The sequence below is a fragment of the Primulina tabacum genome, chromosome 15 (genome assembly GCF_025594145.1).
Source record: "Primulina tabacum isolate GXHZ01 chromosome 15, ASM2559414v2, whole genome shotgun sequence".
NCBI classification, from domain to species: Eukaryota; Viridiplantae; Streptophyta; class Magnoliopsida; order Lamiales; family Gesneriaceae; genus Primulina; species Primulina tabacum.
In genome coordinates this window covers 29,360,193-29,431,825 of record NC_134564.1, presented here as the reverse complement: position 1 = coordinate 29,431,825, position 71,633 = coordinate 29,360,193, and the positions used below count along the sequence as shown (strand labels likewise).

Below are 71,633 nucleotides of genomic sequence, written 5' to 3'. Positions count from 1 at the left end.
CTTGATTCGAGCTTGTTAAAAATTAAATTTATCTATGACATAATTTTAAAGCAGCCATAAAAATATAAATTCATTCATAAATAACAAAAAACGACAAAAATAACAACAAAAAAACATAAACTTATTATATTATTGAACATCCCAAAATAATACATCTAGCATCCAAATAACAAATATTTATTATACACTGATATTACCATATAAATAACATCACAATAATTTCACTCTTTTAATACTACATTCGTTGTGTTCCAAATAAATTTTATTTTTTAATCAATATAAATTCATTATATTCAATTTAATATAATATTTTAGGATAATAATTTGTAAAGTTACTCAACGTGTATATGAATTGGTGATGTAAATTTTTTGGGGAAAAAGAATAAGTTGGTGTGTTTCTGTTAATTTATTATGTATTAAAGAACATTTTAGTATAATGATATGCAAGTAAGATTAAAAATGTAATTGTGACTATGTGGTGTAAATTCATATTTTTTTCAACTATATTTTGTGTTCAATTTCTTCCATTGACATTAGTGCTAATATTTTTATTTGCCAACTTAACAAATGAGCCAAGTTCGAGCTTACGAGCCATCTAAACAAGCCGAGCTCGAGCTCGAGCTTGCGAGCCTATTATCAAACATGTTTGCGCACCTATTATCAAACATGTTTGTGAGCTTGCAAGCCGAATACCATTATGCTGGAGCTTAATTTGATTTTCGAGCTCGAAATCGAGCTTGAGCTTGGCTTGATATAATTAATAAACGAACTCAAACGAACTTTTTATCGAGCCGAGTTTCGAGCTCGAGCTTGGCTTGATATGATTAATAAACGAACTCAAACGAACATTTTATCGAGCCGAGTTCCGAATATCTCACAAATAGTTTGGTTCATTTACATCTCTGGTTGTGCAACGGTGGACTTGAACCTGGACCGACGAGTCGACCGTTGATTTTATTTTTGGTCAAATTTTTATTCTATATATACATCTCACCCCTTCATTTTTCACACAATTATCTCTCAATTCTCAATCTCTAATTCTTAATTCTTTTCTCAAACTATCAAGTCTTGATTATTGATTTATTGTCAATTGTTTATTTAGTTTCCTAATTACTTCAATTTTATATTATACAAATTTTTGGATCAAGTTGTAGGAAAGGGAAAGAGCATCATGCCCGAGTTCCAAGATAAGCCATTTTTGTTCATTCAATGTCAACGGCTATGAATTTGATTTTTCCGAAGAGGAACATTATCAAGAACAAGAAAAAGAGGCTCAACAAACAAATCATCATCAAAATCAAGAAATTATCAATCTGACAATGCCTAAAACTCGAGCGGTGTATTGCCACACATCTAGTATTTTTCCCAAACACTTCAAAAATGTGACGCTTCTCTCATGTGATTGCAAACCAAATGTAAATAATGTTCGAAAAGTTTCATATTTCAACAAGGAGGTGATAATGGAAAATTTAACACGACATGTCTAGAAAAATCATTCTGTGGAAATTGGTATTGATCGTTCTCAAGCTCAAATTACGACATTATCATATCAAACGGGTAACGACACATTCCTAAGTTATGAAACAATGAGGCAAATTTTGCAAAATCAATAGTATGAGGTCTAAACAATTTGCACAAGACGTTCCAAATCGTTGAAATTCAACATATAAATTGAAGATGGAGAGATCAATCTTATACCTCAAAACGACAAGGGAAAATCTAAGGTTAATGAGCTTATAGTTTCTCCATTTCAGTTATACCAATAGAACTTGGAGAAATTGAAAACAAAAATAAGTATCAAATCAGCCACAACCCAACTTGATACCAGGAAATCAGAGGATATGAATGAAACCAAATTCCTATACCAATGAGGTAAAGAAATGGCATCGATTTGGAGCTCTTGCTTCAGTTAATATTACAGCACCCATTTTCTCAGAAATCTCAGCACTAAAAAAATGGATTCAGGAAGCTGTTCAAGAAACTTGGAAACTGACTATTATTTGTCTAGAAAAGACATTATGAAGCTCTATTTTTTTAGTGCAGTACCAGAAATTGTCGGTAAAATCTCACATGAAGTCTTTCATTCATCAAGCTTATGAGACCTGACATGAACATCTAGAAGTTTTTCAAGGACCCTCCAGAGAATGAAACACCTCTTATTTCATTATTTACTGAAAACAACAGCTCTACTCAAAGAACATGGGATTATGGGTCAGTCTCACAAAAATGGACATTCAAATTCTCATTTAAGTTTTATCAAAATTTTGTAAATTAATCTTTTATGTTAAATATTATGACATGAAAAATTATAGGTATGCAAAATATATATATTAAAAGAAAATAAATCTTATATGGAACAACAAGCTGCCGGGAAAAAAAACTCGCCGAAAATTCTGCAACGTGGGTCATAGGGAAAATAATCAGAAGGAATCTGCCCGGAATGTCCGAACCAGAAAGATCCAGAATTCGAAAAGTGATTTCGGCACGGATCTGATCGAAAACATAATGAGGAGAAAAGTTTAAGTGGTGACGGACCACACAAGTCACGATTTCCTCAGGAATCATATAAAAGCAAAATATTCCTCTATGAAGGTAAAGAAAACATATTATCCAACCACTTTATTAGTGGATGATGGATCACTCAACCACCACAATATGACAGACTATTAACAAAAAAGTGATGTCGGTCTCAACTGTCAAATTAATTTATAAATTTGAAGTCTGGATTTCAAATCTACCAAGACGTCTATATGTATCAGGACAAAAAGAAAATGAAGACAATATTCAACCTCTTTATTTTTCTTTCAAAATAAAATTTGTAATATTTTCAGTTTATGCGTTTTATGATTCAAGCTACGATAAGTAGGCAAATTTCTTTTGTTCTACAAGATGTTACTAAATAATAATATATTGCGTGAATAAAAAGAACCAAGGCTCACTGCTTCTCCCATGAATTATTTTCAAAAGTAAACTTCTTTACCATACACAATGAAGTAAGAAACGAGCCATGGTTGTGCTAATTACAGTTGAAGGGATCTACATCAAGAACCATCTGTTGCGACTGTGTGGTTATGTTGTGAAGAGCAATATACAAAACCCAGTAGATATAACCCGAAGACATTCTGGTCAAAGAGGTAAAATGTTTAATTTATTATACGAAAACATGATGTGCTATAAATATATAGACATGCTCGATAGACATAACAACGTCACGTACCAAACATGAGCTCAGTGATGATTTTGTAAAATTTTAAAAGGAGGGAACTTGAACTAACTTTTGATGGGCAAGAGAGCAAAGTCTAAATGAATCTAGGATTTAAGATTTATTTGAAATTTGCTCATAATTTATTATACTTCATTTATAAGTACATCAAATTTTTTTTTTGCTAGTTATACTATGTTAGGTATATATTTAGTCTAAAATTCAACATTACTTAAAATCCACTAATGTTAGTTATCTTATTTGGCCTTGCGTGTCACTTAACATGCCAAAAAGTTATCTTGCATCACATCAATTTGTATGCCAATAATAAAGGTGATTGGGTTTGACCAATTTTTTATGTTATATTTAGATCGGTCAAAATAGGTTAAGTTTGGCCCGCCTTGGCATGCATGATATTATTTAGGGATGTGCAAATTCTTTGTTAAACCAATAAAACTGATCAAAATCAGAATTTTGGTCGGTTCGATCAATCTATTTTTTTTTGGAAAATATTGGTTAAATCGGTTCAATCGGATCTGTTTCGGTTTTGAATGTAAAAAATCAGCAAATCGATTAAACTGATATTATATATGTAATTATTATTGGATTATACTTTTTATAATTTGTATTTTTTTTGTATTGGACTTTAAACATATCTAAAAAAGAGTATTGGATGTCAAATAATAGTCTAATTTTATTATTACCAGTCCTAAGTCATTAAAATTATTCCACAACTTTTATTTATTTTCCACAACTTTTATTTATTTTAATTTATTAAGTGTTTTACTTTAATAAAATTAGATGTTACCGATTATTTCGATCGATATTTTATCGATTATGTTTAATCGGGTTTAATGGCTAAATTCGGTCGATTTGGATAGTCGAAAAAAATTCAGTTTGTTCGATTTCGATGTTCTGTTCGAACCAACTTAAATATTATTAAAAACAATCTAAGTTAGATTCGTCAAAGGATGAGTTGTGGTTGATTTTGGATTGAACTGCCCGATGACTCGTTTTGACTGGCTCTTGTTTCATTGGAATTTTTTTTTAATCATTATTGAAGATGTATGTTTTATTTAATTCTTGAACTTATTATGAAGTTAGAATAGCCTGAGGTTTCAAACAAATATAGATATGCTCAATCGAACTAAAGATTTTTTTAAAAAAATGTTCCATTACATCTTAACGTATGCCATTTTATTCTGCTTTGCTCAAATTTTATTTGGTCTTTAGTTGCAGATTTTGATAATAAAATATACAACATTTCCGAGATGAATAGTCGGATGAAACATCTGAAAATATATGATCAAATGCTCTGAGAACAAGCAATCACTTCGTTCACCCAACAGCTCTTCAAACAAACAAGCAATCCTAACTCCCGAGTTGATTTTTTTTTATCTTTTGTTTTTTTTCTAAATCAACAATGGCTGCTTCTCTGTGTGTCCATACGTTCATTTCCTGTCCGAAGCAAACCAATTCAAGGATATCGCTGTACAAACCCATCATACCCATTAAAGTTTCCGCAAGACCTTACTGTGAGAATTCAAAATTTGCCGTTAAATGTAGTTTAGGTGAGGATTTTGAAGAATCAGCACCTGTGAATGTTACGGTTCCGGATGAACCCATATGGGAAAATTGGTTGGCTACAGCAGCAAGCTTGTATCCACTTTATGTGACTACTGGAGGGCTGGTTGCTTGCTTCAAGCCTTCTGCTTTTTCTTGGTTTGTGGAAAGAGCTCCCACTTCGTATAGCTTAACTCTCGGGTTTATTATGCTGGCTATGGGGATTACGTTGGAGCTCAAAGATTTGGTCAACCTATTCATGCAAAGGCCATTTTCCGTGAGTTTATGTACCCTGCTCTCTTTTTCAACGAGTGTCTCTATAGCCCGCAATTCGATTTAAAAGGGTGAATTAAAAATTATGTCAAAATCATATCTTTACTGTACTGGAAGAAAACTATAAAAAATTTAAAAGGAATGAACATCCTCCCAGCTAATCCCTACCCCTTTTTCATTTTATGATGAGTGCTGTACTTAGGTTCGAGGTATGATCATGAGCTAGCCTAATTTCCTGTCACTAGTCTCTAGTGAGTGTGTCTCGATTAGTTAGTTAAAACTCGACTCGAGCTTGGGTTTGAGTTGCTAAAGTGAAGCTTGATCGATATTCTTTCAGGTTGAAGTAGTACTACTGAAATTTAAGTTATTGTTTTTCTAACACTGTCCATATTATTATTTTACCTTTAAGTTTTTTTTTAATATAAATTTCGCATTTAAGGACTAATTTTATAGAATTGACGGGTATTTTTCTTGTAGTAACTCGAGCTCTATTGATGACTTCTCGAGCTTATGAAATGTATTATGATTGCACCATTGATATATATTGCACTATGATTTTTGTGATTTTGAGCTTCAACGAGATCCTATTCTCTGGATAGCCTATGGGTTATTTGAAATTCAGGTCATCTAGAGTCCTGGACTGCGATAATTGTAATGCTAGAAGAGGACAATGTCTTGTATTATAGTGATATATTCTCTATTTTTCTAAGCAATCAAAAGTAAAGTTGCTCAAATTTCTAGTATGATGGGAGATATCCATCTAAACATGATTAACCCTGTTTCTCTTCTCTCTTTTTTTTTTTTCTGTCGATTCTGAATTGGTTATCTTGGATTCCTTTAAAGCTTTTTTTACCGCAAGCTAAAAAGCAATATAACTGAATAAAGAACCAAACAAAAAATATGCTATTATGATTGTGATGTTGCTGATTGATAATTTGTAAATTAGACTGTGTATCATGGTTAAACCGTGTACAACTAATGAATCTAGCTCGACTAATCTTTCATGTAGCTATTACTGGTTTATCCAATATCATGATTTATATCATCTATATATCTCTTGTATCAGATACTTTACGGTTGCGCTGCTCAATACACCATTATGCCCACTTTTGGCTTCGTAGTTAGCAAGATTTTGGGGCTCTCGCCTTCCCTCTCAGTAGGTTTGATTTTACTTGGTAGTTGCCCCGGTGGTACAGCCTCCAACGTGGTAAGATCCTTTATAGTTCGAATGCAATGAATAGATATATTATCAAGGAGAAAAGCAGAAGAATATTTATATGACTCTGTCACATTTTTTTCTAGTTTGTTAATAGTGGATAAAAATATTTTAAATCTTGATTTTACCATTATAAAACTGACCTTTTTAAGATAATAACTAGATTAAGGATTCCTAAAATGGACTCCAATTGTGGAAATGGTCTAAAGAAATTTTGCTGAGGTATTTGAAGAATAAGTAGCCAGCCTCTTACAGTTCTCACATGCTATTGACATAGGTGCATGGAATGAATATTTTATTGTCAGCATATAATTTATTTTTATTTTCCTTCGTCTCTGGATATGAATGTTCTTAACACTCATTTTTTGAAGACGGAGAGAATTTTTCTTCTCAAGTGCAATCTTATTTATGGTGCCTGATCATTGGAAACTAATCAATAATTTATTTTAATGTTTCAGAGTCCTGTTTGCTTGAACTTTCACTGTTGTTTATTTAACTATGTTAGCGATTTTTCCTCCAATAATTGGGATTTTTTTTATTACGATGCTACACACACTTTTAATTTTTTATGCAGGACTGCCACCTGTTAGTTTTGTTTAACCTTTGAAAAGTTCTGATTATATTTTTCCTCTAGTAAGAAAACAAAAGTACCATTTCTTTTGTGGAATCATTTTTACAGGTGACTTTAATTGCTCGAGGAGATGTACCGTTGTCCATAGTAATGACAGTTTGTACCACCCTTGGAGCAGTGATTCTTACACCGCTTTTGACTAAGATTCTTGCCGGAACCTACGTTCCAATTGATGCTTTTAAACTCTCCATCAGTACCTTGCAGGTGAATTACCACAATAAACCTTTCATTTTATGTTTGTATGTTATTTCAAACTTTTTTTTTTGTTTAGGTGGTGGTTGCTCCTGTTCTGCTAGGATCCTGGCTACAGAGCACATTTCCTCAAGCTGTGAAAATGGGGACTCCCGTTGCTCCTTTGCTAGCTGTCTTAGCATCCTCACTTCTTGCTTCCAGGTTTGAATTTTGCCGATCGTATTGTGAAAACTCATTTTCTGTGGATATTTTCTATAGAACCAAGCGTCTGACATCGAGGATACTATTTATAGGACTAAATGGCTGCCGCCGGTTTATTAAAATTGATAATTGTTAGTCTCGAATATTTTTAAACCATACAATAGTCCAAACACATGTTTCAATCACTATGTGTCACATTAGAATGGCAATTATTGCTAGATCTATGTTTTCTCGTTTTCTCTCGTCTATAATTACTTTCTGAATTCGTGTTTTGTTTTTTCAGTGTTTTCTCGGAAAATGTCATTCGTATGAAGTCTTCATTAATTGGTACATTAATACCATCTGATGCATCTTTGTTACTTCGTGTTCAAGCAATACTCTCTTGTGAGTTGGGAGTTGTGGTACTCTCAGTACTGTTGCTACATTTTGCAGGTTTCTTTGTGGGGTAAGATACTCTTTTCTTTTCTGTTGCTGCTTATCCCACATTAAATTTTTACTTCGTTATTTTAGTTTGACTGAATGGAGTGCTCGGTATAGTACGGTAACTGAGATCTCAGGTCCATTTCTTATTAAGCGGAAGTGACTTGAGTGTTAACTTCTTGTGTTTCACAGGTATTTAGCTGCTGCTTTAGGTGGATTTAAGGAGCCACAACGGCGTGCGATTTCCATAGAAGTAAGATTTCTGAAATGCTTAGTTCTATTCAAGAGAGTTTTTTTTTTTTTTTTTGACAATCAGCATTTGCAAGTACTATAGCTTCTCTTTCGTGAGTTTCAAGTTTAAAATATTTGCAGTAAACCTTTATCATTAGCCGCTCAGGCGTAGTTTCTACAGTTCACAAATGATTTTGACCAGTACTCCTTGTGCTTGCATGGGTGAAAAATCTGTTGGAATATTTTAAAAAAATTAGTCACGGCTCGTTTGTTGCAGGTTGGCATGCAGAATTCATCGTTGGGAGTGGTTTTAGCAACGTCCCATTTTGCATCATCAATGGTTGCGTTACCTTCAGCTATATCCGCGGTACTAATGAATATAATGGGCAGCAGTTTAGGTTATTTTTGGAGGTACAATGATCCTTCTGATCTAAAGGAAGTGGCTCAGAAGTGACGCGAAGACATGGAGCAGGTTTTGTAGCTTTAAGGCCTTAAGCTCAATGTATTCAGCTAGTTTACCTGCACTTTGAATTCTCTAAACGCCCCCACCTTGTTCCTTGCAATATGAAAGCGTAGCAAATTCTTTCAATAGTTCAGGTCTCTGGTATTGTGATGGGATTATTACTCAAAATCCCATTTAATCAACTTTGCAAAACAAGGCCTGATTTTGGACACGAGAAGCAAAGACTCCGCGGTTAGTGAATAATACCCTTCTACGAGCTGGATATATATCTAGATCATCATTTCGTATGTCAAAAATAATTTTTTTTAGAAATATTTGTGTTGCATCCAGTGTTCTAAATGGCGGTCGAGGCAGGCCATCGAGGCGGTAGGCGGCCCTCGACCGCACCGCCTATGCATAAGGTGGGTGTTTTAGGCGGTCCAAGCTATACGACGTTGGGGAGGCGGGTCGAGGCGGCGAGCAGGCGGGCTTGGCGGGCGAGACGACGAGCAGGCGGGAGAGACGGGCAGTCAAGATTTTTAAGTTGTAGTCAACAATTTTAAAAAACTAGTCAACAATTTAAAAAATCTTGTCAAAATCAACTAATTTTAAATATCAAAAGGTTAATACACCTCACTTTTTTTATTTTATTTTCATTCGCAAGTCTCAACCACCACACACAATTTGCCGCCCACCGCATTTTATTAATTGCACATTATCTAGATTATATTATATTTTATGCTTAAACATTATTTAATTACACATTTTACATAAAAAAAATGATGACTATTTGTGATTATATTGCATGATTATCTATAAAAAAAACACTTAAAAAAATTCAACCGCCTAGACACCGCCTGAGCACCGCCTAGGCGGTCACCAACTGTTCCGCCAACGCCTCCCAGTCATTTACAACCTTGGCTGCATCAACGATACGTCAAAAGGTCTTGAAGTCTCGTAGCACCAAGTTGTTTGGGAGGAAACTGCAGAGGTGGATATGGAGTATGATGAATGCTTGGTGAATGATCCATCCACATGCAATGACCCTTGCAACAAATACGCGCCTCCTGGCTTCTTGCTATCCGCACAATGTTTCAAAGCTCAGAATCACACCGATGTCTACTTCTGTAGGTGTATATACAGATGCCCTCATAGGTTTAGAATTCACAACACATCATCATGTTTTGTACAAGCCTATCATTGCAAAAATAAGGGTAATTTTATTAACTTCTTGGGTTTTTTCTTTTCTGTCTTTTTTGACGATTAAATCGAGCACCAAAAAGCAACTAAAGACATATATCTCATCAGAAACCGAGGTGGCAATTTCTTGAGTTTGAGATTCAGTCGTAACAAACAATGGTTAATTTTGATAAATGATGGTTACTTAAAATGCGATATGGGTCGTGGTGATACTCCCATAAGGATTCGGGTCGTCTTTAACCCGGTTTATTAAATGGGAAGCCCAGATCATAGCCAGCTTCCCGGGCATTCCATTTCTTCCCGGGCCATCATCATAGCCCGGGCTCTCATGCAAGCTCCCGGGAACTTTCTACTCGGGCTACCTCGAGAAGCGCACCATACTCGAGTGTATCGGTATGGGCATTCTTATCTGTCAGAACTACAGGGGTTTGGCGTGTCAGAGAAGCTATCAGAGGTAGGGTGGCTTGACAGAAAGTCAACATCAAAGGCTATGAGTGGTAGGTGTACACGAAAGTCGAAGTAATCATGATATTTCCTCCTATAAATAGCAGGTATGTTTCTCATTTAAAGGGGGGGAAAATCCTGAGCATTGGCACTCACATATATTCGCACATATGTCGCCATTTTCTCTCATCTTCAACCTGCTGACTTAAGCATAGGAGTGGCTACGCCAGACACTCCTCCGGCGCCCATTCACGAGTTCCTTTTATTGTGTGCAGGTCACGATCGAAGTCATCTATTTTGCTCATTTTCCTAAACAACACTATAAATTATTGATTTGGTCCGTTGGAGCCCCGTACCCGGCTCACCCATTTTAACGGGATCACATCATTGGCGCCGTCTGTGGGAACTTGAGCTCAAGACGTAGATATGGTTTCCATTCAAAAGTAAGTCCGACCAACTCGACACACAGATCTTATATGTGGATTTCATATGGGCTCAAAGCTCAGCAGCTATCCCTGATTGGCATGAAGATCATTTACTATGCACTCAGTAGCATACAGCTATATTAGTCACCTAATTTAGCTCAACCAAGAGAAGTTTCACTCTACCAGAAATGAATTCGGATTCAATATTTTCAGGTTAGTGATTTGATTTTTAATAAAACTAGTATAGCAGGAGGAGCAAAAAGGTTGAAAGTCCGGGAGGTATGAGGCCCTGGCACATTATCTTATGTCCGGGAGACACGAGGCCCCGGCACATTATCTAAGCCCAGGGCACTACACCCTGGCTCGGGGCTCCGCACCTCGACCACTCCCAAGTCCCGGGACATGCTCCCCGGCCCAAGGCTCCGCACCTTGGTTATTCATAAGCCCAGGGCACTACACCCTGGCTCGGGGCTCCGCACCTCGACCACTCCCAAGTCCCGGGACATGCTCCCCGGCCCAAGGCTCCGCACCTTGGTTATTCATAAGCCCAGGGCACTACACCCTGGCTCGGGGCTCCGCACCTCGACCACTCCCAAGTCCCGGGACATGCTCCCCGGCCCAAGGCTCCGCACCTTGGTTATTCATAAGCCCAGGGCACTACACCCTGGCTCGGGGCTCCGCACCTCGACCACTCCCAAGTCCCGGGACATGCTCCCCGGCCCAAGGCTCCGCACCTTGGTTATTCATAAGCCCAGGGCATACACCCTGGCTCGGGGCTCCGCACCTCGACCACTCCCAAGTCCCGGGACATGCTCCCCGGCCCAAGGCTCCACACCTTGGTTATTCATAAGCCCAGGGCACTACACCCTGGCTCGGGGCTCCGCACCTCGACCACTCCCAAGTCCCGGGACATGCTCCCCGGCCCAAGGCTCCGCACCTTGGTTATTCATAAGCCCAGGGCACTACACCCTGGCTCGGGGCTCCGCACCTCGACCACTCCCAAGTCCCGGGACATGCTCCCCGGCCCAACGCTCCGCACCTTGGTTATTCATAAACCCAGGGCACTACACCCTGGCTCGGGGCTCCGCACCTCGACCACTCCCAAGTCCCGGGACATGCTCCCCGGCCCAAGGCTCCGCACCTTGGTTATTCATAAGCCCAGGGCACTACACCCTGGCTCGGGGCTCCGCACCTCGACCACTCCCAAGTCCCGGGACATGCTCCCCGGCCCAAGGCTCCGCACCTTGGTTATTCATAAGCCCAGGGCACTACACCCTGGCTCGGGGCTCCGCACCTCGACCACTCCCAAGTCCCGGGACATGCTCCCCGGCCCAAGGCTCCGCACCTTGGTTATTCAAAAGCCCAGGGCACTACACCCTGGCTCGGAGCACCGTACCTCGACCAATCTAAATCCCGGATTAAGATCCCGGGTACTCATTTGAAGTTATCGGTTAAATCACAACACTTAGAAAATTTCCTAATTATTTTGTACACAAGAAATTATATTACTCGGGTCTTTGAAGATTTATCAGGATATGACTGCAAAAATGATAAAGGGAAAATGAAGATTTCATTAAAAAAAAAAAAAAAAGGCCCGAAGGCCGAGGAATTACAAAAAAGAGCGGGAAAAAGAAGAGAAACGCAAGTACAAATCCTATTCTATGTTCGGGTGCGCGGACCCTGGCTGATCTTCTTCGTCCTCGGAGTCTTCTTTCTCCTCCTCCCCGGCCTTTGGAAGTGATGCAATGGCTAGCCTAAAGTCTGGGAAGTTAGACTTATCCTTAGGCAAGAGCCCGGCCTCTTCAAATTGTTTGCTACATTTGTTGAAACCAGTCTTGAAAAGAGGATAAGCCTGATCCTCAACTGCTGCCCTGAATTCTGAGGAGGTGAGGAAGGAGGTCTGAAGTTGCTCCCTCTTTCGCTCAGCCTCAGCCAGAGCCTCCTCCGCGGCATCCGCCCGGGACGTCTGCTCAGTCATACCCTCTGCCAGGGATTTATTCTTGCCTTCAAGAAACGAGACGTGTTCTTGAAGGGATTTCTCCCGGACAAGACTTTCTTGTAAATCATCCCGGGCTACATCCAGGGAGGCGTGAAGGGCAGCCTTTTCTTCTTCATGGAGCCCTTTCAGCCGGGCAATCTCTCCCTGGAGGCGATCGTGGATCTCTCTGGAAGCCCGGACTTGGGGAGCCTGCCGAGTAGCTATGGCAGCTACCTCCTCGAAGGCTGATATCAGCATTTGCATGCCCTTTTTTGTAAGAAAGAGGTTAGAAACAAACAAAAAAAAAGAGGAAAGAAGGGTAAGAAAACTTACTGATAGAAGCCTGTTTGAGCCCTCGAGGAACCGAGGACCCGGGGTGGAGCTCTTCAGAAAAGCCTCCTCGGCAGGGATCAAAATCTGCCTAATAAGATTCACCCCGAGTGTCGTAGCCCCTGCGGTGAAGATGCTGGCCCGGGTAGGCTGCTCGGATAGGGAGGGCTCTTGGAGTGGCTCCTGAAGGGCCTGTTGGAGGGAAGGGGTGTTGGATTGGCTTGCCCGGGAAGAACCTTGGTCTCCTGCCTGATCATCTTCAACCAGAATCAACTCTGGGCTTGTGGTAGCCTTTCGTTTCCTCTGCCGAAGGGGGATATGATCTTCTTCATCCTCCGGGGAGCAAGGCACCTCCCGTTCTGGCTCAGTATTTGCCCGGGCTAATTCCTTCTCCCAGGCCGCCGCCTCCTCTTGTGCTTGTTTCCTCTTTTCAGCAGCAGCCTTCCGTGCTGCCAGTTTCTTCTCCTTGGCTAGCTGCTCAGCCTCCCACTTTTTTGCGAAAGCTTCTTGCATCTTGTCTGCATTTATGAAAAAACAAAGGGTATCACCTAAGAAACATAAATAAAGAATAGGAAAGATAAGACAAGGAAAAGAGAGTTACCGGGCTGAGAGCCCGAGCCAGCCGCCTCATCAATCGCCCGATCTATGGGGTCTTCAGCCCGGGCACTCAACCCATAGGCAACCAGATTCTCCTGGGAAATAAGGATAGAGGAGGAGTATCTTTTGCCCTCTACCAAGTCTTGACTTCGGGTATAAAAATCCTCAAATTTGTAGGCCCGAGGAAGGGTGGGTTGTTGAGGAAGGGAAGTAAGAAACTCTGTTAAACAGGAGAGAGGACCCGGGAGTCGAATATAAAAGAATCTTCCTTTCCACCCCTTCTGGGAAGAAGGGATGTCATCAAGGAACCGGGCATTTAGCCGGGCAGTGAGGGAGAAGGCATTATCTCCCAATCTGCAAACGAAAAAATAGTGGAGAATAAGGGGAGTGATAAGGAGATTATTCATTTTGAAAAGAATATAGGCCGAGGCCATAATGCGGAAGGAATTCGGATGGAATTGGTTAATGGGCACGCCAAAGAATTCAGCAACCTCGATATAAAACGGAGGGAGGGGAAAACGAAGACCACTTCTGACTTGATCCCGAAAGAAAGTTGTGTACCCGGAAGGAGGGTTATTGGCTCTATCGGAAGGACCGGGAATCAGAATGGAAAAAGCAGAAGGGATAGACCCCAGAACCCGGAGCTCCTCGTCCGCCCCTGAACGCAAAGTGCTGCTCATTGAGGAGAACCAAGGAACTCTCGGGGCCTCAATAGAAGGATGGTCAGAAGCACGGGCTTTGCCCTTACCCTTGTCCTTCTTCAGGACCCGTGAAGTGCCCGAAGAAGAAGGTTTAGTTTGGTGGGCTGCAGGCTTTTTAGAAGTTTGAGCAAAACGATGGCGAGGAGGAGAAGGGGGGGAATCGGAGCGCATCGCGATGGACTCATACCCAGATGAGCCTCGCGCATTGGCTCCTGAGGTGGAAGAAGTAGAATTAGACATGGATTATAGAAAAGTAACTTACGAGTTTTTGAAGGGACTAGTTGCAGTGGTACCAGGTCGCCGGAGATAGAGGAGTTTACACGCCGGAAAGCTGAGAGGAAAATTTGCAAGAGCTTCGCCGCAAATTTGAATTTGAAATTAATTTTTGAAAATGAGGAGGGCTAATATATATGGGCGAGGGGAGATCTCTGTCGCTAATCTAGATACACGTGGACGATCAAGATGTCCCTCGTAAATTGTACCGGGCATATGAAAGGACGTGCACGAATGTCAATATGTCAGACTTATCGGATCCTCGGAATATGAAACGATTTTCGGCGGCATAAATGCTAAAGCATGGGTAATAATGACACTCTTTGGACTACCCGATAATACTAAAGACACTATATTCAAAACCCGGGTTGTATCAGACCCCGGTACCCCATTTCATCTATGGGACATTTGAAGCCTCCGATGCTCTTACACACTCTAAATTATGTTTCAACAAAAGTACAAAGTATAACTGATCGGGACAGCGAGTCAAGCTCTAGCCCGACTATTTTAGGGATGGGTGGTGATACCCCCATAAGGATCCGGGTCGTCTTTAACCCGGTTTATTAAATGGGAAGCCCAGATCATAGCCAGCTTCCCGGGCATTCCATTTCTTCCCGGGCCATCATCATAGCCCGGGCTCTCATGCAAGCTCCCGGGAACTTTCTACTCGGGCTACCTCGAGAAGCGCACCATACTCGAGTGTATCGGTATGGGCATTCTTATCTGTCAGAACTACAGGGGTTTGGCGTGTAAGAGAAGCTATCAGAGGTAGGGTGGCTTGACAGAAAGTCAACATCAAAGGCTATGAGTGGTAGGTGTACACGAAAGTCGAAGTAATCATGATATTTCCTCCTATAAATAGCAGGTATGTTTCTCATTTAAAGGGGGGGAATATCCTGAGCATTGGCACTCACATATATTCGCACATATATCGCCATTTTCTCTCATCTTCAACCTGCTGACTTAAGCATCGGAGTGGCTACGCCGGACACCCCTCCGACGCCCATTCACGAGTTCCTTTTATTGTGTGCAGGTCACGATCGAAGTCATCTACTTTGCTCATTTTCCTAAACAACACTATAAATTATTGATTTGGTCCGTTGGAGCCCCGTACCCGGCTCACCCATTTTAACGGGATCACATCAGGTCGGGTTAAGATACACTCTTTGAAAATCATGAATAACAATATAAAATTAAAAATAAAGGTTGGTTGTTAAAATATCATGATGAAAATTTTGAATTATTCAGAAAACTGAGTATAAATTACAAGAGGACAAGTGTAACCAATACACCGGTAGTGGCGAAATTTTTATTCAGACATTTTCCATCATATTTTTCTCTCTTACGGGGAAAAGAAGTACAAAATAGTCACAAAAATTATCAACCAAGTTCCTCTTCGGAAATCGATACCTATCACGATCAAGAAGACTCGATACCTTGGATCTTTTTCAAAGAAACCATCTCCCTAAAGTAAAACATCTCATCGAAAAATCACCCCACGAAATATCAAGAAAAGATCGAAAGGGATCGACGATATCCCACATATTTCACGACGCATGTTCTCGACCGGCTTGAACAAAAGCTTTTTACTGGTATAAAGTAAGTATACATGCAGATTCTGTTAGAATTTTTTATTTTTCTACACATCGATGAACATGATAAACAAATATGTAGAAACGAATCGAACGTTAGATCCGACCATCAAATAATTTGTAAATATTCTGCTTTCCTCCGATCTTTTAAGCACTCCAACTCTCTGTAGATGGTTTATTTTTGCTCTTATGAGGTGTGTGCTTAGAGACCTCATTAATCACAGCTATTTATAGACATTTATCATATTATTAAAGAGTTGATCGAGAGCTCGAGAGTCAAAATAAGATGCACGTGCGCGTCTCAATTTTCTAAAGTTGAGACGGCACATATACCGTTTGTCAAAAATACAGGCTTATGGTTGTTGTCATTTCCTGCAAGATTATTCTTCTTTTGATATGAGTCATTTTTTTTAATTCTCCCAGTTGGCACATACATATCTCATTTATCATAGAAGAAAATAAAATAGATTAATCATGGCGATATGTCATCTAAAAACAAGTATTATCTTTCATGTATCACAATACATTATGTCTCTCAAATCTGTATGACTTAATGAATAAATTCTGTGTTTATTCGAAGTCCAAATTTATTGATATTTCTCGAATCAATTAATATGTGCATAATAAATATAAGAAAATATCACATCATAGTTTCATTAATTTGTTCTTAAAATAATTGCATAAAGAACCAAGTATCATCTCTTCTGGATAATCCTTAAAATTCAATTTTGTCGTGCCTTTAATCGAAAGTTATGCAATCATTAATTCAGTGCTAACGTGTTCGATAATTAGTTTCTTACCTTTAACAAGTTCTAGTATGGTTAAATACTTAATATCGATGTGCTTGTTTCGACTATCAGTTTTGTTATTTTTAGCCATAGAAACAACAACTGGATTGTTACAATATATTCTTAATGGCCTAGATATAGAATACATAATTTTAAACTTCGAAATGAAACTCTTCAACCATACACCATGTGAGGTTGCCTCAAAACAAGCTACAAATTCAGCTTTCATAGTGGAAGTAGCAGTCAATGTTTTCTTTGCAGTAGTCCAAAATACAGCTCCACCAGCTAGCAAAAAATATATCCCAAAGTGCATTTTCGTGAATCAATGCAGCTAGTGTATAATCAGAGTAGCCAATTACTTCAAAAATTCTCAATTCTTCTAAACATAAGCATTTAATCTTTGGTCCCTTAAAAGAACCTCATTACTTTTTTTGCAGCTTTCCAGTGGTCTAAACCTGGATTACTCTTATATCTTCTCAACATCCTAACAATAAATGTAATGTCAAATCTAGTGCAAACATGAGCATACATCAAACTTCCGACAACAGAAGCATAAAGAATGTTTTCATTTGTTCCCGCTCTAGATTATTATTTCTTTCGAGAACGCGGACGCAGGTGGTGCATGGCTGTCGTCAGCTCGTGCCGTAAGGGAATTGGCTTAGGTTGACCTTATTTCTTTTCACAATGAGAGCTATACTTGGTGAACAATCTTTTACTGATATCTCTATAAAACTTTGTTGATATAGATTTCTTGATACAAACCTAGAATACCTCAAATTATGTCTCTTTGTATTTTAATGTTAATAACATAAGATGCATCACTCATATGCTTCGTATCAAAGTTTTTAGAAAAAATTTGTTTCATCTCATATAACAAACCATTGCCATTGATTACAAGTAATATATTATTCACATATAGAATAAAGAAACAAATCTTACTCCTACTTACTTTTTGGTATATATATGATCCATGATATTCTCTACGAATTAGAATGAAGAGATAACATCATGAAATATAAAGCACCATTTACGATAAGCTTATTTCAATCCATATATATAGATTTCTTAAGCTTACATACCATGTGCTCATCATTACTAGAAAAGAATCATTCAGGTTGTTTCATATGAACATCTTCATCTAATTCTCTGTTGAGAAAAGTCGTTTTCACATCCATTTGTTGTAAATCTAAGTTAAAATGTGCAAATAATGCTAGAATTATACGGAGAAAATCTTTCTTAGATACAGGGAAAAAAGTCTCCTTATAGTCGATTCTTTCTTGCCGATTGAATCTTTTAGCTACGAGTCTTGCTTTATATTTTTCAATGTTACCTAATAATTTTTCTTTGTTTTAAAGATCCATTTACATCCGATGGCTTTTACACCATCATGCAACCGAACAAGATCTCAGTCTCCATTAAATGTCATAGAATTCATCTTTTCTTTCATAACATTAAACCATATTTTTGACTCATTACAACATGGCTAGTAAAAACTTTTCAGGATCATTTTCGGCTCTAATGTTAAAGCCCGACTCTTGTAGTATACACAACAATCACCAAATATAGCTGATCTTATTCTAGTAGATCTCTTTAGCTTGTTTGGTTGATCAACAATTTCTTGTTGTTCTTCATTAATAATTTGATCTACTGGATTTCATCAACGATTTGTGGAATGTTAGTAACCAATTGTCTAATACTTGTCTGTTCTTGAGAGGTGTGAATAACAATCAATATATCATTTTGAATAAGAGAATTGTGCATTAATGTGATCTTTTTAAAAAACTATGTCATTTGAATGATCACTCCTACTAACTAATTCATTCTCAATAAATTTTGCATTTCATGATTTCACGATTCTAGTGTTTTTATATGGACAATAGAATATGTATCATTTGGATTTTTCAACATACCCGATTAAATAACCACTTATAGTTCTTGAATCTAGTTTCTTTTCATGTGGGTTGTAAGCTCTTATTTTTGAAGGACGACCTCAAAGGCGTATATGTTGCAAGCTCTAATTTTGGTTTCATTGTTCTTCAAAATCATGGTGGGGTTTACGTTTAGCTCCTTAATTCCTAAATCTTAAACATTTTTAGTAGATGTTTCAAATATTATCAAATTTTGTTTATTAAAATTATAAATTGTCTTATATATAATTTTTTTAAAAGCTAAAATCTTTAAATTTTTTTATTATAGCTAAATTATCCGAATTGTTCTAAGAGACTCATTTTATGATATTATTAATATATTAACATTTATAATCGTTGATATAAATTCTCTTAAATAATTTATTAAACTCTTTTATCCCAATTCTTAGTTAAAAAACCATAAAATATGTTAATATTAAACTTCATATTATTATGTTATTATATATTTATCATGTTATTCTACTGTTGTATTTATAATTATTGTTTTTCATATATCTTATCCTAAATTTATTACTTAATTAAAAACTTCACTAAAATAGAATTACAAATTTGCATTAAATTTTTTTTTAATCTTTCACACCGTTTTGACTTACCCTGGATTCATGCAAATCTTCACCAACACAAAAACCAAAGCAAGAAAAACACAAATAAAAGAACCAATAATAATATAATAGCTTTTAATAATCCACATTATGATGTTTAAGTCACAAAACTAACGGAACAAATACATGATATCAAAACTTGCTGTATAAAGGATTTTCAAGTGTCAACTATACTGCACCAACCAAGAAAGTCACTTGCAATTTTAAACTCAAACGCCGGCAGTGAGACCAATTCATCTCCTCCTTTCACCCTAATACAAACGGATTTCTTCATATTAGAACTAATGCTACATTCAAAAGCCAAGTGGTAATGCTGAACGAAGACTACTGTACCAATGTATAAAGTACACAACTAGCGATGGTACAAGTAACATTTTCCGTTACTAGAAAGAGAAGTAAGGCAAATGATGAAGTGTGTAAAAATGACAGTAATTTGCACGAGGATATAATACCTAAGCTGGAACCTAGGACGGATCTAGCCAGACCTACTCATCTTGATTTTCGGCATGGCTTTCTTCATTTGGCGGGCATGCTCTTTTGCCTCCTTCTTCCGAAGAGCCTCAGCACTTAGCTTTGCTTCAGCCTCCTCCAACTTCTTTCTTTGGTCGGCTTTCTTTTTCTGTAATGCTTCTTGCCTGGCATTCTGAATCTCTTTATAAGTCTCTTGGGCAACTTTGGCCCTAGCTACTTCTGTTTTAGATCGAGCCTGAACAATGCGAGTTGCAGTTCAGAAAGTGAACGGAGTGAACGGCTACATCATAATGCTTAAATGTTCCAGGTATAGATGTATCATTATACTTACATGTGAGCTGAGCTTATATCGGCCAACTAGATCAATGTAATAGGGAACAAGTGCAACCAAACGAGTCATGTCAGCCATGTGATTAACATCAGGAAGAGCAAACTTAAACACTAGCATCTTCTTGCTCGAGCCGATTTGTTGATCAGAAAAATACATCGAGATGAATAACTTTCCGAATTTCTCAAAAGCCTTCTCACCAAAAACCTTCAGAAATCCCGAAGAAATATTATGACATATCCACAAGTAAAAAACAGGGTAAAACTGTCAAAAGAACACTGAAATCTTTTTTTAATAAAATAATGACAAAAGAATAACATAAAATTCTTTGTAATATAGAGGGAGAAATAAACAGATTAAAAGAAATTATAGAGCTTCATTCAGGTAATAGATCAATGTCAATGTCACAAATCAAGCAGCCAAGTCCAGAGGATGAAGGTGATTACACAGAATATACCAAACTGCATTGGACTTTGTCTTTCTTCTCCAGCTTCCCGCCAACTATTACTCCATTACATACCTTAAAAGCATGCGTTGGAATAGGAATCATTTTTTTTATTTGTTCAAGATTGAGATTAAAGGATCAATTGCCAACATCTCAACCAGGCAGCAGAGATACCTAGAACTATCTAGTAGGAACACCAACCATCCAAATGGACACATCATCACAACGAAATCATCAAAATAAAGAAGAAATACAGCTCATCTTAACCAAAACAGATGGTCCACACTTTAGTGCTTCTTCATAAGCATATCTACATCTATGATAATCACCGATTCGACGACCCAAAGTTCAAACAAGGTACAACAACCCAAATTTTTTTGAGAACTTGAAAGGGGACCAATGAAATACAACTTAAAAAAAAAACATACAAATTAAAGATATACTAAAAAGGTTTGGATTTCAAAACACCGGAAAAACAAAGTTTTAGAACCGATTTTCCAATGGAGAAAAGTAATATGTTGACTGAACTTGTGCCCTGCAACTCTTAATCCAAACAAATAATTAACAGTCTTCTCAGAGAGTTCTGTATTGTCACTACCAAATCATTTTAATTGTCAGATTTCACCCACAAAACATAGCACATCTAAAACAGTTCCCCTCTTCATTTTCCTCGAAACCTTATAGGACCCTCATCTCAGGTAATCACTGAAAATGTATCCTATGGACCTCTAATCTGTACAAGCATTAAAAATCACAATTGTTCGTAAATTTCATTAGGTTTAAAATCAGCGGTGAAAAAAAAAAACTCACGCCCTGAATAACTCAATGGATTTTGGGGGCGAACCATGCAAATACATATCAAACTTTACATTGTTTCAGTATTTCTTTTATCAGAGAGTGTGTGGGTCCCCTGGGGGGACTCATCTCCCCTGGTCAAGCCATTAACATCTAAGTTTTGAATGCGGAGATAAAGGTAATTTAGAGTTAAAACACAAACACATGCAGAAAAGGCAGCAAGCAAGATCAACACATTACCTGATCCAGAACAACATCATTGATCAAATCCCCAGCAACCTCCTTAGACTCCGAAATAACCTGCAACTCCTCAGCGACCCACTTCTTCCCACTGGGAGGCGCCACCAACCCAGAAAACCTCTGCAAGTCCTTCATCTCCTTCTGCATTGTCTTCGCCAGTTTCTTCCTCGCCAAGGCAAAAATCACATGATCCATAGCATCATCATTCATATAAACCTCAAACGTGATCTCATCCTTGCAAGGCACAACCATATTATACAACTTTGATATCAAATCATGTCTGCTCTTAAGATCCATGGTGGCCAGCAATCCGGAGCAGAACCTCCTACCGCTGGCATAGAACTTAAATACATTATTCCCTTCCTGAAGCAAAAGGGGAGAGTCATCGGTCTCCCCCACTCCCAACAAGCTAAAGTTTTTTTCAAAAATCGAGTCCCTAGCAGCAAATTTACTCGCCCACGCCAAGGCCAGATTCTCGTTTTCTCTTTTTCCAGTAAAATAATTTATCGTAAACAAGATCAAAAACGAAACACACGCAATTTCAACCGTATAATAACTCAGCTTCTTCGGAAATTTCACATCCGATTTATGATAATTCTCCATATTATCGGGATGACCCAAATCAGAATCAGCACCAGTGGAAGTAGACTCAGGCTTCACTTCACCCTCCGGAGGTGGAACCAAATCCTGAGGAATCCCTTCAAATTCATCTTCATCCCAGTACTCAAACGAAGAGGTTGAAGGGAACTTCACGGAATTGGAACTAGGGTTGTGGTCCGGTTGAATCTGGGATTCAGGAGGGCCATGGTGGGACTCCGGAGTGGAAGTGGATAGGGATATCGGCGGCGGGGGGGAACGAAGTGGAGGAACAACTTGTTCCTCGTTGGTGTCTTCGAGTGGGAAATCGTCATCATCAGCATCGAAGCCTTCAAAATGGGGGTGGGCAGGGGCGGCGGAGAGGTAGTGGAGGAGGAGAGAAAAGATGGAGATCAGAGCGAATAGATAGAGGAAGGTATCGCCTCTGGGGCGGAGGAAAGAGAGCGGGGAGAAGAAGAGAGAAGAAGAAGAAGAAGAAGGGGATCTCGAATTCGCCATTGTTGGATTCTGTTTGATACGAGAAATTTGGACACACACTGCATAATAATAATAACAATTACTTCAAAAAATAATAAAATAATAATAATAATTCATACATTTAACTCTTAACAACTTATATTAAATTTTAATATTAAAAATTGTAGCTTTCTGTGCGGTGATTTTTTGTGGAGAAAAATATTTTTAAATTTTTATTTTTCATAAATTAATTATATTGAAATATATTAATTTATTTTAAAATAAAAAATTGATTATGCATGCTAAGAAGTAGACCTACACTAAGTTAGAATTCAGAGATGTTTTATTCTTGTATTATAGGCAAGAGAGAATAGACTTAAGGTTCGATTGTAATGATTTGTTCGGACCACAAAGGAACTTCTCCAAAAATATGTGTGTCAATGTCGAACTGGCTAAACCGATCAATTCTTTCTCGTACGCTGGCAGTTTCTGGTGTTGGGGAGCCAAGGCTTGGCTATAGAGTGCAATGGGGCACTCAGTCGGCGGGATGACAGCATCAGTATTAGCTTCGGAGGCTTCGCATTCCACGACAAATGGTGAGGAAAAATCTGGTAAAGCCAATACGGGTGTTGCGGACATAGCCATCTGTAATTTCTCAAAAGCACGTGAGGACTCCTCGCCACCTCGGTCCAAGTGAATGAATTCTTGCGGAGTAGATTAATTAAGTGGGGCAGCGATAATTCCTAAAGTCCTGAATGTTCCAAATGATCTTCTCACGTTCTATTGAAACTGAGAATGTCATAAAAGAAAAACCAGAACAAAGCGTAGGAGGTACCTTTCAAAGATGGCGTTCATGAGCTCCTGATATGTGGATGGTACGTTAGTGAGCCAGAATTGCATGAACAGAAACTCGAAATGTTAATGATGGGTTCGAAACGTTGTCATGATACACTGTCTGGATCCATCAAAACCTGATGATAACTAGCTTGTAAATCAAGTTTGGAAAAAAATTGGATGTCGTTTAGTTCCTCTAGAAGTTCGTCGATCAGCGGAATAGAAAATTGATCATTGATAGTATGAGAATTAGGTGATCCGTAATCAACAAAAAAAGGCAAAGAATTGTTCGTCTTACATACCAATAGAACAGGAGTGGAGAAATGAGAGTTGATAGAGTGAATTAGTCCACGTTTCAACATCTCCGCACATTTTCGTTCGATCTTGTCCTTCTGGGTGTGGTGTGTGGGTTTGCACGTTCGGACTAAAACATAGCATGGTAACCAGCCCCCATTGGCTACTGTTACCTTGAGTGCATCCTGATTATGAATCAGAAGTCCTAGAGTACTTGCCAATGTAGCGTCAATGAAGCAATGTGTGATGTCTGAGTCTACAAAAATTTTGACGGGTGACTGATTTATGTGCCCAAGAACCTGCATGGTCTTTGGACTATTTATCCCTGTAATGGAATGTACAGATACCTCCACGGTCTCCTCATCCCCCGCTTCGAAGTTCGTGTCACTCTTTGTAAGTGAGTCCTCGATCATTTCCAACCAAAACAACCTTTTGCATTAGTGACCTTGTAAGTATGACTCATCACAATCGAAACAAAGTCCCTTCGCACGCCTAGCTGCCATCTCCGCCCTGGTCAGACGCTTCACCAACGGCGTGGGTTGTGGGTTGGGATTATTGCGACGTGGTAGATTGTTGAATAGTCCAGAACATTGTTCATACATCCTGGCCAAATTTACAGCTGTACTGAGGTCTTTTGGTTTTTGAATCTTGACATCAGTGGCTATATGTTTTTTCAGCCTACTGATGAATACTTGCGCCTCCTGTTTGGTATTTAATCTTCCGTCTGTGCCGCTGCTTTCTTCAACCCTGGGTCCCTTTTTAGTTTGTGTCACCTGGAGTGATAATTCTTCGAACCTCATTTCCAATATTTGTTGACGAAGTGCTGGTACGCTCCCCCTTGATCTTCGTGATTGAAAACCATTACTTTCTGAAATTTATACCCCCAAATAACATAGAATTCAAGAACAGCAGCTTTAAACGTGCTGGTTCGCTCCCCACAAAGATGCCGGGACAACAAGCGCAGCTACACTTCAGGTAGAACCAGACAAAGAGCTTAAAGCTCAATTTAGTCTGAGTTCGTACTACACGTGTGATATCTGGACATGAAAGCTTTGTTCGTTTAAATTTTTGAACATTTGTTTGAAAGGATATTTGGTCTGTCAATTACAACAAGTTTCACAATTTACTATCGATGAAGTTTCTTACAAAATAACTCTACTTCACGTCATCTTCGTGAATTTTCTTGTTCCAGCCAAAATTGGAATAGGCATTTATGGTTCTGGGCAAGCATTAGTCATCTCCACCAACCTTGAGACTGGAGAGAGCAAGTTCAATCTGATCATCTTTAAAACCCTCACAAGACAGCTTCTCGTATATCAAACGGAGCCTCTTCGCCTTCTTTACTCTAGAGAGATGGTCTTCGACCGCTGCCGGAGAAGGAGATGAGCGATCGGAGTTTATCAGGAGGCGTCGGAGGTGGTCTCGTTCTCCGTCGACAGCTGGGCTGGAGTAACTTGTCCCGTTACAACGGCCCACTAATACATTGCCAATTTATATTGGGCTTGGTCAATTATTTATATATGAGGATCATCCAAAGATGCAAACCGGCCCAAAATATTATTTCCTGACGTAGGATACCCCGATTTCACGTGAGGGGAGGGGTGAATTATATATACTAGTGACCAAAGTACCGTTTGGTTCGCTATATTATTTATCTATACTTTTATCCATATTTTTATCAAATCTAATATCATGTTTCGTACATCATATTATTTATACATCTACCAATCATTTATCTTATATCAATCGAATCATCAATCATTTGAAATTAAAATATTGCCCTTAATAAATAATACTATAAATATTTTATTAATATTTTCAAAAGGACAAAAAAATAATATCACATTATCTCAACTTTAATCAAATTAATCAATCAAATCAAACATTATATCAAGTATCATTTTTACATATTTTATTATTAAAAAATATTACTAATCTACATACTATTTGTCACATATCACGAACCAAACGGTATCTAAATATGTATGATATGATACATCAATATTATCACTTTAGAAAAAAATACATGAATGAATAAAATTAAAGTTTCCAACATTAGCAAATTAGAAGGGAAAAAAATGATAATAAAAGAAATAGAGATTATATGAAATTGAAGTTGATAAATGTTGATGTTATTAGAAAATTACAACTATTAGTGGAGTAAAATATTTTTCTGACATTTTTGTCCATAAATTGTTGGTTAAAAATATTTATTTTTAGGGTTATATATGAAATTCTACATTGGTGTAACCAAGTCGGATCAAAACAGTTTCTATAACTTTGAATCTGAAAATTTTAATGATATAATGTTCCCAGAGAAATATAATTGTTAAAAAAACAAGACCATGAACTTCAAATTCATCATTTGCATATTTTTATAATGTTTCATGTTAATTATGATAAATCATGAATTCACTCAATAACGAAGACAAACGAAATTTATTCTACATTGATTAACTAAACATTAAAACTATAATCAAAATCCATATATTTCGAAATCATCTTGCCAGATGTAAGCTAAAAGATATTTGACTAAAAATGGTACATTCAATGACCATTTGCCTATTTGTTTAACCTTTATTATACACACACAATTCTCAATTGATGGCACGATTATTTGATCACATCACACAACCTTTGCTTTCCAAAATTCGAGAAAACCAAATACATAAGTAGAATAAATATAAGAAGAGAAATTAAGCATACATATCATGGACATGACCCTGATAAAACATAGGATAGACTTGTTCTCAATTCCAATGCAAACGAGAAGATGAATGAAGAGAAGTATACATGCTTGTAGATTGCCTTTTTTTGCCTGAGAAAAGACCTCCAACAAGAGGGATTATGGGCTTCTTTTTCACCACTTTCTTCCCCCAAAACAAGCCTTCACTCTGCCCATGCACATTCAAAATCTGTCTCAAATTTTGTGAACTTGTTCTACTTTCCCTCTTCTCCTCTTGATCATCCTTTGTGATCATATCCCCCGCCCCTCGAACCGGAGTGCTCGACGAAGCCAGGTGATCCACTTGTGCCAGCTTGGACATACTCTCGTGGAGCTCAGCATTCAACATCGCCAGTGCCACCTCCGTGTCTGATTCTTTTTCCTTGAGCAGCTTAAGCTCCGCCTTCGTCTCCTCGAGTTCGGCCTCGAGCTTCTTCACAGTGTCCGAGAGAGAGATGTTCTGGCCGTAACTAGGCCATGATTCTTTGCATACATTCTGACTTGGCGAGAAAATCGGTATTTCTCTCTCGGAGAAAGAGAATGGCTGCTTGGAGGAGTAAATCTGTCCAAGCAAGGACCGCTCCCCGAAATCCGCCACGGCCTCCTTAACCGAGCGAAAAGGCCGCGAGGTGTCCACATTCGAGCGGTAATCGACATGATTTTCATCGACGTCGTAGAATTCTTCCATATGAATGCCACCAAAATTGGTTTCTATAGTTGAAGATGAACAAATGGCCCATCTGGTTGATATATATATAGGAATAATGTGAAGGAATATTTGAAGCTTTCTTTGCTTGTAAGACAAATTTCAAGGAGCTTGTGTGGTATAGCAAGTGTTAGCAGGTGAGAAATGAGATACATTGATTTGAAGGTTGATCCAATATAATATTTCATAGGAGTTGTATGAAGCGGACTACTCAACTACCATACTTGTTTTGCCCAAAGTATATCGTGTACGTGCTTTTATACATATATAATATATATATATATATATATATATAATGATGAAACATAAAAAAAATTATACATAATGTCACATCATCGATGTTCACATAAATGTGAATGGTGGATGAGCAACATATAAATAGATGAATAAGGATTATTGTTTTTTTTTAAATGATGTTAATTCGTTTATTATCTCGGAATTGGTCGTGAGTGATTTAATAAATGGAAAAGGGTATCGAGGAAAAACATGTGCATTTCATGCTCATATTGATTCTACATGAAACTATGTACAAGAGAAAAATTGAAAATTTGATGAGGCTCTCGTGACATATTATCAGTGGACATATTGTCAGTTGTGGAGCCAGAAATATAGCTCTACGTGAGCTAGAATATTAAACTCTAAAATCTTTTAATATTTTAAATTGATCTATCTAGGCTAATATCATATTAATCCAAAATTATACAAAATTTAATAATATTTTTTGAAAAACAAAAATTGGGCCATGAGAAAAATGAGAAAAATATTTTGTGTTTGAGGGCCACGATTGTTTTTGTTCGATGGTTAACACTTCAAGGTTGTGCTTTTAGAGGTAATGATTAGAAAAATTGTTTGTTCAATCTAACATTTTTTGTGTGTGTTCGGGTTCAGTCTCATATGATATATAGAATAAGGATTATTGGTGTTAATAGTCGGGAAGAAAACATCAATTGGGGTTTCTTCCTCTATTAACTTGTCAACTGAAAGACTAATCCTCCTTCCAAAATGTAAAATATTGTTTTTTTAATGAAATATAATATTTATTAAAAGGTAAAGAAAGTTGTTCAGGTACAAATAGACGAGACATTCTCAACAGATACTAAACAAAGAGTAACATAGTAAAATCACACACACTAAATAAATTTATTAGGACATCACTAGTTATCGAAATACACATGAAAATGTGGATATTGATTTTTTTGATAATTCTATCCACATGTATATCGTCCTCTTCAAACAAGGCGTTCTTTCACACGTCTTGACCATTCGGAAACTCAATTTAAAAAAATATTTGGGTTTGAAATTCAAATAAAACCTCCTCCTCCGAACATATATATTATAATATAATATAAAAGGCGACCTTTTAATATATAAATGCTATAAAAAATATTACAAAATACTATAATTTTTAAAATATGTTAAAATGCTACAAAAATTAATGAACAATAAAAACGGTCCTATTTGAGAATCATTGTCATGAATTTTCATAAAATCTCATTAACGTAAATTCTAATGCTCCAATTGCTTAAAAATTTTGAACATTTAAAATCGATTGTCTTTCTAATTGAAAAAGACTACTTTATATTTATATATAGAATAGGTCTCTTGTGAGACGGTCTCACGAATTTTTATCTATGAGACGGGTCAATCCTACCGATATTGACAATAAAAAGTAATACTCTTAGCATAAAAAATAATATTTTTTCATAGATGATCCAAATAATAGGTCTGTCTCACAAAATGTGATTCGTGAGACCGTCTCACACAATTTTTTGCATTATATATAAGCATTAAATATAATATAGTGTCTCTTGGAGTGCAATAATTGTTCTAACTTATTAGAGGAATTGAAACGTAGGGCTTGAGTTTATGTACGATTTAAAAGATTTGGGTTACTTCATTACTAAGAGCGGGAGTTTTTAGTAAATCAACAAATGTTCGATCCTAAAATTGGTATAAAAAAAATTGATATCAGAGCTAAAGTCTCGAGTTCAATTATCATTGATTGCACGTGTAATAATTGTCATTATTTATTAAGACAATCGAAATTTGATATTATTTTTTATAAAAAGAGAAACGATCTGTCTTACATTGGTAAATTGTGAAATAAAAAATTTATTATTATTAAGAAAAAAAAGGTTTATAGGGTGTGCCATGCACATGGCTATATAATATGCCAAAAAATATCAGAAATTATAATAATTCTCGATAATCAACTGCCTATCGATTCGCGGTGCACGCAGCCATGGCCTTGAATCCTTCCTTCTGTTCAAGCCATTCAAGGCTCCATCAAACCCTAGAGACCTGTTCTTCCTCTACAGCGTCATCGTCCACGACAACCGCCGCTGCCGCCATTGTTCTGTTTCGTCGCTCTGTACATCCGCCGGCAGAGGTCATCTTGTTGTTTTCTATCTGTTTGTCTACGAATCGGTGTTGGTTGTTTTCGATTTTTTTACTGAGGTGATGGTTGTTGATTTGCTTTCGCAGGTTGCAAGTTTCGTTGGCTCTCGAGTTCAGCTTTTGGGGAGGCTCAATCAGCTGCGGCCGGCGTCACCGGGTGGTTTGCGGAAGATTGGTTCGTGTTATTGCTTTCTTTGATTACCGGAATTGATGACTTTGCTGATCATAAATTAGATGATCAATTATGGGAAGTGAATCATAAAATTAGTCAAGTTTGTTATTGTCAAATTAATTTTTCTACAGTGTTAATTTCACGTTTCACTAGAAAGTTAAAATCGATACGCGTGTCGTTGATAGACACTCGAACTGATTGGGGAATGAGTTTTTTTAGCAATTTTTTTGTATCTGGCTTCAATCAATTGTGGAAGTAGTTATGCTTTCAGATTGTATTCTTTTGCATCTTTCTTTCCACCATAAGAACTGTGATATAAGGGGGAAAAGTTTGAGTTAAGGTTCTTTTAGGTACCTGATAATGAAGTCACCCACCTTGTTTGTGCATGACTGGCACCATATGCCAATGTTTATTCTGATTCTGGTTGTTAAAGTTTTGTTGACCTTTTTGGTTGATCCGTCGTTGCTCCATAAGATATCCTATTGAGTTGTATAAATGTACGCTTGTAGTCTTCTCTGCATCTTAGCTGTTGTGTGCATCAAATAGGGTGGGGTTGGCAGACACCCACACTGCTGAAACTGTTGCTCTGCCTGCTGACTGTGAAGTAAGTTAAGTTCCAGAGCTGTATAATTCGTGCAGGTGTAAAAGCAAGTTGCAATGCCTGAATCAGCCGTGGAACTACCACTCACGGCAGACAATGTCGAGAGTGTGTTAGATGAGATCAGGCCTTACCTCATAGCATGATGGAGGCAATGTTGCATTACATGAAATTGATGGAAATGTCGTAAAATTGAAATTACAGGGGGCATGTGGCTCATGTCCTAGTTCTACAATGACGATGAAATTGGGCATTGAGCGTCGGCTTATGGAAAAGATTCCCGAAGTTGTTGCGGTTGAGGCAATACCTGATGAAGAAACTGGCCTTGAGTTGAATGAAGAAAACATAGGGAAGGTAAAATTCTTTTTTTCATGCTCTATATCCGTAGATGTTTGTTGTTGTGTTATTTTTCAGCTACTAAAAGGTGCTTTGGTGGTATCACTTGTTTAATTCTTACTGTATTTCGACTCTCTACCTTTTTACCTTATTTGTCAAGCTCGTTATAATTTGATTTTCAGTCGTTGAATTTTATCACATGAATGTTCTCTATCTCTGTTATTCTAAGATCTTGTGTGTGATAAGTGATGTTTTAAGGCAATGCAACAATTCGAATGATGCCCTTGCACATACCTTATGCAACGTTGATTTTCTATGTCTTCTTGTATGACTATTAAATCTACTAGGGGTTTCGTATAGTACATGCTTCATAATTTGCATAAATAGCAGTTTATGACGACAAGCATTCTAGAATCTTCGCCTTGAGAGTTGATTCCATGTTTCCTCATCATCTATTTTGATCGGCGTGCAAGAGAAATAATTGACTTAAGTTTGTACATAATGACCAAAACTTTCTACAGGTACTTGAAGAAATAAGACCGTACCTCGTTGGGGCAGCAGGTGGAGATTTGGAGCTAGTTGCCATTGACGAGCCAATAATTAAGGTACGAATTACCGGTCCTGCAGCCGGTGTCATGACCGTTCGAGTGGCTGTGACTCAGAAACTTCGAGAAAAAATTCCTGCCATTGCAGCTGTTCAACTTTTATCGTAAATCAATCACTTGAAGCTCTCTTTATCCCAATTATTTCCCAAGAACCCGTAGGTTTCTTTCTGGGATATTGCCTGGAAAGGTTTAATCTTTAATATAAGAAGCATGCGTCTGCATTTTCGATTTTGATGCAGCACACTTTGTTCAACGCTGCATTGTACATATATGTAGGTATATACCTTGCCCTTTTTACATCATGAATTTTTGCTTATATAATCTATTCAGTAGGTAAATGCAAGTTTGGATCTTTTTTTTTTTTTGCCTGTAGTAAAAATGGATGTGACACATACATTTTGATAGGTACCACTATTTTTAATTTTTTTTTGTCTGGGCGTATATAGGCGAGTAGCTGATGTAGGTGATGGATTCCAGCAGTTTTTCTTTTCTTTACCTTTTGAGTTTTTAACAACACAAGAACGATTTCTTTCCTTCATGTACTACTTGTACGAGAATGAGTCTTGCCAATACGAATTTTGTTGCTTAGACGCCAAATAAAAAGGTTTATTCCAATCCCAAAAAAAAAAAAGAAAGAAAAGAAAAGAAAGCACCGTTGTGGATCAAGACTGATGCCTAGTTTTTTTAAAGGACAAAAAAATAAGTGATGCACAATTTAAATGGGCAATCTATCTAGACTGCTTCTACGCGTGTGGTGTTTAGTGACAGTAGAGCTTGATGAAAGAATACGCCCCTGCTGTAAACTTGGATGGAACTTTCAGTCCAAGACACCTTCTATGTAGACTTGATTCAGAACAGAAACTAGTTCTTAGATTACTGCAAAAAAGCGAAGCAACGAATTTTAAAAATTAGTTACCTCCATCAACACTGGCATGCCCTCTTAGAATCTCCAAGGGGGCAATTAATGGGTTGTCATTCAGATCTGAATAAACCTTTCCATGCAATACATATGCGGTGCAATCACCAGAGCATGAGGCAAATAAAGGGTAGGAATAATGATAGGCCACCCCATTAATGTCCTTTAAATGACACCTACAAATTTAGGCCAATGCTGTTATGGTAGGAACCACAATTTTGAGAATAATTAATCGAGAGTAAATACATAAACCTGTCAACTTTAAATATTCTACTTTTTTCTGCTTTTAAATTACCATTTTCTATAGCCAGCTAGAACTTGATATCAATTTACTAATTTCGTAAGAACTTCACAAGTATCAATAAAAACTTCAACCCTTTCAACAAGTTCAAACCAACTTTCACGAAATTCATACTAATTTTTAAGAATATTAAATTACGGAGCTACATGCGGTAATTATTATTCAATAGTTTGTGAACTGCTTGCAAGTTTTAATATTTTATTACGAAATTCGATAGTTTGTGAACTGCTTGCAAGTTTAAATATTTTATTAATATAATTATTAAATATAAAATAAACATATTTTGAATATTTATTTTCAAGTAACTCGTGAATATGTTCGAATATTTCGAACTCAATCCAAATTCGAGACATGATTCAAACCGAATTCGAGCGAAAAAATATAAAAAATTTTGAGTTTTGAATTGAGATCAAATATATCTAATTCAAGTCTTAAAATTTTCTTCAAAATATTCGATTCAGTATGATTCATTTACACCCCTAATTTCAACCGCATCTAACACGCTCAAATATACCTAATTCGAGCCGTAAAATTTTCTTTAAAATATTTGACTCAGTTCGAATCACTTATACCCTTAGTCTTAACGGCATCTAACACGCTCGAATATACCTAATTCGAGCTTTATTTCTTGAAAAAATATTATATTCGATTCGTCTGCACACCTAATTCAATTGCATCTAACAAAATATAGGGGAAGAGGCTCGTACATCACCAATACTGATTAATTTTGCAAAATTTGGTGGCCACATGGATCCCTCTCTAGCCCAATAAAGAACACTGGTGATGCCCATTAAAGGCATTAATGTAGAACGTTTGATTTCTGGTTTAAATAAACGCAAAAGAATAATCTACTAAGTAATTTGTAGGTGGCAAATATTGACGCGAAAATTTTAATACAAAGAACGCCTTTATATCATACATTCCTCAACAAATTGAAAACAAATATTCCTCAACCAAAATTCTATGCGAACGGAGCAAATAGGTAAATAACGGTACAGCCACCAAAAAAGCAAGAAGTGGAGATGAACCGATTTACTCCAAATGTTGTGGATGGCTCCCCAATACGGTTGAGGACGGCAAACAAAGCACAAGATACTCTAAAGCCCCAAGTTTGAAAGAAGTCGGCGCCATCTTGGAGTTTCCTCGTCAAAAATGTACGTCAGAGGAGAAATGAGAACGCCACTCCCTCCAATCTGCATCAGACGATAAATGAAATGTAAATACTTCCGCCATTTCGCCCAAAAAGAGATTATACTTCAGGCAAATGGAAAATGACAAGCACACTAACAATTGAAAAGGTTGAAATGAGTCGGTAAAAAAACACATAGAGCACATATAGAGCATATCTTTGCAGGATAAGATTAGCACAAGAACAAAATCAAGAGAAAAATCTTCCTCGGGGTCACAATGACAAAATAAACATGACAATATGATACTGATGCCAGATGTACACTATTAAGATCCTGGTGTACAATGAAAATACACTCAGAGCGTATGAAAACATGGAAAAGAGATTTTGATGCTAGAAATATTTTCAACTGAAGATGGGATGCAGTTCGTTAAAAGGGATCCAATTCCAATCAAGCTATTTGTTATGATAAAGCTAATAGAAATGTTCTTCTCAAGAGCATCACAGAAAACTTGCCCATGGCCCCCACACGCATGAACAAGCACACATAGATGTAGAAGCAAGAGTACATTCTCACCGCTCTAAGCTGTTGAACAGACTTGTAAAGTGCTTTTTTAGGCACACAAATAACTATAGCATAATATTCCACAGCTACCTTCCCGTCGCGCTTGCAAAAAACGGGGCTTACAGTGGGTCCCTGCATACAAAGTAAAATAGGAAGTAAGAAGCTTTAGATCTAGACAAAGAATACTACTTAATTGATGCCCCATCAAAAGTTATCTACATCGCTAAATACTACACAATATAACAAGTTGGTCTGACCTGCAAACCAGATAGAGAGGTTTGGCTCAGAACTCGCTCAGCCACTTCTTCTGCACTTCTACCCCTCATGTTGGCAGTTACCTGCAATGAGAATCGTCAAGGAACAGAAATTACAAGAATGATAGTTAACATAGAAACCAACCGATTCATACCGTGAACTGGCCAGCAGCCCTTAAATGTGCCTCCAGTCTTTCCATCATTTCGTGTGTTATATCAAGCACATCTTTCCGTTGAAGCAATGACCTCTTGCTAGCAACAAAAACAGCCTGAAAAAAACAACCAAGGTCAAACGGGATTCCGAAACAACAACTATAAATCAATTGACATAACTATTTCTGAACCAGATCCTCAACTTTTGAAGGCGTGTATAGATCAGAAACAATATGAAGTAATTACCTGACTTTCCAAAATAATCCCACCATCAATTTCTTTCAAATTATTTTCTCTTAACGTGGTTCCACTACTCACAAGGTCCACAATAGCATCGGCAATCCCCATCTAAAAGAACAGGAGACAATCAGCAATCATTTTCACAAAGGTAAATGTTTCATGAGAGCAAGTATCCAAGAAGATGCGGCTGTAATCTGATAAAGCATCAAAGCGTGACTTAAAAGCTAGAGAGAAACCATCCAAGCACAAAATCCTATATATACCTAGCAGCGAACTTGAACAAAGGTTTTTCAAGTTAACTGAGCAGGTATTAATCTGCAAATCTCTGCGCAGTGGGTGTGAGCTAACTTTCACAGAGTAAATTCTATGGCTGTAGTCAGTAGTGCCAAAAATTAATATATACAAGACCCAGCATCTTCTTCCCTCAGGCATTTCGAAGCTCATTTCGCCAAACAGAAACTCCGAGATATTTGTCTCTTATTTTTACCAACAAATTTATTACACTGACCAAATTTGTTATCATTCTCTCAAGGTTCTTATCTCGACCTTAAATTTTCTGCTGATGGATTGGCATAGTGATATTAACATGGCTCTGAGATTTGCAGGAATTCTTGGTGAGAAATAATGTTAACATGATCAAACAACTGAAAAAAGTCAATGATAAGCAGATAAAATATTATACAATAATAGGATCTAACACGGTGGTCATAGGACACACTCTAAATGAATAGATAGAAAACCCGTGCAACTCAGCCGATGCATAACAAGACGGCATGTTGTATCAAAGTTCAAATAGTATCTGAATATCTATTTTCTCTAAATTACTCTAACGAGCATTATTTCTAGATGTTAACTTTTTTTAAAAAAAATGTTTTATGCTTTAAATGGCTTCTAAAACCTTTCCCAAGGTTCATGCGCCAGCAAACAACATGTTCCTTAAATCAGGATCTAGCACCTCAAAATGAGGAGAAAAGTTGTCGAACAGAAGACAAAATATAAAAGTCAAAATTCTGTTTAAGGAAGACATTGCATATCAACGGTGGAAGAATATCATTCTTACTGCAGGAGCAGCCTCCAAAGCACCATCAGCAGTTGAAAAGGAGACATGCTTCAGTCCATTTTCTTCCATAAACCTTGGACCCAACTGCAAAAATTATTTTAAATAAAACTTTGACCATAAAAAGATTTGAGAATGGAAACCCGGACCAATAATAAATTGTATTCTGTCAATAATACTTACATATGTGAAACCAGTAGCAACTCTCAGAGGTCTCTCTGGTGTCCACTGTGGCATTCGTGCTAGCTCTTCCAAAGAATTTATATTCTCAAATATGCCATACTTGGGAATCTAGCAAAGAGAGAAATACTATACACCCACTATCCAAAAGTTCAAAAACAAGGAGTTGCAAATGATCGATTACAATTATAAACAATGTGACTCACTGCTAGAGATAAACGGCAATCTCCATAATCCAGAGTGTCATGGACAAGAATGAGATCTTCACTCCCCTATAGAAAAAAATATAAATGTTAAAAATCCAATACAAAATCAAGTTAGCAGCCCAAATACACAATTCATTATGATAATAAATAGAAAAATACATATTTCCAAATACTGTTTATTTCAGGACCCTACCATCGAGGAAGACGATTGGTAGTGCTAAACTCCACAATGGTCTTTATTAACTTGACAATGCTCCATTGACGGATAAACAATCTATGGTGTCTAGTGTTGTGTCTTCTTCTATTTCAGATGTTAGGGAAATAATGTTATGGCATCATAGGTTAGGTCATCCCAATTTTTATTTTTGCAAATTGCAACAGTAGTTACTGTCCTTATTTATTAACAAAAGTTTTGATTTGCTTAGTTGTAAATTTTGCCAATAGCACACTCGTGTCTCTTTCTCGCCAAGCCATATACACCTACTGCTCCATTTCTCCCTAATTCATAGCGATATATGGGGACCTTCACAAATTTCCATTCATCATGGTAAACAGTGGTTTCTAACTTTCATTGATGATCACATTCATATTACATGGGTATATCTTCTACATGCCAAATCCGAAACCAGAACAATTTTTCAACATTTGCAAAAGATCGTTCAAACTCAGTTTAGTACTCAGATTTGCACTCTTAGAACTGATAATGGTAAAGAATATTTCTATACCATTCTCAATACCTATCTTAAAGACAATGGTATTATCCAACAAAGCTCTTGTGTCAATACTCCACAACAAAATGGAGTGTTCGAAAGGAAAAATCGTCACCTGTTAGAAATTGCTTGTGCCCTCATGTTTACCATGAATGTTCCAAATCTCTTTGAGGGGAAATTGTCCAAACTACTACCTATCTCATGAATCATCTAACTAGTCGTCCTCTGAAGTTCGAAACACCTTTCTCCCTTCTTGCTAAATTTTTCCCTCAAGTTTCTACATCTAGTAACCGTTCCATGAAAACTTGTGGGTGTACCACCTTTGTTCATGTTCATGATCACAACAAAACCAAATTAGACCCTCGTGCTATAAAACCAATCTTTGTCGGTTATTCTCCCACTCAAAAGGGTTAAAGTTATTATTGTCCCCATACTCGAAAAACTTTTGTCTCGTGATGTTACATTCTTTGAAGACACACATTTTTTCGCTCCGACTACGCTTCAAGGGGGCAAATTGATAAAGCTTATTGGGCTACCACACCTCTTCAGAATTACTTCAGATACACCTCCTTCCTATCCTGACCCTATCCTGGTTAATCCTCAAATTGAACCCAATTCTCCAGAACATACTCGCATGTCAAAAACAAAGGGAGACTCAACACCTCAACATGAGTTATGAGTCTACTCAAGATAGAGAATATCTTAGGTAATACAGACATCAAGGATCCTACGCACAGCCAAGAAAATGAACCGATGGCAAATCCTCAACCAGGTAACACTCTTGAACTTGATGTACTGATGGTCTTTAGGAAAAGAATGAGATCTTGTACTCAACATCCCATCTCTAAATTTGTCTCATGTTCAAACCTTTCTCCTGGTTTCATGCTTTGCACTTGAGTTTGTGGTGTGATCCTTCCCAAATCAATCCAAGAAGCTCTTACTATCCCTGAATGGAAAGTTGTTGTGCTAGAAGAGACGTGTGCTTTGAAACAAAACAACACATGGGACTTGGTAGAATTACCTCAAGGAAAAAATATTGTGCAATGTAAATGGGCATTTACAGACAAATACAGGGGAGATGTCTCAATTGAAAGGCACAAGAAATGCCTAGTTGCCAAAAGGTTCAAGCAAACCTATGACATTGATTACATTGAAACCTTCGCCCTAGTTGCCAAACTAAATACAGTACGCGTCCTTCTGTCCTTGGTTGCCATCTTGATTGGCCACTATATCAGATCGATATAAAAAATGCTTTCTTGAATGGTGAATTAGAAGAGGAAATTTATGAGTCAACCTCCAGGATTTGAAGAAAAGTTGGACAATCTAACTATTTGTAAACTTATTAAGTCTCACTATGGGATGAAACAGTCACCACATGCCTAGTTTGACAGATTTTTAGAAGCTATTAAGAAATTTTTATATAATAAGAGAGAAGATGATGATACGCTATTTGTCAAACATTATGAGAAAAGAAAGATCACAATTCTAAATGTTGATGGTATTATTATCACTAGAGAAGAAAATCAATAAATTGAGGATGACAAACAGATGATGAATTCGAAGTCAAAGACCTTGGAGCACTAAAATACTTCCTAGGGATGGAAATTGCAAGAAATAAGAAAGGCATTTCAGTTTCCCAAAGGAAGTACACGTTAGATTTATTGGAAGAGACAGGTATGCTTGGTTGAAAACCAAGTAAGGCACCAATTGAATCATGAAATAAAAGAAAAATGCTCGAGGGAACAACAGTAGATGTTGGAAGATATCAACGTCTGGCTGGGAGGCTTATCTACCTTTCACATACTCGTCCCAATATTGCATTTACAGTTAGCCTGGTAAGTCAATACATGCACTCACCTCGACAAGGGCATCTGGATGTAGTATATTGAATCTTAAAGTATTTGAAACAACCTGTTGGAGAGGCTTGTTCTTTGCAGAGAATGATGATCGAAATGTTAATGCATTCATTGATGCAGATTGGGCAGGTTCGGTTGATGGTCGAAAATCTACATCAGGATACCGTACAAAGTTTGGGGAAATCTTGTAACTTGGCGGTACAAGAAACAATCAGTGGTGGAAGAGGTAGCGCAAAATCTGAATTCCGAGCAATGGCACAAGGAGTATGTGAGCTTATATGGATTAGGAGAGTGTTGAAAGAATAAAAGTTGGAATGCAATGGCCCAATGCTTCTCTCTTGTGACAATACATCAACAATCATCATAGCTCACAATCCTGTCCATCGTGAGATGACAAAATATATTGAAGTAGAATAGTAGATTGACACTCTATCAAATAAAAACTTGATGGAGAGATTCTTAGTATTGAATATGTGCCTACATCTCATCGGCTTGTTGATTTACTCGCAAAAAGACTATCAGAATTCACTCATGATTTTCTCGTTGGCATGATTAGACTCATCAATATCTACAGGCAAGCTTGAGGGGGAGTGTTGAATAAAATAGTATTGATTAGACATGATAATTTAGTCTTTTAAATTAAATTTGGCAGGTTGATATTTGATTTCTGATTTTTTGGAGTTTGCTATATTCCTTGTACTCTATTTAAAGTGTGTATTCTCTCAGAAATAATAGAAAAAACTCTTATCCTCTCAATTTCACAATCTGAAACAAACACAACCACTTCAGGCACGACTACGAATGACATCAAATAGAAAAAAAAAAAGGAAGTAACTGATAATATCAGGAACACATAAGTGGACGGCTTTGTTGCATAAAGAAAAAAATCAAGAAGTGGAAGTTGGACCCATTTAAAAATGACAACAAATTAGGACTGTACAAAGTTCTTTTATGCTAATTATACACAGTATTCCAAAGATTCATCATATTTTAGCACAATCACCCTATGGAATCCCTCTTACCTGGCCATACTCTTTAACGGTGTCCAATCCAACAATTCCAAGGTCCAAATCTCCAGATATTAATTTTCTCACGATGTCTTTAGGCCGTTGAAACCAAACTTCCAAATTAGTAATCTGTGATATCACAAATAGGCTGCAATAAAATAAACTACATTGAAGTTGTATAAACAAGTACATGCTCTTCGACTGATGACCGCAAGCGGAGTTAAAACTATATGATACAATACTCCACTTCCATTTGCAGAAATAAATTCAAATTCTGTACACAGCAAAACAGCAGCTGTGAATCTTTTGGGGGCACAGTAAAGAACAGTATTGAAAAACAGAATTAAACGAAAACATTTAGTACAACTGCATAAGCTTTAACTTCAATTGAGTTTCAGCCACATCAATCGACAACGTCTTATGTCAACTGCCTCGTGTGACATTACAAAAATTACCATCATTGACTACAAGATCGCTAAGATTGCGTCCAAGCTTTTAATCACAAAACACACACTCAGCTTGAACTCGAAAGTATCAATTATAACTGAATCTTATTTTAAGCAAAACTCGTTTATTAGGAAAAATAAAAGGCACAACAGACTAATCTCACATCAGCAATCAACAAGTATTTTACTTCACATAATACATGGAATTATGAATAGAAATGTCACTCTTGAGAAGAAGAAATGCACCTGAGGAATTTCTGCAACATACTGCCTTGGATTCACCTGCCTCACTGACAATTGACAATCCTTCACAATCCCAACCCAAAAAAGAACAATAAAAAATCAGTGGACCTACTAAATTCCTCACAAATAATCATCATTGTGCTCATAAAAACCAAAAATTACCTTGAGAAGATCAAGAGTGTCTGCAGCCATTCGACCTTTGCTCGGCAATCCAAGCCGAACCTCATTTCTTTCATAAGACTGCTTATCCACATTTTCATTCACCACAGTAACTGGAGACGTGTCTGAGCAACGCGAAATGGCCAATTTCGCCGGAAACCAGCAACCTGAAGAAGAGGACGGCGAGAAAGGTGAAATTGAAGACGTGGGTAGCAGAAAAATCGTTCTCAGAGCCGACATTTCTGGAACTTCTTATGAGTCCTTGTACTGTTTGCACAGCAGCGAGAGAAAGAGGAAACGCGGATTCGTCAGCTGCTGCGAAAGAGATTAAGCGCCGCCGCGTATGTGGGCAACTTTTCTTGTTTACAATATGTGTTGTTTTCGATTGATTATTCGAAATGATGGTACTAAAAGTTCATGATTTTGGTTATAATGCTCGAGTTTAAACTGTAACGTTCAAAAAATTAATATCTATGTAAATTATTTATTTTTTTATTTAATTAATTTTAAATATTTAAATAATATATTTTATATGATTAAATATTTAAATGATATGATTTCATGAAATTAAGAATTTTATCAATATATTTGATATTAAGTTCGGGAAAGAAGACCGAGGACGATCAATTTATGGCTCGATAAAATGATTAAATATGATGAAAATTTTATAAAAATGCTGGAGTCTAAATTATTTGACGAATCGAATCTTATTTTATCAAGAAGCCGGTTTTAGTCAAACAAAGTACTTTTATGGACTCGAAATTTATTATTTTTGAAAACGATTTTTGTAGACTTTTATTTTATATTTAATTGGGCTTTAATGACCTAATGTACCAAGGATTAATGAGTCTAATTACTTTCAAAGCAAGAGTCCTAAAAACTCTAAAATTTATACTCCTAAATTACCTAAAATACTAAATTATAAAATCAAAATCCTAGGCTTCTAAGAATTCAATTGGCCGAAACACATACACAACATTCACACTAATTTTCGAAAATTTGAGAGCAAATTTCCAAGGTCGTTCGTCGCCCGTTCGCTCATCTTCGTAACCCACACACACGATCGAATATACGAGAGTTCTAAATGCAAATACACACTTTTAAACTTTATTTTTACATAATTCAAATCATAATATGTGAGTTTGATATTTGAAAGTATGAAAACTATGTTCATTAAGTTATTTTACGTTTAGACGTATATTTTTCAAAGTTTTGATGTTTATACGCATATATGAGACGTGTTACGAATTCCAAGGAGATCCCTGCCAATAAGAGACATTATGGGCCGTAAGAAGAGTTGTTCAACGGTAGAATGTAGGCTAGAACCGTGCATGGATAAGGGAGGATAAACCTACTGTTTCATAGGGTTTTCAATGTAGTGTGGTTGGCTCTATGGGAACGGTCAAGGGGAGAGCCGCACCAGGGCTTGGTCAGGGCCCTGTGCTAGCCATGACTCGACGTTAGGAAGAGTTCTAGTAGGGATGGACTCATGGGCGCGTGAAGGAAGAAGGAGCTGCGGCTACTAAGAAGGTTAGGTCTCGGTTTTTGGAAGATAGGCGTGGAGATGGTTCGCGACGGTAGGCTAGGTGCAAGAGGGTTCAGGGCAGTCCTAGGCAGCGGGCTAGGTCTGCCGCAGGGTGGTCAGGTGCTCGTGGATTGGGGGCTCGAAGGGGTGGGCCGCCACGAGCATGGAAGATTGAGAGCTGGGCGCTTGGGTCTGGGTGCGGCCTGGGGCTGGCCGGTGCTGGTCAGGGCGAGTCCAGGGTGGTCCAGGAGGGTCTGGGCATGGGCTGGTCCAAGGTGTCTCGATATTTTTGGAAATAACGTGGCTCGATTATGGTTAGTGTAACGCCCAGAAAATTTAAAAGTCCACGCGAACCACATACGCAAGTTATTAAATTCCTTGTGTATTTTAATTAAATGTTTTAATTGCATGGATTAAATATGTTATGCATATTGATGTGTTTAAATTATATTTTTCTACATGATTGCATTAAAATGTATTTTTAAAAGGTTATTCGAGTTGCGATCGAGGAACGGAGACCGAAGACTGGAAAATAGAAAATGTTTTTATTAAATAATTGCTTTTAATTATTTAAAATATGGGTGATGCTTTTTCTTTTTTTTTTAAATAAGGGGTTTTGATGTGATTTTATACGCCGGGACGTAATTTTTATCGGTGTTGGATTTTCAACAAAAATACGAACTTATGGGCAACCCGGCTAATAAATTCACAAACTTATTTAAACAAAACTATTTTTAATATTCTAATTTAGCACTAATAGGCCTAATTACCCTCCTTAGTGGGTCTAAGCCTTGTTAATGATTTAATAGTATATAATATACTAAACAATCCCATTAAACCCTTGAACCCCACGCCAAAAGCAATCAAATTCTCTCCAAACCCTCCCCTCACACACAATATTTTGAAGGGAAATTTTCGTAAATTCAAGGGAACATCAAGGCCATCGTCTCTTCGTCGCCGTTCTTCAATCGCCAATGGTTTTCGTGCGTTTAAAACGCAAAGGCACGCCATAAATCTTTTTTTTTCTCATCTATTACACCATACTATTGTTTTGAATTACTTTGGTATGAAAACATGATCCCTTATTGAATAAATTCGTTTTTATTCATTCTTATATGATTAAGGTATGAATTTTTGTTCCAAAACTTAAAATATGATTGCATGAAGGGGATGCCATCATAGGGACACCAATAGGGAGGAGTTTAAGAATGCTCAAGGGTACTTAGATCAAGGTTTAAGGGCTGGACATCACCATGGGACAAGGGAGACGGGAATTAGAATCTTGTGTTACAAGGACTCTTCTACTAGGGTTTATTAGGGCACTCGGAGGCTTGCCGCTGTTAAGGTCACGACCAGGAGACATAAGGGGAGGGTACGAGGGTCCTAAAGTGGTTGTGCAAAGGTAGGAAGCAACTGAGTAAGGGGTCGCACGGTGGAAGAACCCGAGAGGCTAGCTACGGCTTTTGTAGGAACTATGGGGTAGGCGACTGTGCGGGCTCCATCAGGGCAAAGGGCTGGACTCGTGATGGTCCTAGCCTCGAGCCAAGGGGGCACACGCAGGGCTGGAAGGGCACACGGCTAGAGCACCATCTAGCCGCGGCCGAGCACGAGGAAGAGAACCATGCACGTCTTCGTGCATGGCTCGTGAGGGCTAGTCTCAGAGTGTCCTAGAGGGTTCGATTAGGGTCCTAGCAGGGTCGACGAGGGGCTGGACCAAGGGGTTAGGGGCTGGAGCCGAGATATGAGGAGTTTGAAACCTTCTAGAACTAGGGTTCCTTGTGCAGAAATTCAGTACCTGCTAGGAAGTGTTCAAGGGACTAGATGGGCTTGATTTGGGTTGGTAAAGGTTTAGTTGTGTGTTAGGAGGCTTTGGTTCAAGTTTGGTAAGTTTTGGTTAAGTTTCGATTCCATACGAGTAGGGATGTAATCGAGTCGAGCCGAGCCGAACTCTTAAATGTTTGAGCTTGGTTTGTTTATAATCGAGCCGAGCTCGAGCTTTATTTAACGAATATATGCCTGGCTCACGAGCTTATTCAAGCCTTTATCGAGCCTAAACATGGTTAATAAATATGAATTATACATTTAAATTTTCATTAAATTAATTAAAAACTAAATTATATATTTAAAGAAAAATATATTATTCTTATTAAAATTTGTAAATTTACTGTAATAAATAAATTTAATAGATTTTTCTATATATTTCATAAATAATATGCAAAATCAATAAATCAAATATCAAAATTATTATTTTTTCATCTAAAAGATTACTCATGAACTTACCAACGAACATGTTCACGAGCTAACGAGCCGAATACTGTAAAGCTTGAGTTTGGTTTGTTTATCTTAACGAGCTTCATTAAACGAGCTCAAACGAGCTTTTATCGAATCGAGCTTCGAATAGCTCACGAACGGTTTGTTCGTTTACATCCCTATACGAGTCAAAACCGGGATGTATATCTAAGTTTAAAAACGAATCGAGAAATCTATCGAAAAGCTAAGTTTTTAGCCTAAGGAATAATTATAGGAATGTTTTAAAGGTTATATGTTAAGTTGGAATGATTTGGGTCGTCGTTTAGAGGTCTAAGGATAAATACGAAAAAACTATGCTTCTAGGAGTAAAATGGTCATTTTACACTAAAAAATGGGTAGACGTCCTGGCAGTGCCCGTATGCAATAATATATGATAAAATGCTTATTTTAAATGTTTATGAAATTTTATGATCAAACGTTAATAATCACCTCCATGTCTGCCTATGTCTAGCATGCACGAGTTTCTATGATGTAATTCAGTGTGGTCCTATTAAAAATTACTATAATCACTTGCTTATAGCCATAGTTGAGAAATGGCGCGCGTTGCAAGACACACACATTTCACCTTACAGTCGGTGAGGCAACAATCACCCTACAAGACGTTGCACTTATTTGGTGTTTGAATATTGATGGCATGCTCATCACTGGTGTAGATACCGCATACGACAAACATACGTTACAACAGCGCTGTGCAACTTGGTTGGGTTTTACTCCTACATCTTCTCTATTAAAGGTGCACACCTTTATCTGACCGTTTTGCGAGATCACTGCCTAAATAATATGATTAATGATCACAACACTGAAAAGGACGTGACACAATATTCCCGTAGTATGGCATTAATGATCATTGGTGATTGTATGTTTCCGGACTCAGAAGGTGCTGCTGTGAAACTTATGTATTTGCGGTTTCTCGAGGACATAGAAATGGTGAATAAGTTTATTTGGGATTCTGCTGTGTTGGCATATCTTTACAGAGAGCTGTGCGACACATCAATGGGATTAAAGGTCGATTTGTATGGACCTGTTCAAATACTGCAAGTATGTTTACACTTCTACGGCCATTATATTTATTCTACTTAATTTTTCTTATGATGTAACAATTTACGTTGTATGTTATTGCAGATTTGGGAATGATCTAGAATTACTCTTCTTTGCCCTGATAGAGCGCAACAACTATCTATGTCAGCAGAGCATGCAGGAGATGTGCTTCAGGGTCTACCATTCTCATCATACGGTGCACAGTGGAGATATGGATTCTCTTAGACACACACGGCCCATCATTCGATTCGTATCGTGAGAGATATGCTTGACAGGATGGTAGGAGTACAGGTAATCAAATTATTTAGTTCTTTAAATTTTTTAATACTTTGAAATAAAATCTAAATGTTATATTATCAACTTGATAATCTTTATTTATTTTATTTGCTACATTTTCTATGGACAGTTTATGATCTGGAGTTACCTGAGGTTGCTATAAATCTTGATGTAAATAGAATTCATTTATGTCGGTCGGCATGTGTATTGATCAATTTTCATATAGTTGAGATGCATAGACCAGAGCGGTGCCTTCGACAATTTGGAAGCATCGGGATATCCCTCCACCTGCTACTAACTTCGATAATTTCCATAAATTGACGCGACAAGGGCGGAACAATTGTGATTGGGTGACGTATCACAAACATTTTTTAGATACGTGGAGCGACATATATAATTTTGTGATTTGTGGTGATTATGTCATACCTGGTACACAAGACATCACAATGGATTATATTGGTTGGTATCATCGCGTTTCACATATATTTCTCTCTCCAACAGTGGTAACTTCTAATGCCATTGACTATCATCCTGTAGATGCTAACTACCGACAATTTATCATAAGACATATTTAATTTATCTACATATATTTATTTTTGTGTATTAAATATAGCTGACATAATATATGCTTCTATGTCACAGACACGCCCAGATCATATGCAACATCCGCCAATGAGGACACAAAATGAGTGTGACCTCGGACCATCAACTTCAAATACTGCATATGCTACTCCGCATGTGGTTTCAAGCTTTCCATCATATGAGTATGGTTACCACACTCCATTTACCGGTAGTTTTACACAATTTTTACAAAGCGACTTTCGACCGTTTATGAATGAGAGTCGCCTCACATTAAACACGTCGCCCATACCATTTCAAGAATATTCAAAAACAGAAGGATGTGAGGTTGGTGGGAACATTGTTGATAACAGTACATCTGTAGCACAAACACGTACATAGGGAGATGATGAGGAGATGTTAGGTCGTGGACATAGAGTTATTAGAAAACCTTCATGCGACACTAGGGGGCATCGTTACCATCATCATTAACTAATTGTTTAGAGCTGTACAATTACTTACGTCGTATTATTGTATCTGTCTTTAATTTATTTATTTTAATTTGATGTATTTATGCAAGATTTGATTAGATATTGATCCTATCATTAGTAATTTTTTTACTCGTGGTGATAATTGAAATTAAATATCTGCGATTTTTAACATGATACAATAATTTATACTGAAACATTATAGTTTTTAACATAAACCAAATTTAAAATAATACAACACTTAATGAAGCAAATAAGTCAAAACACTTGATATTCAAATACATTTAACACAATTGAACACTGAATCTCACGTAAGAATAAAAATTATTTAATATTTTTATTAAAATGTGACACCTACATTGCGAACATAAATATTTGCCATCATAATTAGACCTTCTCATGTGCACCTACATTCAATGTAGAACAATTATTAATAACTATATAATTTTATAACAAAAATTATAATTACATTAATCACTTCACATGATATCAAGTAAAAATAATGAAGAATACGTTATTGTAGTTGTTTTACCTCCCACATTGTCTCCCCTCGATGATGGTTGATACATCTCATTTCTTATGCGTGTCCTGCAATCTCTACCAAACTGCTTCCTTTCTCGCCGCACGCTATTGTGTTGCAATTGGAATGTTGGTTCATCCCAGTATTGTTAATCATGAACAGTGTACAATCTACCATCATATGTGTTCACGTATTCGCTCAGTGTAAACCATGGTTGTACAAGCTGTGCGGGATTTAATCCAAACCATTTTGCTGCAAATATAACATGTAAACAAGGAATTCAAAATATTGTCAATTTACCACACGTGCAATCACGTGTAGAAATGTTAACAGTTTGTATGTGATGTTGACGACCTGGTCTTGCTCATGTCGCGATGGATGTTGTTTTATCCATTTGCTCAAATTTATTACTCGATGTTCAATTGATTTTTTTTACCACATATCAAATTTAGAGTATGCATAATCTGCCCATGGTTGATTTTTTTCCATCATTTTATTACTTCGTGTTCGACGTTGAATGAAATAGTGCACGCATCGTTGTAAGGTCAGTTCTACTATTGCAGTTATTTTTAGACGTCGAACCCCTTTCAACATACATTAATACACTCAGACATGTTCATCGTCATTATCCCTCATCTCCATCCACCATTATGGGCCAATGACCATTTTTCCTTTGGGATGTTTGATAAATAAGTGAAAGCTGCTGCATTATTTGTTCTGATTGCTTCCATTGTGACATTAAATTTTTCTATTTGGTGTTGCGTCCGTTCTTCCCAACATAAGTCCTTCAAATGAATGTTTTTGAATATACTGTTGAAATTAGAGCAAACATGCCTCAAACAAAAACGATGAACACCACGGGAGGCTTGAAGTCAAGGAGATCTTGCACTGCATTTGTTATACCTACATGTCTATCAAATATAAGGCACGCACCTCTGCACCCTCTTGTAACATGTCGTGCAACATTACTTAGGAATTAATGCGAAGACTCATAATTTTCTTCATCAACAAGCGTAAATGCTAGAGGTAAGACCTGGTTATTGGCATCTAAAGTAACTGCTATGAGTAGTTTGTGCTTATACTTGGTGTACATATGGGTACCGTCTACACTGATTATGTTGCGACAATGTCGAAAACCATCTATACATGGTTTGAAGGCCCAAAATACAAAGTTCAAAATATTATGTGGATGGTCATACGGTCGAAGGTGCTTCCACTCTACAATAGTTCCTGGATTATACTTCGACAAAGCACCCATATATTTAGGAAGAAAAGTTACAGAGCTTTCCCATGTGCCATAGACGATCTCCACCGTGCACTTCAAACTCTGTCATGCCTTAGCATATGATATATCATACACATATTTTACTTTAATACTTTCTCGCACATACTTGATCTAGTACGCAAGATCACAACTCACGATTCCCAAAAGTGTACTGGCTATCATGTTGACGTCAAGGTTGTGGTGATTTATACACACTTGGCTAGATATACACGTTTGTTCATCACCATATTTTGTGATCATGAAATAACCAATTTTTTTTTCAATTATGCTCGAAGTCCCCACCTACAATTGTCACCTTCTGACCAGTTCTTGCATTTTACCTTCCAAATTGTCGGAGAACTTTGGACAACAATATATTCACGTCTCAAAACTCGAACAGAAAAATCCTTCATTGAAGCTATTAAATCATTTTTGCTCTTATAAACCATTTTCACATCGAGCTCTGGCTTATCAGGATTGTAAAATTTGTTCGTGATGCTGAAGGAAGACCAAATGAATATGTAATTTGTTCGTCATATACTTCGTTGAAAAATTAGGAAAATTCACGTAAATGTTGCTCTGCTACATTAGGAAAGCTCTTTGTCATTGTTGCTCCAGACATCAGGACATACGACGATATGCCTTCATTTGCATTGTCAACATGGTCATCATCTTCTCCGTCGATTGATGTAGCATACAAATCATCATCGCTATTCATGACATGATGAGAATTGTCCCCAAATAAATCATCTTGCTCAGGCATGTGTTCTGTAATTGGGGCGGGAAAATTTGAAGTCCAAGTAAAACTTTCGAAATGTCTAACATTGTGGTATTTTCTTCATCATCCTGTGAATTTAAATCCAATTGTCGTGTTCTCATCAAACTCCATGCAACATCAACTCCTGAGGGAACCCTGATATGATGATCACAACCTCCTGGAGTAAAATCACATTCTCGTGTTGTATTCATCCCCCATGCACAGTCTTCTTCAGTGTGAGCCGTGATATGGTGATCCCAATGACCAGTGTTGATCCCAGAATATGTCTAAGTTTACTGTTCATCAACGTGATACATAGAAGGTCCCACTTGATTTAAACCTACGGTTCCCAAACCTTGCGTTATTACCAGCATGACTGCATCAAATAGTAATCACTTACATTCTGCAACACTGGCGATGAATCAACATACAAGTACATGCAATCCAGCGCGGGCAAATCAAACATAAATTGTAGACTATCATCATTTGTGATATAGAAATGTTCTTCAATGTAACGAGAGCAATAAGAATATTTCGTTGACAATTTGATGCAGAATTTTGATAGGTCGATCTCCAGCATGCGATGCACATAATTCACCAATTGAGAAAATGTAATAGACCGTTGGATTTTCATGGGCCTTGTCGCAGGAATACTATATCCAACCCTACTATCTTCAATAATGACATAACCACATACGTAAAATAAGGTCGTCACAGTATACATATCTGTAGCGAAAACTAATATATAATTTCATACAATCATAAAAAAAATTTAATTATGAGTTTATTACACATATTAAAAAATATATTTTATAGTAGATTAAATTTCAAGAATCATTAAATAATTATTCTTAATATTATTTTATTAAAATAAATATTGTCAAATCAATTTAATTACAAAATATATTTATTCAAACCTATATTTGTATTTATAATAAAAAAATATATTATGAAAACTTAATTTACGATATAAAGTAATATTTTTCAAAATTATTTTGTATATAACAACATAATATAATTTGACATTAAAAATTAATATAATTAATTAAATTAAATTTTAAGTAAGTTAATTCAGAATATATCGTTGGATAAAAATATGTTAATTAGAATTATTTATTTCTTATATTAATTTACATTAACATAAACATTATTAGAATATTATAGATTATATTAAAGTTACCGAAGTTATAAAGTTACTATACACTATTTCATAATATAAACTCGTATACATTTTTTTTTAAACAAAAGTAACAAAATACTTTATAATTAATTTTATTAGTATTAAGCACAATAGTATTAACTCATTCTTATATTAAATAAATTAATTATATTAAAAATAATAACCTTGAAATATTTTCAAAAATCACAAAATTATAAATATTTTTTTAATATTATTATTATTATTTTTATATCGTGATTAATATTAAAAATATACTATTTAAAAAATTATATTTATTCGTATAATGTTAGTGAACGAAATTATAATTACATTAATAAAATATAAATAATACAAATAAAATATTATAAATTACTTAAATTATCTTCTCAGACATGATTATACAGAATTTGTAATAAAATTAACGGACGATGTTAATATGTGAAATAAATGATAAACATTAACAGAAATATTACACAAAACAAAATATTACTTCTTAATATATAATTATAATATTATCAACAAAATTAAACATTACCTCTTAACAACTCTTCAAATGAAGTGGATGACAAAATCAACAAATAATATTAATACAATGTCGAAGAAGAAAATGAGGATTTTACGCGAATGAATCGGAGGAATGAAACATTTTGTTAGAATAAATCGAAGGAAGGAATCGTTTTGGGCAGATGAAACGAAGGAAATAAGGAAATGCGCGCAATTAAAAGGAAAGTCCGTGACAGTCTCTTTTTCTTTAATTTCTTAAAAAAATTTAGAATTCGCTATAAATTTTTACGGATTTAGCTGTATTTACAAACCTACCATTTTTACAATATTTTTACTAAATAATTTTTTAATTAATATTTTTTTTAAAAAAAAAAGCCCTATCTTTTCTATGTCGGATGGGCACCAGCAACGTATACAAACTGTCCTCTATCATTGTGAAGCTGATCAAACACAAAAGATCACGCAATCTCACAATTCAATCAGCTACGAATACTGAGCTGGGGAAGGCCGAAAGGTTCTCGAGTCTGGAAGGCAAATAATATTCCTTTATTTTCTTTTCATGGATGCGAGACTAGATATTTGATGGGCATCACGCCAAAATTAAAGCAGGCCTCATTACTGTGGCTGGAGGGTTTCAGGGAAGCTTGCTGTCTTCATCGGGTCATCATCTACTGTCTCAGGTGCCGAGAAAAAGACCCAGTTTGTCCGCAATTTGACTGCAAAAGTTTATATCAACAATGTTACACATCTTTTTGTTTGTTGGGTTTTTTATTTGAAGGTCTAAAGAACTTGCCATCCGGACTGGGCAGTGTTTCCTCTTGAATGGTTTAATTTTCTTGGGAAGGTATCTTTCACGCCCCATATGGTTTGTGTTTCAGTTTTTGCCAATGGGAAGGGGGGCGGCCTTGGAATTCGAGATGGTTGATTTTGTATGTACTGGGTGTGGATTGTGAAACTTGTGGATAAAATTTACAGTTTAGTTTGATTTGTTTCACTTGAGACTTGAGAGATTGAATCACTTCACTGTGGCCTTATTTCTGGCCACCACTGTTTTGAAAACAAGTGTGCATTGTAATTATCAACGCTTTTCTAATGATGTTTCTTGAATATCTTTTAACCATTTTGAGTGACCCTTACTTCGTTGATCATGCCTTACGATTTAGATGTTGAGTCTTTCTTTCATAATTGTTTATATGTCAAAGTACCATTTTACGGTTTAATGGCTGATTTTGTGAATTTTAAAATCTTGCAGTATATTTGTTTTAAAATCGGTTGTCATTCCGACTATTGAATGGTTATTGCCTGATGGATGTCCACGTATTTACTTGGAAGAACCGTGTTGGGATATTTTCAGATTCTATTCCTACTTACGACTTGGACTGATCCAACTTTTCTATGTGAGTGCTGCATTTTTACATTATCTCAGTTGATACACGGTCTATTTTAAGTGTTGCAAGGGAAAATTTGTAACATACACCTGTCATTTTTCATGTTTCATGTGATTTTCATTGTCCTCTGATATTGCATAGCCATGAATTCATGAGCAGGATCCATCAACGGCCTTAAACTCCCGACTTTTGTTTTCTTCTTGTTGTAAAAAAAATTTCTCGTGCTTCGTTCATCTGACAAAGAAAATGTACTCTTTGTGTTGTTTATGAACTAGATAATAGCTGCATCTTGAATGTTGGATATTAACAGCTAAGCTCCAAAAGAGAATAGACTGGACGTGAGCTTAGTGTGTAAACCAATATGCTTCCATATTTGCATGTCTACAATATAATTAACATGTCTCACCACCTGATACTGCAAACGTGATGCTAAGAGACCTTTTTGAGCAAATCTCTCTTCTGTTGTTTATTTTACAATAGGTGTGGGTCTAACTAATTTCTGTCTTTAATCTACAATTTTGAGGTCTTATTTTCAGCTGGGTTGATTTTTTAGTAGTTTGTCCAATTTTCTGTTGTTGTTTTTGAGGGGAATATGTTCATTTTGTTTAACTAATGGAAAATATGGAAGAAACATTTATATTTTTCAATTTTTCACATGAGAATATATTTCTCTCTCTATCCTCTCTCTCAAGTGCAAGAAGAGTTTGTCTGATATGCTCTAAATATTTATTATGTGAGTTGATGTGACAATTTTTGCAGGTATTCTGGTTCTATCCTATGTACATGTTCAGCTTTATTCTTAGCACCATCTGGTATTCATTTATTTCGTGATCGTATTTTTTCCTTCTATATGTTCTTTTTTTGTCTCTTTGTCATGGTTTAAGATCACACGCCACACACTAACAGTTGGCAGCCATAAAATTTTGTAGCAATATTACTGTTTATAACCGAAGTTGGCATGTTCTATGATATCAAGTTCTCTTTCCAATAAAGTTCTTTACTTGAAAAACTATTGAAAAAATTGGGAAATAAATCTCAAAGTTTCTTAAAAAATATCTGTGGAAGGTCAGACCAAGTGTATGACCAAACTCATCTTTTCTGGCTTATGGTCGATGATGTGCCACTTAACACTTAGATTCCACTGTTTTAATAATATTTGGCTGTTCTTGCTACCCTGCCCTATGATTATGGACCAAATAGAATATCATTGAAAGTAGTCTACAACCCATATTTTTATTCAATTGTCCGTTTCGATGTCCTGACCTTTTATTTTATTCAATGAATCCTTGTTACTTGCTATATGTAAACTTTTATCATCTACCACATATTATTTTTTGCGCTGCTTTCCATGTTGGGATGCCTTATTGATATATAGCTTGAAAGTTGAAACAGGACTTAACATCAACGGTCTAATCATGTATTTGGTTTAAACTACGTCATAGGCGGGGATTCAAATAAAGGAGAGAAGCTTGCTGTTATTAAATAACCAGTTTGCTCATAGTTTTGCGAGACTTAGAAACACGGTATAATAGTTTCCTCTCCTTCAAGATCACGCACTGCACGCGGTGAAGCTTTTCCAGGGTGCTTAACCGATACTATCTTTGCTGAAACCGAGGTGAAGGGCCTAATAATTTGCACAACTCCTTAGGACTAGGGGCGAACAAAAGAATTAGGACAAGGGCGATCGGAGCGAAACTGTGTATGGAGTGGCAGCTCAATAGATTTTAGCGGGGGCAACGAGATTGCTTGGATCTTATGGAAATTTTGTGGTTTCTTTACTTTTGACTATTACAAAAAGCTTTAACTGATAATATGTCCATGAACTTCGAGGCACGCCGCCAAGATGCCAAAACGGTCATATGTTCTTCTAAACGATTTTTTTTTTAACTAAATGGTATTTACCTCATGTTTCTAAAGAGTGCTTAGTAGTTTGCTCACTAATTCCTGTTATGTTGTGATCCAGGTATAATGACATTGCGAAGTACGGTTTTTTCGCTATTGAGAAGTGCCAAACTTCTGGTTCTAGGTCATCTGGCCAGAAGGACACACGTGATGGGTTGACCAAAACTGACAGTGATAAAGCAACTGATATTGAGGGGTATGTTTCAATTTTTTGTTTTAACCCGTGAAAAATTACATTTGTGAACAGAACTTCTATAATATCTTCAGGATCTAAATATGTTTGTCCATTCTTCAACTGATGCAATTTCTTGTCCTCAGTGTAATGATTGGGATAGCCGAACAGATCTATTCAATACTGCTGTTGAGTTTCTTCTTCCTACAAGTAAAGTTCCATTTTCATATCATCTTCTGTTAATTCGAACTTCTACTGGAGTAGATGATTATAATCTTATATTTGAAGGTATATGTTTCTGGATTTGTCCCGTACATTGGAAAGGCCCTTAATTTTCTGCTCCTTTCTTGGATGTATGCGTATTATTGTTTTGAGTGAGTGGTCATGTTCCATGCTATATTTTCTTTTATATTATTGAATTCTGTATAGGCTGAAACTTTGTTCACCAACATCATTGTGTTTAGGTATAAATGGAATTATTCCGCTTTGAGTTTGGACAAACGGCTGGACTTCTTTGAATCCAACTGGCCATTTTTCACCGGTTTTGGTAAATAATCTTTTGTCAATTTAGACCTTTAGTTTTTACAATTTTATGTGCTTCACTTGGACCTTTTGGACTCATTTGTCCAATTTCATCAGCTTGGTATTTATTATTTGATTTATGTTAACCATAAGCAAGAATAGGTGACAAGAAATATAAAATACTTCATAGCCACTTTAATATTTTATTTATATGATATAATATTGGGACTGAATATTCAGGAAGCCCGTGTGTCCTGGCAGTATTCTTTTACTCTCCCCTTGTGAGCTATGGCGTTATGGCGATACTCTATCCATTAGTAAGTGCCGATTCCTCTCTGTTTGTCCTGTTTTGGTGAAACTTTTATGCAGTTGTTAATAAGCTATTTCTATCTTAGCATATTTGTAAAAAAATGTTTCTGGAATTGAACTATTCTGATTGCTTCAGAAGAATAGAATTTCTTCACACCATGTTTCGAATTCAATTCTAGTCACTAAATTTGTATGTATTTTGGGAGAATTGCCTTTTACGCTGGCAAGTTCAGAGACTGGTGAATTTACGCAAATGGGGAAACGTTTTAGGTTTTTGAGAATAAATGATTGGAAGTTCGATAATTCTTAATTTTGTCTGCAGTTTTCCTGATCAGTTTGGTATTTCTTGGTCAACCAGCCTGGTGTAGATGTGCAGACAAATTGAATCGAGTTAAATAGACTTACTTTTTCATAGTTGAGTTCAAGCTAAAATTTTATTAGATAGCTCGAAACTCAAAAAATGAAATATTTATGACTTGTATTCTGGTCAACTTAAAATTAGAATTTGTGTTCGATTTGTTTGTTTCAAATTCAATTATCGGATTTTAATTTTGAGTTCCCAAATAATGATTCATGCTTGTGAGCTCGTTTAATTTTAATATTTAAATATTATTAGAAAAAACCCATTAGCTATCGATCGAATTGTTCAAATTCCAATTGAAAATAGATTCAAATATATTTGAGTTCAATTTGAGTTCACTAATTTGGAATAATAATCAAATAATATTCTAGCCTGCTCAATCTGATGACCTCCGAACCTAGTGTGGTATTGCTCTAATGTAGATGGTAGATCCACTGCAATTTCACTATCCATTCTTCGAGGTACATAATGAGGATGAACTGAGGAACTTTTAATGAATCAAGTCATTGTGAGATTTATCTTAGAATGAATATAAAGAAAAATGTCTGTTTCATATGCCGCCAGTCTCCGGTATTTGGTAGCATGATGTTATATTACTTGGTGTTATTGTTACCTTTTATCTCTTGACAGTCGTGTGGTAATTATGTACTCTTTGTCTAGTTTGTTTTGACTGCCACAGGCTCGGAAGCAGACAAAGTCATTACTTCTCAAAGAAAGAAATGGAAAGGCGCAGGATTGGGAAGGGTTCCGATATTTGTTTCTGCTGATTACTTGTCGTAAGTTATCCGCTTTACTCTTATCTGTTTCAAACATCAACAACCTGCTTTTCATTCGGTTTATGATGAGTATTAAAATTTGCAAGAAATTGTATTTCTTGGGGTTAAACTGCAAGCAAATCTTATACAAGTTCGTTGGAGAGTGAAATGACAACTTTGACGTTGGCATCGTTTGGTAAATCATAATGGGAAACAACCTTGTTGCTATAAGGAATTTATACAAGGGGGCTGATTGGTTTAAATTTTTTCCATCAAAAGGGGCAAAAGAGTTATCATTTTAAAAACATGGGGATTAAAGTTGGAGATTTGATTTGTCGATGGGAGGCAATTATTCTTGCTTCCTGGTGGTAGAGCTTTTGTCCTGATACCTTATGAACTCGCTTAAAATATGTAGACAACGTCTTTTCAAACTTCAAAGTGAGCAGTGAGCGTGTTAAGCCATAAGTCCAACAGGAGAGCTCACAAGATTAACGGTTTCATTGGTAGAGTATCTGATTCTTGTAAGCTGAACTTACAGTTTATTGTGGAGCAATTGCAGGACATTTAACATTTTCGACTCCTTTAGAAACGGACATCTTTGGTCAAATTCCGGTTTTCATCCACGTACTAGTATTAAGTGTATGCATCTTAATTGAGCCTATGATGTGAAAGCAGACGCATTATGAAAATTGATCATATGAAAGCCCATGTTCCTTCCGTTGTGATGACTAGCGTTAAGTGTATCCATCTTAATTCAGCATATGATATCAATGCAGAAACAATTTGAACATTGATCTTATGGTACCCCTTCTAAGGCTGTCCCTTCCTCTGTGACGATTCCTAAAGAGCGAGCATCAATATTAGGCGATAAGCCGAATGGCAAAGTTGAAACTGGGAAAAAAATTGCCTTTTGGGTGAAAATGCATCTAAATCTTATATGCCACTATGCAATTTCCTGTAGAGCCAATATGAAACATGTATTGGAGTGTCTCTGTTTTCTTGCTACCACCATTTGATTCCTCCTGTGTTTCTAGTTGTTTCGAACAAGAAGCAGTATTTGGTTCCTAAAAATTGATCAATCTTTGTACTATAGGTTGAAAGTGTTGTCTCTCATCCCTATCGAGCATCTTACGCAGAAAATGCACGATCAGTAAACACTCCAATGATCAGGTTACATTCGCCTATTCCACGTGGCTCGTCTCGTTTGCTTCTTGTTGAAGATTTCCATTAAGGTTCAGGATTCTTTGTGAAGTTCTGCTGTTTCTTTCTGATCGGTGAAATGGCCTGGAGATACAATGAAAGCAGATCCTCCTCCATATTTGTATTATATGTATGTACATAGAGATAAGAACTGGTCTTGTATACTCTTTGGGGAAATTCAAATGTGCCGACCAACACAGCTAGCCAAATATAATTGTGGTTTTTTTGTAATCCAGAAATATATTATTCTTGGTTTTCTGTTTCAATAAAAAAATGATTGATTTACGTGATTTAAAAATTACAATTGAAAGTGTATTTTTATGAAAAACTCGATATGTGGAATATTAAAAATTAATAACAAAATTACTGAGAAAGAGAACTTTAATATTTACAAATATTAAATTTAAATTTTGTTTGATAATAAAGAACGAGGATCCTTAAGGATTTAGATAAATAACTTTTTTTATTTTTGTCAATTATTTTATATACTGATCCATATCGAAATAAAACATAATTTGAATTAAAATCACATCTTCAATAAGTCTCTAATGAGACGATTTTACTGATTTATAAGATGGATCGAACCAATCAATATCTAAAGTAAAAATTAATATTTTTGATTATTTATTATGATCCTATATTACAAAATTAATATATGAGATCGTCTCCCTAAATTTTGACATACAAACGATCAAGAATAAGTTTCTTGTGAGAAATCTCACGAATCTTTATCTGTGTGACGGATCATCCCTACCCATATTCACAATAATAAATAATAATCTTAGTATAAAAAGTAATATTTTTTCATGAATGATCCAAATGAGAGATCTGTTTCACAAAATACGACCTGTGAGACCGTCTCACAGTAAATTTTTACCAATGAACAAAATGTCATTATAATGAAAGGTGATGTGATAAGTTTAGTAAACTTTCAATAGTTGGAAAATGGCCCACTCACTTTATTGAGATATTCCTACTTAATTTGACAAGTTTTATCTTAATTTAATCAAAGAAAAAGTGAAAACTAATTGATGAGAGAGAAAATAAAATGTAGTTAAGACTTTAAAACACAATTCAATGTGGGTCTCATCCACACATGCTAATTAGTAATTAATTACCAACTTTATTTGGCTACGAATTTTTAAAATAAATTTAAATCTATGTATTGCTCCTACTTTTTTTATTTTTTGGGAATGATTTAGATTTATTTAATTTGTTAATGCCAGTGTTGAATTATAAATATATTATTATGGATTTTATAATTTATGTTTTCTACATTTTTATGTAATATGCTGATTTTTATCACATTTTTTCAATAAAAATTATGTTGAATTTCTCTAGATTTAAATTCTTGTTTAAAAAGAAAAAAAATTATTTTTTTAGGAAAAAAAATTTAATTATTATGTTTGGTTGCGGATTGTGAAAAGACAGGCTAATAACTTGTGTAATTCAAACCGTCCAAATGTAACCAAGTCACAAATCAAAGTGGTCCAATATTTATTTTTTTAAAAGATGATCCAATAAATAAAAATAAATATTAATAAATTAAATTTTTTCAGTGGATTTGCAGAAATATAAAGGAAAACGTGAAAATTATGGAATACAAAACATTTTTTTTATGAATAAAGTTGGACGAAATAATGTAATATTTCAACACTATTTATTACCATAGTTAATAACTAATAATTACTCATGTTATCATGATATAATTACAACATAATGGTCATATATATCAAAAAAATTATTATAAAGCATTTACAAATATTAAAAAAATAAAAATTCATCACATCTGAATATCTATAAAAACAATTAAAAAATCTATAATTCAAAGTTATAAATTTTTTTATAAAAAATCCAAAATTTATTCAATTAATTATTAAAAAATCATATAAAAATTACTGATTGATTCTAATATAACCCAAACCATACACCACCAAATAATACACAATTTTTTATTAAAAAAAAAAAATTGTATGCACCCAATACATGCACATAATTACCTGTAAATAATACCTCTTAAAATTACAATACATTATTATGTTTTATTATTATTATTATTATATAAATCAAGGCTTTTACTAACTTTTTCAGTCCACCAACATTTCACCAATAATGTAATTATAAATAAATATCCTCAAATATTACCTCAGGGTCACACAGGAAAATATTGAAGTAAAAATTGTTCACTCTCTCAAATATTACCGATTTATGTTAAGAATATTACTTTTTATTGTGAATATCGATAGGATTGACCCGTCTCAAATATAAAAATTCGTGAAATCGTCTCACAAAACATCTACTCATCCTCCTCATCCTGAAAAAAAAAAATCTAATTAATTTTTAAAATATATCAAAATTTGACAAGCAAGCAATAAGCAGAAACTCCTCCTATACAGGATCACTCCTAAAAGAAACCTGACAACATAGGTTTCAAAATCTTCAACACAAATTACACAATTATTAATTAATCCAAAAAAAAATTACATTTTCACACAACAAATACAAATATCAAAGATTGGATACCTTTCCACTCTTCTTTTTCTTGTTCCTTTCTAAAATCGACTCACTCACCGAATACCTCGAATCTGATACTGGAAACAAAATTCAGTTCCAGATTAATTCGTGAAATGAAATAATTAATCAGTAACTTTTTATGAAATTACCAACCTTGATTGTATGTAATTATCATTGAGAACTGGTCTGTTCATCGTCTCCGCTATCTGTGGTTTGAGTCTGATTCTGCCGCTCAAGATTTTCAGAATTCATGTTCAAGTTGTTTCTTGAATATGAGTTTAATGCAGCTAACATTCCTCGATTTGATTCCGCGGAGACCCCTAATCCAAGATGCTGAGATGGCTGAAGCATCGATCCTAATTGCAGTGGACTCGATTGGCCGCTTTGAAATTCGAGATTACCTGAATAATTATTATACCTCGGCATGAAATGCAGCGGGGTTTGCAGGGCGTTTCCACCGCCGTGTGCGGTGGTGAAAGGCCAGATCTGGGTAGTCTCCGGTGGGGCTCCCGACGCCGTCGGGGAAGAGGACGTTGGGTTTCGAGAACTGTCGCCACCGCCGGCCGATGCTGTGACGGGGAGCATCCAGAATGTGTTGCCAGTGGTGCCGCTGCTTGGGGAAGGTGTTACAGCCCACATGGCGGAGGTGGGTATCATGTTACCGCGTCTAATTATACTTCCCGGACCGGTAGCCACCGCCGATTCTTGGGTTTTTTGTGGGTGAATTACTTGTGAACTGTTTTTCGATTTGAATTGTTTGTGTGGAGGCGAGCTGGGGCCTTCGCCATGTGAATCAATGGCTCCATCTTTGAATAAATCTTCCCTGTATCTCTTCTGCAAGTAATTCTCCGTTGCTAGCTGACCTCCGCCGCCGCCTTCGCCGGCTACAGATTCCGAATTTTGAGCTGCTTGTAAGAGATGGGAGCTCTGCTGTTGGTGTTGGAATCCTAACATCTGTGAAAAATTCTCTTCGTAAGGGTGATGAGCTAACCCCAGCGCGCTATGAAAGGAATGCGGCATGGATTTTGACGGAGGAGCCGAGAGGGTGGAGCCGCTGCTTCTGAGAGAGATGTTAAGCGTAGAAAAATTCGCCGGGATTGTCCCAGTGCCGGTGGCGGCCAAGATGGCCGGTTCCGCCTGCTGAAGGAGCCACTCAATCGTTTCACCGTCCGATTTGTGGCCCAATTCTCTCGTCAACTGAAAAACCCGAGCAGCACAAGCCGCCGGCATGCGGATGCGCCGGCCGCGTCCGTCGACTTTAGTGTGGCGGTCTTTGGTCGGTTTCTTAGCTGGAGGTTGAGTTCCTTGTTCTGCCGGTTGTACCTGCTGCTGCCGCTGTTGTACTTGGTGGGTTGATTTCTTGGATGCTGGGTTGTCGATTAGGGTTTCGGATCTGGTGGCGATGGCTAAGGAGGCGTCCACCGGCTGCGTCGACTGGGAATGACTGGATGATGCCGCAGCCGCCGCCACGGGAGTTGATGGGGCAGTGGAATTAGCTCCAAGCAGAGCAGCACCTGGTGCAGTGAGGGCGGAGAAGGAACCGAGGTAAGGTGGCGTGGGGCGTCCATGAAGTCGGTGGATAAGGTGCGGCGGAGAAAGGAGGTGGTGGGAGGATGGGGTGGAGGAGGTGGCGGCGGTGGGTTGTTGCTTATTAGCTTGTGTTGACTCACTGATTTCCATGGGGGTAGAGGTGTGGGGTAGTACAAAGAATTATTTGGTGGGTTCTATTTCTATTTTTCTTGTGATCAAATTTTTAAATTTAAAACCCATTTTTCTATTTATTACTTTCTTTATTACTTTCTTTCTTTTTAAAATATATATTTTTAATATCCTATAATGGGAGACAGAAAGTACCCATTACAAAATATCTTTGGAGGACGATTGGATCAAATATGTATAATTCCTCTTTTCTCAAATTCCATGGATTTCATCTCTAATTTATTGTTACGATTAGAACTTGAATTTAATTTATTTACAAAAATTAAAAAAAGAATTTATCTATTTATACAACTCTCAGATATTTTATCCAATCAATGTGGGAGAAATAACACCCCCTCATATCCATAAATGAACATTTGGAGCATGAAATTTACAATTGACCCAAATATAGACAGAACAGATGGCTCAACTATGGGTATTACAATACATAACGGTAGAATCTGGGCTTTAATACCATGTTAAGATTGGAATTTGGATTTAACTCAACCCCAAAAGGTAGCTCGAGTGGGGAGGATTGTCCAAGTCCATATATACAACTCTCATGTATTTTATGCAACCGATGTGAGACAACTAACAATCATAAATTTGATAATAGAGATCATTTTTTGATAATGTGTAGAATAGAACTCGTTTTATCAAAAATTATAGTTGTTGTCAATTATACATTACAACAACATAAAAAGGATGTTTTGATCGCTCGTCTAACATAATTAATTATTGTATTTAAACTATCTCTTTCCTAATAGGTTTCAGAGTAGGTCTCTTGTGAGACGGCCTCACAAATCTTTATCAGTGAGACGGGTCAATCTTACCGATATTCATAATAAAAATTAATAATTTTAGCATAAAAAGTAATATGTTTTCATGGATGACCCAAATAATATATATGTCTCACAAAATACGACCGATTAGATCGTCTCACGCAAATTTTTCCCTAGATTTTATGCTAATCCAAGTGTTTAGTAATTTACTATTAATCATAGCTAACAGTAAAATTACAACTCAATTCTTTTAAACACATTTCATCTAAAACATTCTTCTAACAAAAAAAAAATTTATTGGCAGATTCTGGCTCGTGGAGCTCAATGCACGTGTGGAATCATTTTCGATCATTTACGAATAACAATTAGTTTTGTAAAGTATTTTATAAATTACAATAATATATGATATTATTATTATTATTTTACTTTAAGAGATTATTGATGAGAGTGCTAATTTGTTGTGACTTTCTAAAAATACAATATCATTATACAATATTTTACATAACTAAATATCAAAATATGCACGTTACACGTGCAAAAATAATCGATAAATTCGAAGTATACAATGAAATTATTGATAATAGAGTCAGAGAATTGTGAAAATTAGATAAAACTAGATGTTTGGTGCCAGGTTTGGTTCAACTTGGAAACATTTTAGTTCAAAACTTTGAACATTATTAAAAAATGAACTTTTTAAAATTTTTTTAAACGTTAAATCAAATTGAAATGAAACCCATCAATTAAAAATAAAATATACTATAAATCTCTTGATTTATTCGTTTAATAATTTAAGCACCGAGTTGTAAGATTAATTATTAAAATATCTTACTGTTAATCTCTAACTCACATATTCAGCTTTAGTAAAAAAAAAAAAATTATATTTATATTAGGCCCACCATGTAATTCTTAAAAGTCTAAAGCATCACAAACTTTTCATACAATTTAACTTATTTTACGATAAAGAATTTAAATACCTTTCATTTTAAAAATGAAAAACGACCTAAACAATACTTCTTTAACAAAAAATTTTGTGAGACGGTCTCACGAGTCGATTTTGTGATACGGATCTCCTATTTGAGCTCTCACAAATCAATTTTGTGATACAAATCTCTAATTTAGGACATACATGAAAATATATTATTTTTATGCTAAAAAATAATACTAATTATTGTAAATATGAGTAGAATTGACTTATCTCTCATATAAAAATATGTGAAACCATCTTACAAGATATTCATAAGATCGTCTCATGAAATACCTACAGTTTCTTTTAAGTTCAAAAAAGGCACAATTTTGCCCATTCAAAAATAGTAAAAAAAAAAAAAAACAAAGAGTAAAAATTCCCACAATTATAAAATTGTTGAATCTGAATAATGTAATTTACATTATAAAACTAATACATTACTATATCATCAATAAACAGCCAGGCAGTTCCAGTTGGACCCCACGTTCATTTAAAAATTGCAATTAATTGTCACAGGTAATCATCGAATAATTAAGTAATAATAAATTAAATAATAATTTACTATATTTTATTATTTTAATAAAATTTAATATAAAATATTGTTGGAGCAAGAAAACAAGAAGTCTCTCCTGTTTTCCCTCTGGAAATAGTACAGTGTTGGATTTGAAGCATCTTTTGTAATTTAAAATTGCATAATTTTGTATGTATATATATTCATGTATATTGTTTGAAAGTTAAATTAATAATCACATTTCTGTCAAATAAAAAAATAATTTTTTTAAATAATACAAAACTCTTATAAAACGGATCTGCGATCTGATATCATGAAAAAATATCATTTTTATGTCAAATTTTTATTTTTCATTATATTTATTGGCTCATAAATTGAAAATAATAATAATTGTTTTTAATCAAAAAATTTAATTTTTAGTAATTATTATATAACATTTAATGTTTAAAATTTTACAAAATTTTAATTAATTTGCATTTTAGATTTGATTATAACTCAAAACGCGTATATATTGATATCTCATGGATGGGTCCCGCTACCTCTTGACAATCCCTAGTCAAATGAAAGACAAGGCCCATCAAAGGCCCATGTATTCTCCTATAAATACCAGGTTTAAGTGTTTAATTGGGGGATTCAATATATTATTTTTCAGCAGCATCCTTAGCTTCTCCCCCTTATATCTTCAGTCTCTGATTTGAGCGTCGGAGGAGATACGTCGGGACAGCCTCTCGGCCCCCTTCTAACGGTCTTCTTCGTGATTTCAGGCTCAGGACAAATTCGAAACATGCGTCTGAACTAATGACACTTACTGGAATCGGACACTAAATTTCCCTTAAGTATCATATATGATAGTGAATAAAAAGTTTATTAACTTTTATAATGTGTGTTTGATTGATTGTTGTATTAATATATTTTAAAAAATTTATGAACACACACATATATAAAGATAATTATAATAATTAAATATATTAAAATTTTATAAAGTTACACTATTGTAAATATTTTAACATACTCGTTATTTATTTTCAAGTGCTAAATAATTGTCTTATTTATTTTTTTGTTAGTTTTATTGTCAAAAACAAAATTGATATATATTTTAATACAAAAATTACTCAAAACGAATTAAATTATTTTACATTTGATTATTTATTAATATTAAAAATTATTTCTACGTTTTTTTAAAAATTAATTAATTAAATAAATACGTTGAGTTGACTTGAATAATTGTAGTTTAATTGCTATAAATTTAGTACTGACTTATTTATCATCTTTCGTAATTTAAATCAATAAATGAAAATTATTTATATTAATAGATAAAATTGTTTTAAATAAATAAAAATTAGTCATGTTCATTTTTTAGTTTAAAAACACTAAAAAAAATCATAATCACAAATTACAAAATCTATAAATTTCTATGAAAAAGTTTACAAATTCAATAAAATTCTTGCAAAATAAATCTGCAATATTCTATGAAAATATTTAGAAAAATATGAGATTCTGCAAAATTCAATAGAAATCTATCAACTCCATAAAAATCGATTATTTAAAAAAAATCAACCAATTTATGCGACGAATATAACCCCTAAATAATCTATGAACATTTAATATAAAGTAAGAGAGACAATACTCTTCTATTTCTTTATTGTTATTTTTTTGGATATATTTTTATATGATGAATTCTGTGTAAACTCTAGTGTTTAAAATAATAATATGCATATTATGTCAATCAGATAAATAATACTAGACAAATTTTATGCAAGTTTGTTCAAAAAAAAATATTAATATAAAAAATCAAATTCATGAAAATTTGATTATACGATCACCTATTCCACTTATTCGAATAAATTCCCTGAGTTGGGTAAGAATGTAATAATAGTAAAAGTTAAAATATTTATAACTGGAAAGTTTAAAAGCAATGGAAATTGGAAAAAAAGATATAAAAAAACGAATAGTATGTCACATCACATTTCAAAAACTAATGTGATCAGCTGCAGTCCATTGCTGTCAGAATAAGCAATGTCTATTTCTGATTGGCTGGAAATTCTGTACTGAAAAATTAGATAGACTAGTTAAATAATGCCATTAACTCGGGACAAAGATTATGAACTAAAATATTTATTATTTGATATAATAAAAAAATATATGAATTATTAATAATATATATAGATATATGTATATATATATATATTGTAATATGATGTATTAATAATTTGTTGAAATAAGTATTTTAGAAAATTACAGGAACCAAATAAGGCTGAAATTTGAAATTGAATATTTGACGCTTGAATATAGAAGTCGAGCTGATATATAGCTCTTCATTATAATAAAAATATTTAAAAATATGAAAATAAATATTCGAAAAATTCGATTCAAACATCGGAAAAAACAAATTGGACTTGAATTTAACTCATAAAAAATTTTAGAAATGTTATCGAATTCAATTATTTCAGATACGAGTAGAATATTGTTCGAGTTGGATTGATCTGTTCATATCTCTGGCGTTAATAGGGATGTAAACGATTCAAATCAAACCAAACAGTATCAGGCTTGAGCTTGGTTTGTTTAAGATTGTTTGAGGCTCGAGTTCGAGCTCGAGCTCGATTCGATCTTCTATTATCAGGCTCGAGCTCGGTTTGTATTGAAATTACTTAGCTCGAGAAAAGCTCGAGCTCGACTCGTTAAAAGCTCGTTTAACATGTTAATCAAGCCAGGCTCGAGCTTGATTCATTAATAGCTCGTTTAGCATGTTTAACAAGCCTGGCTTGAGCTCGTATCGTTTTCGAGCTCGATAAGCATATAATTGAGCTCGAGTTTGAGTTTGAGTTTGAATCGAGCTTGTTAAAAATTAAATATATCTATAAAATAATTTTAAATCAGACATAAAAATGTAAATTCATTCATAAATAACCAAAACGACACAAATAAGAGCTAAAAAAACATAAATCAGTATATTATTGAACATTTCAAAATATTGTTTGTGAGCCACCTAAACGAGCCGAGCTCGAGCTCGAGCTCGCGAGCCTATTATCGAACATGTTTGCGAGCTCATGAGCCGAATATCCTTAGGCTTGAGCTTGGTTTGATTAAATTTTCGAGCTCAAAATCGAGATTGGGCTTGGTTTGATATGATTAACAAACTAAACTCAAACGAACTTCGAATAGCTCGCAAACGGTTTGGTTCATTTACATCCATAGGCGTTAACATCGCTGACGCCCAATCTCAATTATTGGATTGGACTAAGTGTGTTTTACTCCAATTTTTTTTTTGGTCTTCCATGCATTTGTTCCTCACATTTTTTCACTGTACAGGCAAAAAGTTAACAGAACCCAATCATTCGGCAAACACAACATTTACCATCGTGCCAAAGGGGTATATTTTAGAAACATTAATTTTGAATTGTGCCTAATTATATAAAATAAGGTGAGTGGATATATATAATTTTATTTTCTATAAAATTATAAGATATAAGTCAAACCATTGATTTAATTGGACATTTATCACCAAGCAAATGTAGAGGAAAAGGATAAATTTTTTCGCGGAATCAGTTGCCATCTATGACTGCAATCTGATATATCTTTGAGTAATAACAGTGACATGATGTATACAAATAAAGAAACACATTTCTGGAATGCACATATCTTACTATGGTCAGAGATTCATTGCACTATTAACTCATCAGATCGCATATGATATCTTCACCCGTAGACGAGCGGTGAATCCCCGACTACAGTGCATTACATGTCGTTTTCTCGAGTCAAATGACTAATAGTGTACAACCATAACCGAGTACTATCCCACTCGATAAGTGATAACAATTTGAAAAGTCCGATAGAAGATTGTTCAGTGCATTATCAAATGATCACTCATATGTATGAATCAACATCTCCATGCTCTTACCAATGAAACATGATATTTATATCACATATGCTAGTCTCATCCTTATTACTAATTCGACTAGGAACCTGTTTAGAATATACAGTACACTTCCTAGTGAATTTCACGATCTTACGTTGCGAGACATACCTCATGATATCTATTATATATTCAAAAACTTTATCTATGCAGCTTGCATGAGTATACAAATAAAGTAATCGTCACCGCTGGATAAAACTATAAAATAGTATTAAATAAAGATTGTTTTTACACAAGAATCAATCAAACTCAAACCACAAGTTGGCTCGCTGGACAGCTGCTCTAACAAATCTATCATACAGATATGAGTGTTTGTGCTGAGATATGGAAGAAAAACAATTCAAGTTCCTTTGTTTTCTCAATGTAAAATCAGAAAATTAAAATAGAGTTCACCACGAATGATATGCCATTATAGCAATGAAAAACAAAGAAAGATGGCATACCTGTAGTGTCTCTTTCATTGAGACGACATGGATTCCTAATAATTATTTTTCTACGTTCATACGCTTTCAACTTCAAGGTAGAAGAAATATATGGATCTTGAACCTCGAAGTTGCAATAAGTCAACGAATTCAAATTATTGAACAGAAAACGATGCACTACAACTCCCATTCTATTTCCCAGTTGCAAAAGGAATAAGTAAATGAACCAACTATTTCCAGTTTGCAGGATTCAGTGAAAGGACTTGTGCAACATTACCCATCAAATAAATGCAGTTTTTTGCACAAGTCCAACATAAATGATGCTCAAGTGTATCGTGCAAATGTCTATAAACTTTTTTGCTTATTTTGACAGAAAATGCATTAAGAACAGAAAGTTTTGTTGTAGATGATACATATATCTTAAAGATTGAGACTTGGATCTAACTCAAACTCAAAAGCTAGCTCAATGGAGAGGATTACTCAATTCTATATACAATTCCCAGATATTTTATACAACCTACTTGAGACAATGAACAATATCTGGCATACCTTCGTCTACAAAAGGGTCCTCAAATGCTATATCTGAATAAAATAAGACGAAACAGGGGATGATATGTATATGGGATTGACAGGTTTATAATATTGTATGGTGTTCCTATTGGGAGTCTTCCAGAAAATGCAAGAAACATAATGAATTGAGAGGCGGAACAACACGACCACATGATGAATAAATATATATTTTTAAATATAAGAGAATTCTGCTTTCATAAATGAATTTGAGATGGATTTCAAGTTCTAGATTTATAAAATTAAACTGAATTTTAAATACATTTTATATTAAATTATGCAATTTTAATAATAATTGTAACGCATTTTAATATACTCAATTCATCACCCAAGTCCTTTCTAAATAAAAAACCTACAAAATTTGATTTATTTTTTAAAATGATATGTTTCACATAAAATAAGTATTGGAACATAAAATTATTAAAAATTGAGATAATTATCATTTAATTATACTTAAAATAATTTTAAAATATGAATCTAGCTCAAGTACCGAGATAAGTTCATCTCGAATACATCAATTTATTTTGGTACGTGTTTTGCATTAAAATAGTACCATTTTTGTATCAAACACAAAACATATGTTCAATCCAACTGCTACAAATTTAACCCTAAAAAATTCTTATGAGCCGATCTTATTGATCTTTATTTATGACACGAGTCAATTCCGTTTATATTTACAATAAAAAATAACTTTTTGACATAAAAATAATACTTTTTCATAGGTGACACAAATAGAATATCCGGCTCATAAAATTGCTCCGTGAGATCATCATACATGAATTTTTGTGAAAAGAAAATTCTCAAAATATTATCTACCTTTTCATTTACTCAAATATTTTATTCCACCAAAAATATAATTTTTTTGGAAGTTAAAGAGATTTCATTAATCAAAAGAGATGTCCATATCTACGTGGTCATGCAATCCTTTACACATGAGCAGCTTGATTGGCATCCATCCTAGCACAAAAAGTAACTGAAGCATTGTGAGTATTTGCACAAAAAGACTTGAGGGTTATCCTTTATTTAATATAATGACTTGAGGCTATATACCAAAAATTAGAGTTGGAGCTCAAGTTCACAATTTGAAAGATAAATAAATTTAAAATGATAAACCGATCAATTTTTTTTTTTTTTTGAAAGATAGATTACCTAGTTATTTTTAATTTCTTTTTTTAAAAAAAATGGTTGACTTGTTCACCATTTTAAAGTTATTTACCTTTCAAAGAAAAGTGTACAAAAGGACCCCTCCTATACCTTGCCTCTCTCCATTCAAAGAAACCTATATTGAAGTTAATTTGTGCAAATTTGAATTTGTATAAATATTAACTAGAAAAGTAGATTTTTTTTTTCCGATTCGAACTTGAGACCGAATAACATAATCAAGCTTGAGATTGGTTAGAATTCAAAACCATCATAAATAAAAATCTAAAGGAAAAAAAAAAGAAAATATCAAAATATTATCGAGATAAACATTTGAGAACGAATAACAGAAGATCAAATTACCCGAGTGACACATAAATAAAATCAAACTAACAAATGTTTAAGAGTAGGAATGCTCGAATTTCAAGCCGATCTTACACCTAAAACAAATTGATGTGATCCGAATAATAACATCACTAGATTTTCCCAATCTGAGTTTCGATCAGCTGAAGAAAAAATAAACAAGAATGAAACAATGGAGAGATTTTCGGGAGATTTTTCTATGTTTTTGTCATAATATATATATGAGATAATAAAGCATGCATCATTCATATCCACATTACCACCAGTCCCAACAAGGACCCTTACATGTAGGTCAAAACCAGTTGATGGAGGCATGGAATTAAATATCTGATGTCCATACGTGTTTATCAATCTGATGGCTAAGGTCCAAAAATAAGTACTCAATACAAACATGTGAGGTTGTCTCAAAACAAACTATGAACTCAGCTTTCATAGTGGAAGTATCAATCAACGTCTGATTTGCACTTCTCCAAGATACAGCTCCACCAGCTAGCATGAAAATATATCATGTAGTGGATTTTTGTGAATCAATGCAGCCAACGTAGTTTGAATAAGAGTAGTTAATTACTTCCAAATTCTTAGGTCGTTTGAACATAAACATATAATATTTGGTCGCTTGAAGGTACCTCATCACTTTCTTTGCAGATTTCCACTGGTCTAAACCTAGATTACTCTGATATCATCCTAACATTCCAACAATAAATGCAAGTGTCATGCATAGTACAAACCTGGCATACATCAAGCTTCCTAATGCAGAAACATAATGAATGTTTTTCATTTTTTCCAGTTCTAGATAATTCTTTGGGCATTGACTCAAATTGAACTTATCATCTTTCACAATGAGAACTATATTTGAAGAAGAATCTTTCATCCGATTTCTCTCTAAACCTTTGTTGATATAGATTTCTTGATATAGACCTAGAATACATCGAATTCTGTCTCTATGTATCTTAATACCAACGAAATGAGATGCATTGTCCATATCTTTCGTATCAAAGTTTTTAGAGAGGAATTATTTCACGTCATATAACAAATCCTTATCATTGGTTGCAAATAATAAATCATCAACATATATAATAAGGAAACAAATCTTACTCTCAC

General features: G+C 35.5%; 6 protein-coding genes, 1 long non-coding RNA gene and 1 pseudogene across 9 annotated transcripts; 4 read left to right on the top strand and 4 right to left on the bottom strand.

Moving 5' to 3' along the window:
• Positions 1–4,427: 4,427 nt before the first annotated feature.
• Positions 4,428–8,644, top strand: LOC142527748 (putative sodium/metabolite cotransporter BASS2, chloroplastic). The gene is made up of 7 exons (XM_075632664.1): positions 4,428–5,042; positions 6,105–6,245; positions 6,934–7,089; positions 7,157–7,278; positions 7,562–7,723; positions 7,891–7,951; positions 8,207–8,644. Exons 1-7 carry the CDS (start codon positions 4,626–4,628, stop codon positions 8,381–8,383), a joined length of 1,236 nt encoding a protein of 411 aa, XP_075488779.1. The 5' UTR covers positions 4,428–4,625; the 3' UTR covers positions 8,384–8,644.
• A 10,631-nt stretch (positions 8,645–19,275) lies between these two features.
• On the bottom strand, positions 19,276–22,652 carry LOC142526665 (uncharacterized protein At5g49945-like). Of its 2 annotated transcripts, XM_075631192.1 has the most exons (4): positions 21,509–22,652; positions 20,032–20,235; positions 19,682–19,935; positions 19,276–19,480 (listed from the first exon to the last, which is right to left on the bottom strand). In XM_075631192.1, the coding sequence occupies exons 1-3, from the start codon at positions 22,601–22,603 to the stop codon at positions 19,705–19,707; spliced, it is 1,530 nt and encodes a 509-aa protein (XP_075487307.1). In that variant the 5' UTR covers positions 22,604–22,652; the 3' UTR covers positions 19,276–19,480; positions 19,682–19,704. The 2 variants fall into 2 exon arrangements, with proteins under 2 accessions (XP_075487307.1, XP_075487306.1); XM_075631191.1 differs by having other exon boundaries at positions 19,276–19,935.
• Positions 22,653–26,260: 3,608 nt separating this feature from the next.
• Positions 26,261–27,260, bottom strand: LOC142527204 (uncharacterized). Its single transcript, XM_075631940.1, has one exon. The coding sequence runs from the start codon at positions 27,100–27,102 to the stop codon at positions 26,440–26,442; it is 663 nt and encodes a 220-aa protein (XP_075488055.1). The 5' UTR covers positions 27,103–27,260; the 3' UTR covers positions 26,261–26,439.
• A 2,069-nt stretch (positions 27,261–29,329) lies between these two features.
• Positions 29,330–31,766, top strand: LOC142527712 (nifU-like protein 2, chloroplastic; annotated as a pseudogene).
• A 1,535-nt stretch (positions 31,767–33,301) lies between these two features.
• Positions 33,302–41,086, bottom strand: LOC142527133 (ATP phosphoribosyltransferase 2, chloroplastic-like). The gene is made up of 11 exons (XM_075631852.1): positions 40,654–41,086; positions 40,495–40,554; positions 39,818–39,931; positions 36,230–36,295; positions 36,027–36,134; positions 35,847–35,930; positions 34,793–34,894; positions 34,549–34,662; positions 34,397–34,477; positions 34,152–34,271; positions 33,302–33,638 (listed from the first exon to the last, which is right to left on the bottom strand). Exons 1-11 carry the CDS (start codon positions 40,888–40,890, stop codon positions 33,543–33,545), a joined length of 1,182 nt encoding a protein of 393 aa, XP_075487967.1. The 5' UTR covers positions 40,891–41,086; the 3' UTR covers positions 33,302–33,542.
• LOC142527134 (uncharacterized) lies at positions 36,303–38,831 on the top strand. Its single transcript, XR_012815406.1, has 2 exons — positions 36,303–38,145; positions 38,476–38,831. It is a non-coding gene; the product is annotated as an uncharacterized LOC142527134 (long non-coding RNA).
• Positions 41,087–51,448: 10,362 nt separating the features above from the next.
• On the top strand, positions 51,449–57,943 carry LOC142526877 (protein EI24 homolog). Of its 2 annotated transcripts, none has more exons than XM_075631525.1 (11): positions 51,449–51,729; positions 51,828–51,893; positions 52,302–52,446; positions 53,197–53,249; positions 54,401–54,535; positions 54,658–54,721; positions 54,800–54,885; positions 54,976–55,058; positions 55,274–55,350; positions 56,364–56,479; positions 57,235–57,530. In XM_075631525.1, the coding sequence occupies exons 1-11, from the start codon at positions 51,632–51,634 to the stop codon at positions 57,290–57,292; spliced, it is 981 nt and encodes a 326-aa protein (XP_075487640.1). In that variant the 5' UTR covers positions 51,449–51,631; the 3' UTR covers positions 57,293–57,530. The 2 variants fall into 2 exon arrangements, with proteins under 2 accessions (XP_075487640.1, XP_075487639.1); XM_075631524.1 differs by lacking the exon at positions 57,235–57,530 and adding an exon at positions 57,552–57,943 and having other exon boundaries at positions 51,451–51,729.
• Positions 57,944–59,992: 2,049 nt separating this feature from the next.
• On the bottom strand, positions 59,993–61,916 carry LOC142527197 (transcription factor TCP8-like). The gene is made up of 2 exons (XM_075631934.1): positions 60,326–61,916; positions 59,993–60,249 (listed from the first exon to the last, which is right to left on the bottom strand). The coding sequence occupies exon 1, from the start codon at positions 61,850–61,852 to the stop codon at positions 60,344–60,346; it is 1,509 nt and encodes a 502-aa protein (XP_075488049.1). The 5' UTR covers positions 61,853–61,916; the 3' UTR covers positions 59,993–60,249; positions 60,326–60,343.
• Between the last annotated feature and the right edge of the window lie 9,717 nt (positions 61,917–71,633).

Bases quoted from the DNA above. Each gene is read 5' to 3' on its own strand.
- LOC142527748 (XM_075632664.1), top strand. From the start codon at position 4,626: ATGGCTGCTTCTCTGTGTGTCCATACGTTCATTTCCTGTCCGAAGCAA. The intron at 5,043-6,104 runs GTGAGTTTATGT...CTCTTGTATCAG, and splicing joins TCATGCAAAGGCCATTTTCC to ATACTTTACGGTTGCGCTGC. The intron at 7,090-7,156 runs GTGAATTACCAC...TTTTTTGTTTAG, and splicing joins TCTCCATCAGTACCTTGCAG to GTGGTGGTTGCTCCTGTTCT.
- LOC142527204 (XM_075631940.1), bottom strand. From the start codon at position 27,102: ATGGAAGAATTCTACGACGTCGATGAAAATCATGTCGATTACCGCTCG.
- LOC142527133 (XM_075631852.1), bottom strand. From the start codon at position 40,890: ATGTCGGCTCTGAGAACGATTTTTCTGCTACCCACGTCTTCAATTTCA. The intron at 34,663-34,792 runs GTAATTACTTCA...TGTTTTTTTCAG, and splicing joins GGATTATTTTGGAAAGTCAG to GCTGTTTTTGTTGCTAGCAA. The intron at 33,639-34,151 runs GTGAGAATGTAC...CGTCTGATGCAG, and splicing joins CTGTTCAACAGCTTAGAGCG to ATTGGAGGGAGTGGCGTTCT.
- LOC142526877 (XM_075631524.1), top strand. From the start codon at position 51,632: ATGGGCATCACGCCAAAATTAAAGCAGGCCTCATTACTGTGGCTGGAG. The intron at 54,722-54,799 runs GTAAAGTTCCAT...TTATATTTGAAG, and splicing joins TGAGTTTCTTCTTCCTACAA to GTATATGTTTCTGGATTTGT. The intron at 55,059-55,273 runs GTAAATAATCTT...CTGAATATTCAG, and splicing joins GCCATTTTTCACCGGTTTTG to GAAGCCCGTGTGTCCTGGCA.
- LOC142527197 (XM_075631934.1), bottom strand. From the start codon at position 61,852: ATGGAAATCAGTGAGTCAACACAAGCTAATAAGCAACAACCCACCGCC.
- LOC142526665 (XM_075631191.1), bottom strand. From the start codon at position 22,603: ATGGCGAATTCGAGATCCCCTTCTTCTTCTTCTTCTTCTCTCTTCTTC. The intron at 20,236-21,508 runs GTAATGTGTTGA...GGATTTCTGAAG, and splicing joins ATGATGTTGTTCTGGATCAG to GTTTTTGGTGAGAAGGCTTT. The intron at 19,936-20,031 runs GTAAGTATAATG...CGCATTGTTCAG, and splicing joins GATATAAGCTCAGCTCACAT to GCTCGATCTAAAACAGAAGT.